At 38.9% G+C, this 72,089-nt stretch overlaps 1 protein-coding gene across 3 annotated transcripts; it reads left to right on the forward strand.

Annotated features, from left to right (window-relative positions):
- The first annotated feature begins 12,207 nt into the window (after window positions 1–12,207).
- Window positions 12,208–44,319, forward strand: RNF182 (ring finger protein 182). Of its 3 annotated transcripts, none has more exons than XM_017808415.1 (5): window positions 12,208–12,324; window positions 18,408–18,536; window positions 34,097–34,176; window positions 37,985–38,196; window positions 39,647–44,319. In XM_017808415.1, exon 5 carries the CDS (start codon window positions 39,854–39,856, stop codon window positions 40,589–40,591), a length of 738 nt encoding a protein of 245 aa, XP_017663904.1. In that variant the 5' UTR covers window positions 12,208–12,324; window positions 18,408–18,536; window positions 34,097–34,176; window positions 37,985–38,196; window positions 39,647–39,853; the 3' UTR covers window positions 40,592–44,319. The 3 variants fall into 3 exon arrangements, with proteins under 3 accessions (XP_017663904.1, XP_017663903.1, XP_017663905.1); XM_017808416.1 differs by lacking the exons at window positions 12,208–12,324; window positions 18,408–18,536; window positions 37,985–38,196 and adding exons at window positions 27,195–27,242; window positions 29,305–29,351; window positions 30,758–30,906; XM_017808414.1 differs by lacking the exon at window positions 37,985–38,196.
- The last annotated feature ends 27,770 nt before the right edge of the window (window positions 44,320–72,089 follow it).

The following is a 72,089-nucleotide window of genomic DNA, read 5'->3' on the forward strand; positions in this document are numbered from 1 at the left end:
ATCCAAAGACTGAGCAATAGTTAGCTGGTCAGTTTGAGTCTTTTTCTTAAATGAGTACGGGGAATAACAAGTCTTAGGAAGCCTGGCCATAATTCCAGGGGAGAACAGAGTATTAGTCTCCTAGCTGTTTAAAGTGGTCAATCAAAATGTCAACTTCCCTCAGCAAAAAAGCAGAATTAAATGAACTCAAAAATATCACAAATATTTCAGCACATAGCTACATATGCCATGGAGACTGAGACATTTTTACTGATGATTGAAGCAGAATGTTTATATTAGAAATTATTCTTGATCGTTCTGAATGATAAATGTCAAAAACAAGTGATCCTAGAGGGAAATCTATTCTAGCAGAATTCTAAATCTGCTCTGAAAAGCATATTCAGCCTGAATAAATTGATGGAACTGATATTTTTCATAAGCCCTTGGTTTCTTTTTTTCATCTACGGTTTCTCAATACAGATAATGTAATATTTTTCCCATGCATTTGGAAAATGTGAATTTCTCCCAAGATGATTTCCTAATTTTTTCCACCACCACTTCACCCTCATTACTTATCTATCCTGATATTTTACCTTTCTAAAGTCTTGAATCAATCAATTATCTTGTGAAATGTCTAGTCAAGCAGGTATGGACTACAAAAGTTCATGTTTGGAGCTCTTTTTCTGGCAGAGATGGGAGATGACCAGGTAGTCAGTGAAAAGGGCCTGAGCATCTCTAATCTCCCCTACTCTCCTTTATTCTCTACCTTAGGAATGTTTGCACTTCAGAATGAGCATTACAGAGAATTTTTCCTTTCTTTCTTTTTTAAAGATTTCACTAGTTGTAGTTGCTCTAGGACTCCCCAAGATTATATTAGAGTACAAATAATTTCAAAATTTTTATTAGAAATGGATGCACAAGACAGCAGTGAGAACAATATTTGGATCTTAGTCAAAATTCTGTGCAGTTTCGGTTTTCCAGTTACTCTGGGAATAAAATGGAAGAAAATATAGAAGTGGGAATAAAATTGGATAAAATATAGAAGTCGATATAATCAATATACTGATTTTGTTTCAGAAGCAAGTGTTTTATTGTCCAATGTAGAAGTGGAGACTCCACCTACACAAGAGTTGTGAATCTGCAGCAGTTGTGTTGAACCTTCAGTGGGATTTTATTTTCCACCAGCTTTCATCTCAACATTTAATTTCTTTCCTGATCCTATGTGCCATGTATCTCCACACGACCAAAAGCAATGATATATGAGCTCTCTGGTTTGAAGAAAGAAAAGGGAAGATGGATGGAATGAAGGCCCTAGATCCAGATAATCCACCAGCAAAGCACCCCAGCAACCCCACACGTAGCCTTGGCACTGCACCCCATGCACTTGCTGCCCCTGAGTTAGTTGGTTTAGTTAGTTGGTTTAGTTGAAGAGACCAGAGCTGTGCTTCCATCCTCAAAGGTCAAGATCACTGATGAGTGCAAGTGGTCTCTCTGCAGACCCTGGTGAATGTAAGGCTACACACTGTCTTGCATTCTCCAGCAATTCAGGTAGAGGTAGTCAGTTTGTTGGAAACCCACCTGTATGGTTTTTAGGTTTTTTGTGGGGGGCTTTGTAGTGGAAAAAACAAGGCTGAATGACAGGGTGGGAGGTATCTGGGTATGTTGGAGTATTCCTTTTTCCTTAAGCAGACAGGAAAAAAAAAGACATGTAGAACAACTGTTTTGATGAACTGACTCTAGGTGGCAACAATACCCTGTGTAGCCTTAAGAGAGGCTAGTCAGGCAAAGAGTAATGCTTACAGACAGTAAAAAGAATTACAGCATTTTCAGTACAGCTTCTAGAAAATTTTACAGCTGATCACACCAGCTGCATATTGCTAGAAACATTTTCAGATTCTGCCAGTTTTCATTGTAATAGGGACTTGGTTTTCAACACATATTTTGAATAAGATGCTGCATGTTTCATTTTGCAGCTATAATACTGCAGGTGTGTAGAGGAAAATTAGCAAATTATTCTCTTCAGGTTATCATACTTGGATGGGCAATCTCAGGAAGCATGTGTATAACCCTCATTTGTAATAGTGCCCATAAAAGTGCAGAGATGGATATATACAATTGCAGTTCTGTAGCATTCACCAAGGATGGTCTTGAAATGCCACTTCATCATCTTGTCAAGAAAACAGCCACACAGATACCTATGGAATGCTTGACACAACTTCTGTGTAAAACACTGTATTATCTGCCAAGAGATTTGTAATGCCCTATGTCATTCCTTCTTCACTATATATCCAGCTTCCTGGGCTTAGAAGTAGATAAGCAAACACTTGCACAATATAAAAATCCTTACAAGTATGATGGCCTGCAGCATTATCACATTTTTCTCAAAAGTCAGTTTAGCTGTTAACTCTGCTGACCCTCAAAATATTGAAATCTATTATTGATGTGTTCATAGACATAGAGAGAAAGCAGAGAAAAAGATACTAGCTTTGATTACCCTTTGCAGCAAAAAACTGTCGTTGTAACCACAGTATATACCAATAATGACCACAGAAAATTTTTCAGGTGTGACAACATCATGTTTGTAGCAGGCCAAACTGTCTGATGGCATCTACAGGATATGATAAACTTCTTTATTACTCTGTCAAAGTGACAAAGCTGCAAATCCCTGTGATTAAATCAGCTGATTTGTGTAATTGACCCATTCACCTGCATGTTGTCAATTAATCTCCTCTGGGACTACTTCCATTATTTCAAACCTCTAAGCTGCTTTCCAAGACAAGAACTGTCCTTTAAAATGTTAAAATGTATCTCCTGAAAGCAATTTCTTCCTTTCTTAACAAAGTGTGGAATTTCCCTTTAAATTATACTGAATCAGATTTCCAGATTCACAGTATTCTAAATCAATATCTTACAATACTCCATAAGCCTGGTACACTGATTTTTAAAATATATATTTATAAATTAATAAAGATTTGTTCTTACTAGGTATATATAAACCTATCTAGGATGAGAGTGCCCTAAAAAGGAAAAAAACCTTTAAGTACTTTGTGTCATGGTATTTTGTGTAGCATGTATTTTTATTAGCTTTTCTTCCTTCCAATTAAGGAGTAGTTTTATTATACATTTATCAAAGAGCAGGGACATAATGGCAAAAGTAACGAAAACACAATAAGAAAAACTGCTTATGTCTATAACTTATTGTCTCTCCTCCTACTTCCTACTCCTTTCTCTTTTCTTTCTCTTTCAAGATGTCAGAACTTTGAACACAAACGGCATATAGGGCCAAAACAAAATGAGTAATGTATTGAGACCAATATGTTTTCTCCCATCGACTAGTTCTCTGAGCTTAGGAAGTGCATTGCCAATGGTAGCTGTCCCTGTGGCAAAACAGGAGAAATGTGTAGCTTGCTGAGAGCCCAGTGGGTTTCCAGCTGCAGCTGGGTAGGACATATGCTGGCAGCTCACCAGTCTTATCCAGTATTGACATGGGCAAAATCCATTTGACAACAGGCAGTGAAAATTATTGTAGGGACTGATAGCTGTTAAATCATGTGTTCTTTTACTCTTCAGTATAAAATTCCATGGGGGTCTGTATCACCATTGTTTTACCCCACGGGCGCCCCTCCACCTTGGTTTTCATCCACATCGACGAAGGCTTCCCACTGATGGCTGAAATGCTCCCTGAAACTTGTGAATCAGTGCATTAATGAAAAGCTTATCATCACACCTCAGCTAAAAGTGCCATAAAGTTGTATAAAAAAATAGCCTTGTCTCTCACGCCAGCGACTGAAACATCAAATCCACAAGTAGCATGTCAAGATGGCGGCACAGGCGGAGGTGCTTGTGAAGAGTGGCTACAGCAGGCGTACGTGTGTTTGTCACCACGCCACGTTCAGAATCGGGCAAGGGGACAAGAAGCAGCTGCAAAGGCTGATGAGATGCGAGAGCTTTCAGAGCATCCTTTATTTGTTTTGGTTTGTTGGATTTTTTTACTCAAATAGGGTCAGACGTTACTTTGTACAAATTAAAGCATCCTATTTTCTGAATGAAATTGTCTCATGTTTGCAATGCAGCACTTCGGGTGCAATGTGAAATTCCATTCTCTACATTACTACCAGCAGTTCCAGATAATCAACAAGGGAAATAATACAAACTCAAAAAAAATCCAAATGTCCATGTGTCCCATAAGTGCAGATTCCATATTTTTGACCCACCTAAAGGAAGTCACTCCATTCCCTGTTTATACTCAACAGCTGTATCCATTTCAAAATAAGTTTTGTTTGGCAAAAGAGTCATCACATTTTGAGGAGTTTTGCCTTCTACCAGATGTACACAAATTTTATCTGGTAGAATAGAAGAGCTCTCGGTGACAATGGCACAAGCTCTGTAAGGACATATTTGGCTGTTTGCACGTGATTCTATTTCAACCAGCTACTCTATTCTTCCTTCCATATTACAAGTCTCCACTGTGATTTACAATCCTACATACAACCCTTGTTATTGCAGATGAGTTGGAAAGTAAAACCTCTCTGTGGTTGAGCTACACTATATTCTCTCCACAAGTTGTAGAAGAGTAAAGACCTAAGCCAGCCTTAGGAGACTTTTATTGATTATACGAATAAAACCAGATTTTATATTTTGTGCTTATCAGGTAAATCTGGAAATAATGAAAAGTGGAGAAAAGCAAGAATCCAAATTAAATGTAGACTGTTGACTTATTTCAATGACAAATAATATTTCAAAACTATTTTTTTCCCTAACTAAAGCCAACCTTTCTGAATTTCTTCCCTTGTCCTCAAGTTCACTTAAAATCCTTGAGTTCCTGACTCTTCAAAAATTTTGTTCTGTGTTCATTTTTTACTTTGGTTCTCCAATTGGGTTTTACCATAAGACAATTTAAGTTGGGGTTTTTTTGTACAAGGCAAGCAATATTTAACATAAGAGTTAAATTTATGATATGCAAAATTGATTTTAGGAAAGTAATAATTAATCGCAAATCATTGATTCAGATATTGAAGTTACCATTGGGGTTTACAGATCTTATTCAACATTATTCTGCCTGCAGTGGACTTCTTACTATACGCATCATTAACTTATTTATGTGCAGTTAACCAACAAACAAGAAAATATATTCAAAGTAAAGAGGAAGTTGAAAGGAAAATATATAGTGTCTTTCTTTGGCTTCCCATTTTTTGTTTTTTTTTTTTTTTTTAAACCTGGAAGCTGCAGTGTTTTGTGTTCTTGTTTGGTTTTCTTGGCTTCATTTTTTCAAACTTTAAGAAGCAGCAAACTGTGTTTATAGAGGCTTCAGGCATTAGGGCTTCTGATATTCTCTCACAATGTAATTAATGTTAGCCTACCAACTCCTTCATATCTCACAGAATGTGTATTTCCTCTGGGAACTAGTATACCTCAAGAAAGCTAAGCGGTTAGGACATAATGTGAATGCTATCAGTTCAATAAAACGAATGCAATCAAAAATTTTCATGCCACTGATAGGCACAGAATCATATCCCAGAGAAAGTTGAGCTACCATTAGGTTGCTATTTTGTTCCTTACTATTGTTTGGGACAGGGGTGGGATGTGTAATGGTTCATCAACATTTTTATTGAAATTCATCCTGGCTTTAAAAACAAACAAACAAAAAAACCCAAGAACAAAACATTATATAGATAGGGTTGATGGCAAATGACTATTGAAATGCAGTTGTTACAGTTTTCTGCAATTGCTTTAGCTGTGCTATCGCATTTTGTGATGTGGTTAGGAAATGCAAAGGGGAACAGCCGTTGCTGGTACTAAATTGCTGCACAGACTCCAGCTGTGAGCCCGTAATAGGTTTTTTTGTGTGAGGCAAGAAACGATGGGCACGTTTTGAATCTGTTAAAGTGTAGTATAGGTTGGTCGACCTACTTGGACAATTTCAGACTGGTTTAATGCACAATAGCATTGAAAAAACTGTGATTCCTAAGTACTAAACAGATAAGTTAAGTCTGAGGACTTGTTTGGATGATGAGGCTTATAAGACAGTTGAGAAGGCAACAGGTGTGGTAGTGCTCTGTACTGACATCATAACTCACTATCAAATTTAAGCATAATTCAGGTTCATATGTAACTAAATCTGTGTGAACTGTAAGTAGTTTTTTGTTAACTGAACATCTTGGGATATGTGTGTTCTTGTCACACTGTTATCTTTCCCAAGATGTATGAAGTCCCTACTCTTTTTGCCAGGCACATTTAGTGTGGTGTTGTACTGAGCATGGAAAATATATATCTAAAATGGATGAATCTAAATTACTGTGGGGAAGAAAAAAAACTCCTAATGTCTCCAACTGGGAATTTTATGCGACTAATGACTGCAAGGCTTGAAGTGAAAATTTTATAGACTGGGGATTGTAACATATTTAAAAAATGAAAACATTCTGCCTCCAAAGTACCTAGCCTCTGTTGGTTTTCACCTAGTAAGTTTGCATCTATTTGAAGAAACATTAATGGGTCACATATTCAATCTACCCCTGAGCTGGGTTAAGTTTGAACCACACAGCAAGTTACCAGCAACAGTAATCAAGAGGTTTTCAGACTGGAATCAGATGGTGCTTTGCAGGATTACTTAGATCGTGAAGCATACAAATACAGGTCTATGCCTGTCACATGGATGTGTCTTTAGATACCTGAGTTCCTGAAGGCCAAATTTGCAAATGAGTCTAAAAAGAACAGTTTGTGGGTTTCCAGCAGTATTGTCCTGGGTGAACTGTGGAAAAAGAAACACACAGTTGTGCAATTGGAGAGGATATTCACCCAGGCATAAAGGGGTGACTGTCCGTGGCGGGATATTAGTCTCTCCTGGCTAGGAAAAAGAATCTCCATATCAGATGAGAAGCGGTATCATCTATGACCATATCTTCTCCCCCTAACCACCAGCAAAAGCTGCTTCAGAAGAAGCTTCAAGAAATCCAGTAATTTGCCTAAAGAGCAGTTTCTGTTAATGCTCCTTTCTCTGTCCCTCTAGCTTAATGACAGGCTTATGCATTGAAATGTTAAGGTTTCTATCTCTTTACGTGTTTTATACAATCTAATCCTTTCTCTAAATTTAATCTCATGTAGCAGCAAATGCTTTCACTTTAATAGCTAATATTTCCTTTCATCGCTTTCAAATTTATATATTTTTTAATTCTACCAGATGCCCTTTTGTTCTTAAATTATTTAAAAAAAAAGTGACTAGAAATGCACAATTTATCATCTTTGTACCATTCATTATTTTTTATAAAGCTCTTTCATGTCCTTTCTTCATGCCATTGAGATACAAAATTTTTCCCTCAATGTCTATCATTTGCCTTGCCTGTCTCCCAACAATCTCTGTGTCTGCTATATCTACTTTGCAGCTGAATTCCCAAAACTGAACAAAGAACTCAAGACGTAGCAAAGAACCAACCTGTGGAAATTACAATGTTTCCAGTTTGATTTTTTTCTTTCACACTAGCATTTCGTTCAACACCAATGTTCACTGAGCTTTTCACAATAATGCCAGGATTTTTTTCCTGAGGAGTTGCACTCAATTAAGGACCCAGTAGTTTGTGTGAGTAACCCAAAAAATGCCATCTAATGTAGTGCTTTCCCAGCATTAATCGCTCCGGCCACTATGATGTTTATTCAGGTTCTTAGGATAGGCTTCTCTTCACTATCTCTGAGGCTCTTTGACAGTAAGCAAAATTAAATAACGGTATTCGTTCTGTAGGTTGCCACATCATTTCATCTCTTTCCAGATCAATAATATTTTTAACATGCCCTTTTAACTCATGTGTTTCCTCGAGATGCAATGTTGTCATGGGAGGCCTCTAAGTGTATATATGCACTTGGGATGCATCTACGCTGCCCCACACAGTGAATACAAGCATAGTCAAGCATGTCAATAATGGTACAGCACTGCACTTCAACTTGTATATTGCCTGTTTCTCAGCAGACTAACTCACTGTTTTGTTTTCAGTGCCTGTGGTATCTCAGCAAGGCACTACACGGTGAAGGGCGGGCATGAGCCAGGTCATGTTGAAAGGCAACCACATAGTAGTAGTATTTGCTTTCTGACAGTTTTGAACGCCCAGCAATACTTTGTCTCCCACCACAAGTTTTTATAGGACCCCTTATAAACCTCTGACAATTATTTTGTTAAGTGATCAGCCGCAAGTCTGGACATATGTATACATACTTAATTTTCCTTATGCCAACATCTTCCCAATGGGGTAAAAAAGTAGACCTAGAAATAGGAAGATTGTGAATCTGAGCATGCCCCAGATACCATGGACCCGGTATCTACATTTCTCCTACTCAAGCTCTCCTTCCCTACTTTTTGTGTCCCTCACCCCTAAAAGCCACTCCTAGCCACTCAGGCTGCTGTGGTAGCTGCCTGTAAGAAGCAGCTGGCAAAGCTGGGGAGGACCTGTGTCCTTCTGGCATTCCAGTCCTTTTGTACTGCTGTAGCTTTGTCTCCTCAGGACATCCAGAAATCTCACGCAGTGGTTTAAAATACACGTTTCTGCCCAAGGTAAAGAAAAAAAAATGCTCTGGGGAAAGGATATTTTCCTTTTACAAAGACAGAACCTAGGAGTTCATCCCCTATTTTAGCATACTCATGTTTTATTGCTTCCTTCAATTATCATTTCAGTTCATTTTCCAGGTTCCAAAGTCTCTAATTTCCAAAAGGACTGCTAGCCTATAGACACAGAAAAATGGTTTTGCACTGTCTATTGTCAAAGTTATTACTAAAATTATTACATTATTTAAAATTTATATTACACATATCTAAAAGGCTGCAATTAAATTAGGTCCCACTGCACTCACCACTACCCAAATGTGTAACTAATGGCATTTCAGGCCCTCAGGAAAAACATTTAATTCTAAGAAAAACTCCTCTGGGCAGAAATTGCCTATATTTTTGTTCTGTGGGAAAACAGGGCCTGGTGTTGGTACAGCCTAGAAGCTGCACCACAATCATAATAATAATAGTAGCAATGATAATTAATATTAGTATTAAATATTGTTCCTTCAATTTTATCACAGTTTACCCCTCTCTTTTGTTTTAATGTGATGTGATAAGAATATGTTTCATTCCTTCAGCTGAAGCATTCTTTATTCAAGGTTTTAGTGATAGTTAAGGATACTTTGCTCTGCTTCCAAGGAACAAATAGGCCAAAAGTGTTTGGTGGGATGAATGCTGTTTGGTGTGAGAACAAACGTCAAAAAAGAGGGGACACCATCAAAGGCTCTTCTGCTCCACATGAATGTTCAATGTTCCACAATGAATTCCTTCAGTACACCAAGTTACTGGAAAAAATCCTCTACTCTAGGAAAGACGCACATGTCACTGCTGAGTCAGAAGCTGCCTCTGGTCATATCGCACATAGTACACATTTTTTTAGATGTTCTTTTTTGGGGGTTTTGTCACCCTCCCCCAAAGAAGTAGACGCTCCTTAAAAATTATTGCCAGAAGGCATTCCAGCTGTGGATTTCAAACATATTGTCCTTAAGCCAAACTGGGAGAAACAGGGACAAAATCTCAAAACAGGCAGGATAACTTGCTGTTAAAATGTTACAAAATGTAATGCTGATTTAATACTGATTTATTACTGCAATGCAAGAGTTTAATATTCTTGTGTTTCATTCCCCTCATTATACATATAGAACTATTGCGACTGCAAACAGCCCTACTTTGTAAATACTATTGCAAAAGTTAGGCTCCAAACGGCATTAAGCTAGCTAAAATTAAATACACTTCAAGTAGAGTTAAAAAAAAAAAAAAGAAAAAGAACAAAAACCACACAGTAAAATACTTTACAAGCACTAGAACAGTGAACTGGCTAAGGTTCTGTCCTAAAGATACAGGTGATATCCATCTACAAAAATGGCTCATCTCTGTTAGTAAAATACCACTGTAACCCTAACAAGGAAAAGTAATCTAGAGGGCATGGATATCTGCACAGTACTAAGATACATCCTGTTGAGTTTTCCTGCAAGTATTTTAAGATATCATCCAATCATCTCAATTGCCCCTTCTGGAAATGTTATTCTTCACCTTCAGCCTAGAGAGGGATATATTTATAAGTCTGTGTGTAAAACTGCATTGAAGATTAAAAGCCCCAGGAACACACGAAATGATATCAGTACTCAGGTGCCTTGTATCAGTGAAGACCAGATAGTAAGTATGTCTTCCCTATAATTTTTCTATCTCTTCCTGTGCCTCCACCTGGGAGAAAGTGTTATGAATTTATTTTGTAAGAAAAATGAATAGGCAGAATAGCAACAGCATTGCATTTCTTGCTGTCAAAACAATGACCATTTCTTTGAGCAACTTTTATGTTGCTCAACTCTCTTCTCTAAATGCACCTTAAGTTAAAAAGCATTCTTATTCTTCTAAAAGATTTTGTAATATGAATTGCTTTCCAGCATCTTAGGGGTTTTTTAAACTATAGTTGTTTGAATTGTTATGAATATTGATACTCCGTTTGATTAAAAGGATGTGAGCATTCTTTTATACCAGGAAAAATGAGCAGAATTTCTCCTATGCTATGAGATCCAGCATGTGGCAGATCTTTCACTTTTCTAATGTTACTCTTTCCACTTCAGAGCAAGCAAATTCACTATAAGGTAAAACAAACAAAAAAAATAAGCTCTGCTATGCTCTGACTGGATTTACTTTTTTTTTTTTTAATTCTAGAATTAATATTTAGCATGCAATTAGATAGATAGATATGTGGTGACCCCCTGTCTTTTGTACCCAACCTTCTGTCTCCCTCATTTGTGCCATCATTGTCATTTGGCTGTGTTAAGGTCTGCCAGCAGCTCTGCTGTAAGCCGCGTTGTTTTGTGAAGAGCTCTAGCGGGGGTCTTTCTTGTCTTTGGCAAACTCTTCCTAAAGAGTATTTTCTGCAGCGTGCCAGCAGCTCTTGGCGCAGATTCATCAACTCACAGTGACTTGCAGTGCTGATACTTAATAGTCATCCCCTGTAGCTTAGCAGTAGCTGAGATGGATAATGCAGGCTCCGAGTTGTTCCTTGCATGTTGGGCTTCTTCTGTTTGGCAAACTTAAAAAGTCCAGTTTAATCAATACAAACCAGGGAAAGAGAAAAGGGGAGATCCATCTTGCACTTTGAAGGATGTTTTATCAACTTTACTACTATTGAGAGAGAGAATAAGAATGTTTCAGGCAGAGAAATTAGAAGAGAATAGATTCAACAAACTGATACGACTGGACCTCCAGTGGAGGAGGAAAAGGAGAAGAAAGGAGGGACTGCCTCAGCTTTTGACAGTCGTGCCAAACAGGGAGAAGGATGTGAAGATGGGCATCCATGACACGCCGTAGGCTGTTGCTGTAGGAAAACATGCTACTCCCTAGACTCAAAATAACAGAAGGAAGACCCTAAATCTAAAAATTGGCAGAACACAATGATAACTCACACCCACCTGGCCACTTTACCCTGATCAATTCTCAGCCTTTCCCTCCTCTTCCTTCCCATAGCCCGTGTTTCCCTTCCCGTTTGCTGCCTGCACAGTGCCCAGGGCAGTGGGCCCTACACCTCCTCAACCCTTAGGGTGTGCTGCATCATACTAAATACTCTGCAGAATTCCAAAACCCTACTGAATCCTTGGATCTTCAGCAACCACGAGCTGCCGTCCAAAGGGGTTCCAGCAGCAAGTTCCCGCACAAAAGCAGTTCCTCACCTGAGGATGTGGAGCTAAACCACTTTCACAAAATGAAAAGTTGTTGCTAAAAAAGTTTGGTCCCGGCTTTGTCGGGGTTTTGTGGTGATGCTCTGAGATCAAACGGGCTGCAGAGGCAGGGAGGGGCAGGAGCGGGAGTGCAGGTCAATTCCGGACATTTCACGGTATGGGTGCTCCCTGGGTCCTCGCTGCCCTGAGGTCCGCTCCCGGAGTGTGAGTGTACCTCTGTGCGTTTTGGGGGCAAGTCTCCCTGAGGAGGTGGCAAGGATGGGGCGGGGGTGCTCTGAGCCAAGGGGCCACATCCTAGCCCAGGGATGTGGGTTAAGGTGAGGGCGGCGAGGCGCCTTCCCACCCTCGGGCCGGGCTGGGCGGTGCCGGGGGCTGGCTGCAGGCGGAGGCGAAGGAGGAGGAAAAGGCCAAGATATTCCTGAATGAACGGCTCTCTCCTCACCCCACACCTCCGCCCGGCTCCCGCCTCCCTCCCGCCACTCGCCGGTGTCTGTTCGAGGCGCAGCCAGTTTCTATAGCGACGGCGCTGAGCCGAGGCTCTTCCGAGTAGTAACAAAGCCCGGCCGCCCGCTGCCGCGCCGGGGCTGCGGGGGGACGCGGATCCCTCTCCCGAGGACACCGCGACAGGTACGGGGCGAGAGGATGCCCGGCGGAGAGGCTCGGGGACCTGCCGCCGGCGGAGAGCAGGGTCTCTCCCCGCGGGCCGGGCGGCGGCTGCGGGGGAGAGGGGGAGGCGTCCGTCCGTCCGTCCGTCCGTCCTTCCCTCTGCTCGCGTCTGTGGCAACCGATGGACAGCGGGGAGGGGTGCGGGAGGGGAGCCGCAGGTACGCCCCGGGCGGCCCCTTCCCGAGTTGGCCGCGGCGGTGGTGCGGCTCCCCCCGGGTACCCCCCGCTGGCCGGGGCGGCGGCGGCGGGAGGGGACGGCACGGGCGGGCTCCGCGCCCCGGGAGGCAACCAGTGGGCTCGGCTCGCCCTCTACACCGGGGACAGCGCTTCTCCTCGTCCCTTAAGGTTATCCCTTGATGGTGATGATGATAATAATAATAATAATAACGATAATAATAGTTTTGGTGGTGGTGGTATATATATAAAAAAATGACCACCTGGAAATTTTGGGATTGCAAAGTTTCATTTCTTCAGCTTTATGAAGTAATGATAAATAGGATAATAGTTTTAAAATGCGCCACTTGGAAAAAAAAAATTTATAAAGGATTGGTATTATACATAAACAAGAAAAATCGCTGCTTGTTTCTAGGAGTAAGTGTACCGAAGGGTTTTAGGTAAAATGAGTGTAGCTTTCAGAGTCTAAGATGGTAGAGGTGATAAACATTTGCTTATCTCGTGCAGCCAAGGTTAGGCAAGAATTAGCAGTCCTCACCTACTAATATCAGAGTGGATGGGAAGGTCATTAGCAGGTCATCTGCCTGAGCAACGCTTGTGGTGGCTGCAATCAATAACATCCGAATAGTAGTTGGCTGTAAGAATAACCACGCATTTCAGCAGAAGTTTAAAATTCAAAGGAACTTCCCAGTGATAACAGAACGGCTGACCCTGCATGATGAGGTCCTGAGGAGCAATCATTATGGTTCGTTGCTGAGTGATTTAGGAAATAAACTAGATAGCGAGGCAAGGCAAAATTGTGCTGTGACTTGTATGCAGCCAGCAGCTATTCTAGATGGGAATCTTCTTGAATGTGAACAAGGGGGAAAAGGGAAATAGTATGTGAGATGAGGAGAGTGGCTATCATAGTTATTGAGTGGGTGGACAAGAATTGACATTTTAGGTAATATGTAATCTAAATATCAAATTATTAGAGATCTTAAACTCTATGCATAAGGCAGTATCAGGGCATCAGAACTCAAAGGCTACGCGTTGACTGGAAGAAGTTTGAGAAGCATATAAGTGAAATGTTAAGTGGAGCTACCAATACCATTTAAGTAAATGATGTGAAAATAGTGGAAGGAGAAGATACAGCAATCTTCAGTAATCATGAATACAAGTAGCATAGAAAATGGAGACAGGCTTCTCTTGCAGAGGATGTATAAATGAAATTAAGTTTTAAATGAGGCTTAATAAAGTTGAAACATTTCTCAATATAAAATTTAAACTAGTAATGTAGTGGTAGATGCAGTGGAATTCAGATGTAGTTTTTTAAAAACAGCAACAACAACAAAAAAGGGTGGAATTTCTCAGATATGTTCATTGCAGTGGTTTGCCCAGTGTTTATAAGTGCTTATCCTTTGCTGTTTTCCAAAGTGTCACAACAGTTGTTCTGTTGAAAAAGTCATAACCTTCTGAACGACCTCTGTTTTTCCATGCAACACTGGAAAGAAAACTCTTGAGTTTGTTAGATGTGTAAAAATGGAGACCTCAGATGAGTTTAGCATGATGGAAAATAGCATTTCAAGACCATACTCTGGGCTATCTGAAATTGAATGCACCTAGCAGGAAATAAAAGGTCAGCTGTGTATAATAAAGACCCGGACACTTCTACTCCCTTAGCTGCATGCAGAGAATGAGAAATATCAAAACTCAATACGATCTTGCCTTAAAGGCAAAAGGGATAAGTAAAATATATATAGTTACGCTAACAAGTGGCATTTCAGTCCTGAAATTGTTCCTTGTGGAACAATTGCAAACTCCACTAGATGAAGTTTATCAGAGGTAAAACCAATGTAGCAGCTGAGACAGTATCAGGAAAGAACACAATAATTCAGTACAGATAATACATCCCATAATAGAGCCTGACATGCATAAGGGTTTCTGATGGTCTAAACTGTTCTAACAATTAGATCTTAGTCTCTCAGGCTAAGATCTCTCAGTTATTTCACACCTTTCTGATGTTCTTCAGTCCACACTGGGTTTATAAGAAGCCTGTTCTGAAATTCTCATGAAAGCATTTTCTAAAGCTGTGGACTCTGTGCACTGATATAAGGCCACTGCAGGGGTCTGTTTGCCAGTATTCCTCTTGCTGTCCTCAGTCTGAGTTTAACATGTTTGTCTATATCCTAGGTGTGATGACTCGCTGTTAAATGTTTTTTTTTCTGGAGATGTACATGTGCTTGCTGTAGCCGGCAACTATTTCAAATATACAGGGACTGCTGCCTAGAGGTTGTGATTTCAGTCCTTCCAGACAGGTTGCTAAGGAGTATTAGGGATCCTTGGAGAGCAAAGCTCAGGAAATTCTCCTGTGGCCTTTGCATACATTGTGTGCTGAAGCGTTACCTATCCAATATAAACTGCTGTTCTGACAGTAATATAGTATGGACAGATATGCACCTTATGTGTCACAGTGTATAACGCACAACAATTGTGACTTTCTAGTATAAAGAAAACATTTGCAAGTGTGAGAGTGCTGTGGTAAGATGCAAAGAGCTCAAGCCTCTTCAAAATGTACCTTAGGTTTCAAAGTCATTTGCAAAGACAGATGAAGTGCAATATGTGCAGCTTTTAACCTACTACAGCTCTAAAATTTTTAAAATCCAATCCTCTGTGTTTCATTCAGCTTGTTTTTCCTGCAGAGACGATGTAGCAGGATTTTAGGCATAATCAATGCCATAATTCAGCATACCTTTCCTTTTCCCATTTTATCTTTTCCACTGTAGATGAGTGAACATAAACATTCAGTAAAAGTTCAAATAACACAGCAGCAGTTAAAGTTTAGTCCACGTAGTGTGAAAACCTGAGATGTTCTATCTCTGAAGTGTTGAGCAGACTTCAAATTCATTTAGGTTCTGTCTGATACTTCTTGCCATTTCCAGGAAATTTAACCAAAGTGTTACAAAGTTGTAGTTCCCTGAAAGACTCAGGTTCACAGGTGTTTTGTAGATATGTATCACATTTTGAAAATGGCATCTATAAAGATTACTACCACTGGTGTTGCCATATTCAGAAATTGGGGAAAGAAATGGAATAGACTGTTTTATCTCTCAGCTTTCCTATCTTAATTAGGAATTGCCCAAGTTATTTGCAGAAATGGCAGCCTGCTGGAAAGAAAGGGATGTGACAATCTGGATTTGAGAAAACCTGAAGGTATATAGAGCTGCAGTGAGGAACAAGGTGGGGTTTGATGTGCGGTCCATGATGGAGATGTAGCCCTGGAGTCAAGGGGCATGGTGGGAGAGTTACCTGGGACTGGTAGGAGGAGTCAAGTTGAGAAGGGAAAGGGACAGGCTAGTGGAGACCCAGACAGGAAAGTCCGTAGGTATTAGACTGTGTGCATTAGTTCCTCACAGTGGATGGCCCAGTGAGGTGCTGAAGGCTTCTTTTAGACCCCCTTTTGTAAGCCTTCCAGGCTTCATTGGCAATATCTGTGGCAAAGGGTGTTGGTCCAGAAACCCAAACCTTTTCATAATAGTTTCAGGGCAGGTGGTGTTCCAGGCAGGGGAACTCATCTTGGCAGGCAGTTCATGACAAAGAAAGAAAACTCACATTTCGGATGGATGTACTCAGGCAAGAGATGTTCTCTTGTGAACGGAAAGAAAATATTCCCCCCTTGGTGACTCACAAGCAGTGATGAGAGTCTGCTTGAAAAAGCATCTGACCTTGAAGCTTCTGCTGTGGCACAGCTTTTTATGTGAAAGTATGGCTTGACCGCTGAGGAGGTACCCTGGAGATGTTTACCAAGAACCTGCAGAAGCCATTTGTCTCCCAATACGTGATGGGGGACCTGGAGTATTTCCATAGTAGTATTCTCTGTTGAAAACAAACCTACTCAAAACTCAAGCTGATACTGGCTTTTCACTCTTCAAACAATTCCTCCAAGTAACTCTTGAAAAAAAGCTTGTTAAGGCTTACCAGTGCATCTACGGCTATTGCAAACATGTAGTTTATTTAGCTAGAGTTTTGTAAACACCTTAAGCAGAAATTTTGGGTAGTATTTGAATCACCATGTGGGCTGTTGTATAACGTGTGTGTAATGAGGGCTTTTATCTTCCTGGATCTTTTGTAGTTCATTGAGTTATACTTGTATGCTGTTAAAGTGACAACTAAATGAAAGTAAAAAGAAGTGAACAATGATGTGTTTGGTGCTGGGTTCACATAGTACAATGAATGAATTGCAGGGCCACAAATTAAACAATGAGAATAAAACAAAGCATTCACTAAATAACCGACTATACTACACACTCAATGAAGCTTCCTGTGGCAGAAAATGATGTGCTGTTGTATGACTAAAACTGTATTGCAATACATATATTCATTGGAATGCTGATGTTTTGTAATGCTCTTGGATTTGTTTTCAGCGTATTACAGACATTTTACTGTGTCCACTAAATCAAAGAGCGCTTTTGTACCTGGTGCTTTATTCCTGTAATCAAGTTGCCTCTCATTCTCTGGCAAACTAAACAGATTGAGCTCTTTAAAGCCTTCACATGAAGGAGTTTTATTCAGCTCCTGAATATTTTTTTTGTGACTGATCTCACTGTTCTGTGAGAGACTGTCCAGTCGTTCAATGTCCTTCATAGAATGTGAACATCAGAACTGTACAAAATATCTTAGTCTGACTTTCACTGCAGCATAAAATGGTATGTAGAGGTAGAACCCAGCTATGTTTCCGTCCTCAACTATCCCATGTTGCTAAATCCATGTTGCCATGATCTGGCACTCAATGATTTGTCCTCTGTGACTTCTACATGTCCCTGCACATTTCAAGGGGGTTGGACTAGATGACTTTTAAAGGTACCTTTCAACCCAAACCGTTCTATTCTATGATTTTGTATTTTTTCAGTTTATTTGTTTTCCATTAAATTGTTTCCCATTCTCAAGGACTGGTTTGATAATTCCAATCTCTGTATCTGGTTGTATTCAGGTGCATTTTGTTTGAATGAGCCCAGTTTGCTAAATAATCCTGTCCTCTTAGATATTTAATTTTCTGCCAAATTTTTGTGTAATCTATACAATTTATCAGAAGTTATTTTATATTTCCTTCAAGTCCAAAGGTGAAAAAATTTATTAGCCTAGTTCTCAGCCTCTCATTTAAAACATACCTATTGGATAATCCCTTCTAGCAGGTATTAGTGGAGAAAAGGCTGTGAATTTTTAATCTACATGCTGTGAATTTTAGGCTGTGAATTTTAATCTACCCAGCTTATGTGAATGGTCATAACTTTGTCTATAGCGATCTGATATGGTAACAATGCAGCTAGAAAGTTCTTAAATATTAAAGAGAAATGCTTTTTGAATTTTCTTAATTCCTCATTTTATTTGTATCACTTGAGAAAAGTTGATAGCTGGAAGTGCTCTCTGAATTTTTTAAGATTCAAATGTATTTCTCCTTTCTTCTCTGGCATCTCCATGGCAGACCAGAAGTTGTCTTTTCCTTCCAATATGTCTCTGAGATTAAGTCCTTGATGTTTGTGCTATTAAGCTCAAAGTTGACTCTTTGAATAACACTTGTTTATGGAAATGAAATATGATCTTACTAGTCAGGTCTATGTGAAAAGACCAAAAAGGAGAGCACCTTCTGACTGTATAGCTTATGTTATTCTTCAATGGCCATTAGGTGGTATTTTACACTCAAAATGATAGGCATGAGTACCTGCTCTTTTAAAGATCAGCTAACAATGAAAAATTTCATTTCTAGCCCACTCTATCTTTTAAAAATTAGGTACGAGTATCTATCCAGTAAGGTAAAACTGCCCTGTTTATACTGTAAGTTTTTCTTAGCCTGAAATATTAAACTTAATTGTCAAATACCATGTCTCCCACAGGACAAAGAGAGAACAGAAAGCATACCATCGATGATTCATCTGTTTTTGTTATCAGTCATTCAGACCTTTTGGTGATGGATGGATGAATAGATTGAGCCTAAAACTATAAGCCAGCTTGGCAGCTGGCAGGTAAGTCCCTGGAAGCTCACCAAAATACTTTCTCAAGCATCACACTTCTGTTTTATATGTTGTATTTTGCCAAATCATATCCTAGAATATAAAATATCGTCTTAAGACAATAGGATCACACTTAAGCATACATCTACTTTCAGTGAAACTTAAGCATATAGAGACTTGTACATGTGCTCAGGTAGGGATCCGAAGAAGAATGCTTTCTTGGATGGGAAAATAGAGAAACAGTTCTTGCAAGAGTTGCAAAGAGCAAGTCAGAGCTGAAAATTTATGGTGTGCGAGTGATGTAAAAATGATGTAATAATATTGCATATTGATGAATCCCACAAAAATCCCAAAGGAACCAAGTTTCCGGTAAATTTTGTGTCATCTGTTTCTGAAGAATAAATTAAACTTTCTTACATGACTGCTATGCCATCTAACAGGCAAGTTAAAGCATTTTATAAGCCTGAAATAGAGAAACATTAAGTGCAGTTGTGCCTCCCTACCTTTCCCTGGTATATCTCCCAAGATAGTTTGTCCTACAGTAGTGTGCTGTGGTAATGGATCTGGCAGCATTTGCATTAAGAAAATTGTTTTTATGAATATATTGTAACTTGGCCAAAACATCTGCTTCTTGCTGAAGTGTGGGTTTTAGGGTTTGAGGATAGTTTTCAGTGTGTTCACTGGTGTAAATGTAAGGGTTCGGTAGCGAATATTGACATAGATTTATTAAAATATGAATTCTCATTGACTTTGGGACTGGGGGGAGGGAAGCATATCACAATTACACATAGGAAGAAACTTTCTGGCATGGTTCTTATATAAATGCAGTTTTGATATTCAGATATGGCTATGAACAAATTGAACAGCCTTCTGAACTTCATGCTGTGTTGAAAATTAAGTCATCTGCCTATTTTTCTGTTTCAGTAAAGTAGAATTATTCATGAAAAGAAATGTCAGTTCTGTCAGTTTTTTAATTAATTTTCAGTTTTAATAATATTAATATGATGCTTCCCTTACTCATTTATATAGATAGCTCATATAGTGCATATGTGTGTATTCAGAATCCTGTAGGTCTCTTGAGAGGGTAAATTCTCTGTAGTTCTAGTCCACATACATGTGCAGACACACATTTATACACGCTACCTTCTCAGGAGAGCTAGAATGTTTAAAATTATGCAAATATATGTACATGTATATTTATATTTGCCAGCCAGACCAAGGGTATAAATTGACATCACAGATACATGTGTGGAAATTTTCTGCATACAGTGCTGTAAATTACTGTACAAAAAGTTCAGCCCTGTCACTTTTTGTTTGCCTGTTGCTCTAGGAAGAGAAACAATTTCACACAGTATGATCAGTAAAGTGCAACTGTGGACATAATTCATGTCCAAAAAAGAAGTATCTGTCCACTGACTGTAAAATAGTAACTTGTAATAAACAATCCTGCTGCATAGTCGATGCTTCCTCCTTTATGCTGTACCTATTTGCACCCCTTTCAATAGCAGTATTATGTCTCTATCCTTAGTTTTTTCACCCCTTTATTTCACTTTTGATCCTGCATGAGTGAAGAAAGCCAACCTCACTGGAACACAGATTTTAATTTTTTTAAAGGTCTTCCAAAGAGTTGTCCTATACATTTTATTTTGCTGCTCACACATCAGCAGTGTTAGCCAAAGCAGAGATAAACAGCAAAAAGAAGCAAGAAATAATGCTGTGAGAAATAATAACTCCTGGGAAATAAAAAATACACAGTGATCAGCACACAGCTGTTTGTATTGAAAAGTCAGGTTCATATCACCCTGTTACTGCTGGCCCAGAGCTTCTTTGATCATGTTTGAAGAGTTGCATTTGTTTGGGGATGTTTGGAGGGTTGACAAAGGGCAACGTCAATGAACATTTGCTTTTATGTTTGTATATGCATAAAATTAAAATTCAAATGTTTATGTGTGTGTTACAGTAATGAACATAGCTGATGGATTCAATTCATTATTTGTTGTTCAAACGTTAGCAATACCTTTCATGGACAAGACACAATAATATGAACTTTCCTGTGCACAATATAGTGTCTAAACAGAAAGAAGTGCAACAAGTAGGGTATGTCAGAAAATTCCAGAGAAGGAGATTAATATTATTTGGCATCAGTTTTGAGTCACAATGGATTGAAGTGGTTTGCTGGGTTTTGTGGGGGGTTTTGTTTGTTTTGGTTTGGGCTTTTTTATGGTAGGGAATATGAAAGCTAAGGGTCTTTCAGGAAGAAATATGAATTATGAGTGGGATTTCTGGACTGACATGTGGATGAGAATGAATTTCTACCCTGACAGTATGTCTGTTAAAATACCTACTTTTGCACTACCGGTACACACTGAAATGTTTATATCAAATTTTCTAGAGAATACACTGAAGGAGTGCGGAGCGCTCAGACAATGTGCAAAACCTGAAAGACTTACAGAAAAAAATCAAACTGAACTCATATATTGCAAGATCATATTGTTCTGAGAGAAGAAACAAATCTTGGGAAAGCAATTTCATCAGCATTCATAGCACTAAGCCGTGGCACAGTTCCTGTGAAGCCTGCTCCAGAACTGACGTCATTTGTCCACCATGACATACTAGGCCACTCTAACTGGCACACAAATACTGAGCAGCTGCCTCACACAAATCCAGTTGCATATCTAGCAAAAGAAAGACTCTAGTCAGAGATATGAATGGTTATTCACCCATCTGCAAAAAGAAATGCAGTGTGCCAGGCAGCAAACAGCAAGCATCATACATTCACTGATGAGCAAAGTGATAATGGGGAAACCACAGGGAATTGTGTTGATAGGAAATGGGCAAATATTGGGGGTCTGTTCAGCTAAACCCACTGGTTCCAGCAAGGACACTTAACAAAGCTCACTTCCTGTGTACAACTCCAGATGTCCATGAAACTTGGATTGTTTTTTTTCCCCCGATGTTTCTTTCACACAAGCAAAGAATGGCACTGACACTAACACACTAGAGATGGTCCACTGGAGGGCTGAGAGGAAGGCAACTGAAGTCATAGATCGCTCTCTGCCTCTCCACAGTGTCAGCTGCCCTGGAAAGATTAGAGTTGTGGCGATTGTGTTCCCAGAGCTGGCTTTTAGGCTCTGACAGGCAAGATGTGCACGAGTCACTCCAGTTCTAGGATTTCTTTTCATTATATTTGGAACCAAAAAGGGCTGTTGTTAAGGAACAGACAGTATAGAAACATCTTTGATCCCTTGCCTAGACTGGGTGAATTAGCTAACTGGTGAATGTCTCACACTGTGCAATCATTATTGTTCATCATTGTGACAGGCCGGAAAGAGCAAACATAATAATTAATACACGGCATTGTGATAATGGCATTGTGTCCCAGCTTTAAATTTTTTAAACGAAGCTTCTCTTTTATTTAAGTAACTCCCTGGTAATTCTGTTAAACCTTTCTTTTCTTCAGTCTTGAATCAGCTTTTCAATAGAGACATCTTGTGTCCTCTGGTGAAGCGGGCTTACAGGCAGGGAATGTCTGTGTTTGTATGTGTCACTCCCTTTCAAGTACTGATTGTAGAGCATAACTACGACTGATAAATTTTCTTCAAATGGTAGATAAAATTATTCTACAGATGCCACCTGTAGGTTAAATCATTACTTTATTAATGTAATGTTCAAAGAAATATATTGAGCTACTTTTCATGGAATCGCAGAATGGTTCGGGTTGGCAGGGACCTCAAAGGTCATCTAGTTTCAACCCTCCTGCCAAGGGCAGGGACACCCTCCACTGTACCAGGTTGCTCAAAGCCCCATCCAAACTGTCCTTGAACATTTTCACTTCTTTTCTTCTGCATTTTCAGAAATGCAGTGTTTTATTCCAGTTGAACAACAGTCACCAGCAAAAATATTTTACCTGTTATGCTTTCTTTTATGAAGATATAGTAGTGCTCATTTTCAATGTGAAAATTGCAATTATCTTGCATTTTTCCCAATATATAGTAACTGATTTAGAAGTATGGAAGGATAAAGTGTGAAGCAACACACTTTATCCTTCAACAACACACAGTCCCTGGAAAATGGACTGTATGTTAGACCTGCTTTTGAAAATCAGAACAATCAAAAAAGTAATTTATTAAGAAAAATGCCTGAAAATGTGATCATTTGTGTTCAAATATGTACACATAAATTTTATCTTTATTTGACATTGCAGTTCATGTGTGATTCAAACAAAAGTACTCAGCAGTCAATTTCGTTTGTCTGTTTCTTTTGGTGTTCATTCACAGTGCCGAGAATAGAATCCTAAAGATGAAGACACACATATGGAAATTGCACTAAGTGCCTCTGCTAAAACTGAGGGCTCTCCCTTAAAGGCCAGCCTCATTTTAGAGGTAGAGAGGAGGTTGCCACCCTCAGGGATTACTAGACCCCAAGCTATGACACAACTGGCAGTTCCATGTAGGTAAGAGGCAAAATGTCATCTGCCAAACAGCCTGAGGGAGGATTTAGTAAATCATATAGCAGTAGCCAACATTTCCAAGCACGTATTCTTTAGTTGGGGATTATGGAAACCAAGTGGGTATTCAGCTGGCTTTGTTTCTCTAGAGCAACTCTGTGCTCTGTACTGACCACAGGTAGATGTCAATGCCTGTCAAACTTCTCAAAGTTACTGTTCCTTGTGTGGCTTTGAAAACTTTCCTTATCATGTGTTTGCTTTGTATGTGGGGTAGCAATGTGCTTGGTATGAGAGGTTGTCTTGGATCTGCCCCCTGAATGGTGAAAGAGCTAACGGGCGTATGAGTGCATTCTTCACTGCAAGTCACTGCCCAGAGGGTTTGTGAACCCTCCACCATCACTGGAGACATTCAAAACTAAAATGGACAAGGCCCTTCAGTCCTGTCTTTACTTCTGTTGAGAATTGCAATGGAAACCTTGATTGGTGTGAATTGGGATTGAATAGGTGTGGAAGCACCAAAGTAACAAGAATGGCTGTTGATGGCACCCAAATCAGAAGGTCATCTAGATAACAGCACACAGCTACGTGTAGCTTCAAAGGACACCCACTTCAGGAGACAGGTCAGTGAGTAAATCCTGATGACTCACAGAGATGGGACAGGAAGAATAGATTGTTTGCTGTTGCCTAAAGACAACAGAAAAACACATCCAGCAGCAGCACGCAGTTGCCTACCTAAAAAGAAGCCAGAATTTAAGGTGAAGACTGGATAGCTTGCATCCCTTGTCCACCATGTCATTGCAAGGAATGTACCTCAATTATGAATACTGAACAGATTTTTAGTCACATATGCCTTGGTGCTTGTCAGTGCATGGAATGGACTGAGATTAACACCCTCCCATTTCGTAGATCTCCCATTGAACTTTACTAAATTGTTGTTACACAGTGTTGCAGTGTTGTTTTCTAGACTTTTCAGGAAGTGAGATTTGAACCAGATGACTTCCAGAGTTTCCTTCCAATGTAAATTGTTCTGTGATTCTATCACTTGAGTGCAGGAATTAGTGGAGTATGTTCCATGAACTTCACTGCACAGGAAGTAAGATTAGTATAATATGATTTTGTGGTCCTTTCTTAAATCTTACATTTTTATCTTCATTTGCTCCACCTATCTATGTCTTCCCAGGTGAGGATTAAATGTTGTTTTCTTTTTTAAAAATGGATTTGAGTCATGGAGGTACCAAAAAAAGAAAAAAGCAAAACCAAACCAAAATATTTCTAAGCAAAGCATAAAAGTTATTTTCCCATTCCCAAGAGGGGTTATTTTGACCATGTTAAATAATCTTGCACTTAAAAAGATTCCATGCAGTGTGTCTTTCTGATCAGAAGGCTATATACCTCTGAACTTCAGGGACCTGCGACTGAAATGTTGTCTCAATTGTTGACTAAGACAGGATCAATGACAAACAATGAGGATTATGTATCCACTTGAAAAAAAAAACAACAGTGCCCAGACTGAACTTTCCAATTTGCAGACCTCATCTTGTTGTGTTCTTTATGATGCTAAGCTGATTGTATGAGCCTGGAGCCACAAATAATCTCTCTCATTCAGCTCTACAGCAGTATTGCTGGACATATAGAATAAAGGCATGTTACTCGAAATTATGCACATCTGTCAGCTCTACCACAGGCCAGGAGTTGTGCTTCTTGGTTTGCTTGTTGTCTGAGAAAATACTGTTTTTTAAAAACACTAAAGGATCTGCTGTGACACCCCCTCGTACCCTTAATAGAATTTTCTGTTAGATGAACCAAGCCATTTGTCATGTTGGTGGTCTTACAACTCAGGAAGTAAATGTTGTACAACAAAATAAAACAGTTTTCTCCTGAACTCTGCTATTTCAATGTAGCTATTTTATGGGTATTTCCAGTGTCAAAATTACATGTTGTTCCTACATACTTTCCTGCTCTGTCATTCTGTTACTATTTATCACATTCATTCTCATCAGTGTGGTGGGCAACAGAAGCCATATGTCATATCTCCATTGCTTTTCATATTCAGATTGCTACCAAAATTTCCCATGATCTATTCTTGTATAACACTCAAAATTTTCCTCACCTCCCACCTCTGTCTGTGCCTTAATACTTTCTTACTTTGACTCCTGTAAAATGTAACATATACCTTGTAACCTACACTTTCTTAGGTGACTTGACTCTTCTATGGCTTCCCTTCCCCTTATCTAAACCCCCTGTACCTTTTTTGGCCATCTTCCTAAAGTGTGTAATACTGTATCTTTGAAATTCCCCACAAATTCATCTTGTGTATCAGCTCAAACTTGGTTTTATGCCATTCAGACCTTCTCCCCCTGTACCTGCTTTCTGCTGTATTTCCTTAACATGCCAATTTGGAAAGCTTTTTCCTGAATTTTCTTCACTCACAGTTAGCTCTCTCTATCCACTCCCTACATAAAACTCATCATACTGCTGAAGTCTTTTCCCTACTTCACAGCTCTCTTCTGTAAGGATCCCAAGACTCTCAGATAGCAATCTTGTAAATTGCTTTCTGTGCTCAGTTACACTCAAGCCACATTAGTAACTCAATGGAACTGAGCTAAGTGGCTTTGCACAAATATAAGCAAGAGTAAGATTTACTTCAGAGTGCTTAGAAAAGATAGTGAGCATTTACTTAGAAGGTCCTTTTTTTGTTCCATTTAGGTCTAGTGCTTAATGATGTGGTTATTAAGGTGTTGCTGTAAGATGCCTTTTACAGTCTTTAAAGAGAATTATAATGTGTAGCACTCTACTTTGTTTCTCTGAGTAGCTAGGTTAAAATCTTGCCATGTGAGGTAAGGATTGCTGTTGATGGTGAGTGGGATCTCAAGTTCTTTCAGAACCACTGGTGTTAGAAGCCAATGGTTCCACCTGGCGCGTTCACAAAATATGAGACACATCTGAGTCTGCAGTGTCTCGTTTGGATATGATACCAAGTCTATGTGAGTGTATCAAATACTTCATTCACATAATGTTTGATCAGTAAGTCCTTCAGACTTGATATCCTGCCAATGGGGCTGCCACAATTCATGTATTCATAAACAGTGTCCTTGAGATCTTGTCTGCACCTTTCTGCACAACTCAGTGTATTAAAAGAACTTTTATCTTTTTGGGGAAGAGAACAGTGTCCTGCAGTTTTTATGAATGACTAGATGCTGTCATAGTTGTTTACTGATGATGTTCCTTAGTTGAAGTTATATATTATGAAGCACAGTTGTTTCCAAGATTTAATAATATGACAATTAAAAAAATAGTAATTTTTTTTTAGTAACAGAGCCAAGGAGAAATTAATGGCTGTTTGTGTCACTTTTTTAGTCAATCCAGTATGACTTTTGCCTTAGCAGGGATTACAAATTAAGAAATTGAATAAATGAGGCAGTAACAAATTTTAGAAACGTCAAAAAAGTTTCTGATCTATGAAACAACAATGAAGAAAAGCATACAGTATTCTACTAGTGCTTAATCCTACCAAATTTCTCCCTGTTACCCAAATAAATAAGAATTTTGCCTGAAAGGCCTGCATGTGCATCCTAAGAAAATGTTTGCATTCAAGATTTATTTCCTGCTGTCATTTTCCAAGGTAAAGTCAGTGACAAGATTTATTGAACAAATCCCTCAAGTAAAGTTTTTCTCAACACTTCTTTAGAGCTACAAGCAACCATAAGGAAAGTAACAGGAAGACTTTTTTCCCCAGACAAAGGGCTCTTTTAAGACAAGCCAATGTGATTTGTTGACATATTTGCAAGTGTTGCACCTCATTTGGTTGAATCACTCCTGATTTATACAAGAGGATCTCTGTCGAATGGATTATCAATATGCCGTATTGCCATTTTGCTTATCAAAAGAATTAACGACTCTGACCTAAAAGGAGAGAATGATTTTGTTGCTGTACTATGCCATAAATACATCTCTAAAAATGCTGTACAGAGCTTTTTATTTTATGCAGTTGAGTGGGATCATTGAAAGCTAGAGATTTGGGCATAGACAGAGTGATATAGTATTACCTTTTGCTGTGGAGAAGGAGTGCTTCATTAATAAGGCAAAATGGATACTAGGGTTGTCTAGTGAATCTACTTCACATAAAATTCACTGCTGGAGCAGCTGCTTCTCCCTCAATCCACCTTTGTCTTATGATCTGTCCATATAGCAGTGTTCTGTGAAGCCCACTCAGAAGCAGGAGCCTCTCAGGAGAAAAATCATGAAAGTTCAAGTTTCTCAAGCCTTCTAGTGTAAGTCTTGTCACTTCAATCACACAAGACATTTATGGGTATAAAAAATTTTTGAAAGGTATCTGTATGGAGTAACACAGACATAATGTGAATAATGACATTTGCATAAAATTTTGAGTAAATGGAAATGAAAGACACCGTTTTCTGTGGTTACTGATCCTCTGAGATACCCGGTTCAAACTGAGACATGTCTAAGTTTGGAATCTGAGAAGGAAAGGTACGACTTTTACTGTCTTTTAGGTATGTCCTATTGCATTTCAAAATGTAGCTTCTGTCAACACTCTACGGTGATGTCTTACAGATAGGCAAGATATATTGGCATAGGTTATAGAAAAGCCTCAGCATATTAGCACAGGATGATAGAGTGGGAAATGGTACATAAGGTTGACTGATTCTCCTACAAGACAGATTAACTTAGCTCATCCAGAACTGCATGTTATTATAGCTAGGTTGGATATGGCTCAGTTATGTCAACACTGCACTGCAGTTTAAAGTGTAGATGTACCCACTGTTGCGAAATATATCCACCACAATTAATGGGAAATACCCCTCAGAATGCACTTTCTTTGAGTGCACCTTCTGAAAGAGCCCTCTAGAAGCAGAGAAGGACAAATATGAGCTCAGAAGCGCTCAACTAATATTGTAATCATTTGACTCTGGAGCAGAATTGGATTTTAATCAATTTCACGGAGTTCTTTCTGTCAAGAAGCCAAGCCAGAGGAAAAAGGTGTATATTAACCTGCTGTAAATTATGTGGTCTATGTTTGCAGAGTTGTGAAAAAGTCAGATTCAGAGTGGATGCTATCCTGCCTTTTGCCCTGATTATTATTGCAATACTTGTAACTTTTCAGTTTAGTAGGCTAACAAACAGCAGTATGCTGTACTGGTGCTTCAAACATGGAGCTTTCTATGGAAAAGTAATAGCATAAATAAAGGCTAGTGCATTTTAGCTTCCAAAAAGACAGTATATTTATATAGGGTTTTTTCCCCAGGTCTTCAGTTCTTTGCAAATTGTATGCATTCAGCACACTGGAAGTGAAGACATAGTGAAATACATGTTGTCCCCTAATGTCTAGTTAATTAGTTCACTTACTAGCGCATCTTTCTAGTATTACTTTTTGGAAAAGAGACTTACATTGTAGAACTTTCAGAAGCCTTATATTCACTTGCTTAAGTAAAAGCAGAGCAGAGGAGATTCATTATTTTAAATGTTTTGAAGAAAACTGTCATTTAAAATATCTGGTACTTTAAGATGTTCCTGGTTATGTTTCTGTTCTATCAAAAAATCTTTTCTTAGTTAGTAGAAGGCAAGAAATGCTTTTTAATTTCCTGCTTTATTCCATAAGCCTCAGCCAAACTGTTCATTTGTATAGAAAACCCGATATCCTTGAGAATACTCACTAAAGAGCTGCTGTGTTGATGTTGTAATTTTTATTACATTAAATGAAATTCAGAACTTGTTAGTGTTCTATTTTCTAGTTTTCTAGCCTTGTACTACGTGTTGCAAAACACTTAAACTAAAATCCCCATTAATTATTACCAGTTAAGAATATACCAATACGTGGTTTCAGTTACTAATTTACACTAAACCAGGTTAATAGGCAAGTGTAATGAATCTCTGTGGACTGTGTTGCTTTTTAAACTTTTAGAATTACATTTTATGTTCTTTCTATCTGTTTTGTGTTAGTTGCTTTTTTTTCCTTTCTAATTAGTTTAATATACAAGCTGTTTCTGAATATGCCTTGATTACTTCCAAAATTTCTGAAGCATACTTTCCTCTCATGCATTTTGTATTTTAAATGTGCTCAACTAGCAGACTTCAAACATTTTCATTTAATTTAACCTTTCAACCATTGTAGTTACAAATGGCATCAAAATGCTGTAGCTCTGCTCAAAGCAAAGACAGTTTCATACCCTTCATTGAGTTTGTGAGTCTTGGTCAGTGTAACTCTTTAGGATGGTGGAAAATTTATAAAGTCCAGGTTGTCCTTGTCCCAAGATAGAATTATGCAGCACTTGCTGAAACACATTTTCTAACTGCAGATTTTCCGATTTTTTGCAGGTTCATATTGATACGATTTAGACTTGATTGGATTTGCTGCCACGGCAGTAAGTGGCAGTATATTTCTATCAGAAACACATGTGAGGGAGGTACACAACATTCTTAACTGATTCTGATACATGCTGTGAATAAATTGCAGCATCTTTCTGCTCCTCTTATACCATTCAAAGGGCACTCCAGCCCTGAACGTGCTCACAGAAGTAGCACTACCCACAGGTCTCAGGGTGACCCTGGTGACCATGATGCCTTCAGAAATACCCAGAGGATATCATATTTCAGCTCATCCTCACAGATTCCTGTGTGCTTTAGGGATGACATGCACATAGTAAGTGGAGGTGATTTTTCTTTTGTCCGCTGAATAAAATGTGACCCAAAATCTGAGGTCTGGTGAGGGCTAACCCTTCAAAGCTAACTCTCCAAAACTAACTCTCAAGGAGACATTGAGACTACCGATGGAGAGGATCTCTCTTGGGAAAGCAATCATACCGAAGTGTCTGCTTACAGAGTGTAGTCTCTGTATTATTGCTGTATGTAGAGTCTCAGCCCATAAGGATTCTGTCCTTTACTTGAAGTATTCCATCCAGTAGCACTTCAACTCTCTCTGGGAGTTCAGAATGGGTTAAAAAGTACCACATTGCACTGCTAAATAACATGTTAAAAGCAGAACAATTCATATCAATCTCTCTGAAGTTTATGTCCTTTATAAGCATTAATCTCAGTAAGCAAGTCTCACCAGCAGAACACTCCGGCGATTCTGAGATTGGTTATGTAGCAATTTATGGAGCTCTGACAGTCCTGGATCAACCCCAATAGCTACAAAGATGCTTCCAGAGTAATACTTAAAGCTGCTCTTGTTTGATATGATCCTGTATTCCTTAAAGGAATAGAATAAAAGCTGTGTGTATCATTTGACACAAATTAATTTAATTGCTTCCATCCACTTTTTAAATGCATGCAATTTTATTTCACGTACCTGCATCTAGAATGATGGGTGTGCATACAGTGACTATTCATTGCATATGGTGTGTAAATCAGGCCAAATGGACTTTTTCTCACAAATACTTTTTAAGAGGGCAGTATATGTTACTGTCAAAGTAAATGCCTCCTCATTGACACTTGTCCATTGGAATCATTCATTTCCCATGAAGGCAATTGAAGACATACAACTTTACTGCAAGATCTATTGTATTTTTATGGCATCTCAGGGTTTTGAGTTTACCTTTTTTTTAAAATACATCAATAAGATTTTTTGAAAATTTTTTCTTAGTTACATCATTGATACTCTAGTGATTATAATGATGTTATTATAATAATAGATATAATAATGTCAAGTTAGGAGGGATTATATGTCAACTATTGCTATATTGCTAAAATAAAAATAATTTTTATCCCAGCAATAACTATTTTTTAGATGTGTGCTTTAAGTGAACTAAATTAAATATTAAAATTACAGTTTACTGCATCCAGGTTAAAGTGTTGTTTCTTCAGACCCTTACTTTTCAAGATATTAGTACTTTCTGCAACATCATCTAGATTGGATTTTGCTTGCCAGCATTTCAGAAAGGACATGATGTTGGAAGACCAGGTCTGGAAAAGTTGTTTGTAAGTGGAAATCTGTATTGGATTTGGAATATTTTGACATTCAGTTTTCAAACATTCTGTGACTGAAGTAACTGCCGTTTTTTTTTTACCGTTTCCTTTCTGCACAGGATAACATGCAAATATCTGAGCAGTAGTTAAATGAGAAAACCTTGTTACCAAATATATGTAAAGAACACATAAAATTCAGTAGCAGTACTGCCCTGTATAATGCCCTACCCTTTTTATTTCCTGATTGCACTAATCTATTGAGATAAAATAGGCAATATAGTAAAATCTTTATATATACTCATATCCTCAAAAATGTCCGAAACAGAATGAACCGAGTTAAACATACCTGTATTAGATGGATTGTTCTTAATGACAATAGAAAAAGCAAGAAGTACACCTTCATTTCTAGTCTGTTCTGGGATTGTTTTCAGCTTCATTAGAACACAGCTAATGCCACACTTACTTTCTATTTAAGTCTTATTTTGAAGGTTAATTGGAACTTACTTATAATGCATTAAAATGATTCCCATGTGTGAAGAGGAATTTCTCCCTGGATGATGTAATCAAGTTTAATTTTCTGTAATTTTGTCTCACCTGCTCCCTCCCAAATTATATGACATAGAAAATATGTCCAAAGAAAGGAATTCTGTCATATTTTGGGGATCTTACCTTTTGAGTATGTCACTTCATGTCTTCCAGCACAAGTAATTTTTATTAAAGAAGTAAAAGTTATTTGCTTGCATTTCTGGACTTATTTTAATTACTTACATCCAAGCATACAGTAGCTAGCAAAGCAAGGATGTAAAATTCTACAGTGCTATCATCATGTGTTCTGAAACCTAATACAAAGTCATATTGGCTTTTAATAATGTCTAATATAAAGAAAAATGCTAGACATATCTGTAGGTCATATAATTAAATATTTATGCCTGTATTAAGTAATACTGGGAAGCTTTTTATTTATTTATAATTTTGTATCTTTTCAAGTCATATTCTAGAATCCATGTCCTACAGTCTGTTCAATTCTCAGAAGAGCTTCTAAAGGGCAAAACCACTAGAGCAGAGTAACAGAACTCTATCTTATTTGATAAAACTGCCAAAACCCACCCCTGCTACCAAAAAGGAGAATGTCTAACCTTTCCCTGCAATAATAGTAAGGTCATGATTTCTATCGTGAAATATATTTTTACTGGAGTAGATCATTTATTGGTGTCAGAGTCATAAAGGAAAAGCCACTGGCAGTGAGAAAACCATACAAGAGAAAATGCTAAAACAGCTCAAGCAAGCAGGTTGTGAAACAATTAAAAATAACTTTAAAGGAATTAATTCTCTTTAACTAGTGTCTTTCCAAAATTAAAACTTACCGTGTTAGATACAAATTTCGAGCCACCTCCTTTAGATTATCAACATAATCTAATTAAGCCAGTTTAAACCAAGACAACTCATAAGAGCTCAGATCCTTTGTCCTTTATTAGTTTTATTCTTAAAACAGCTGCAAAGCAGCCCACAACCGTATGTCACATTAAGAAGTCATTCGGCATATTGCTATATAAATAGCTCATGAATTCTATATGAAGGAGAGTTTCTTCTTAAGAAATGTTGGAAGAGGGTTTGCTTTTGCCTACGAGCCTAAATAATAAAACATTATTTTCTACACCATAGTCAGTTTTAAGATTCATATCAATGCTGTAGTAGCCCGTAGCTAGAAAGTAAGTAATTGAGAATAGTAGGATTTCAATAAGGCACTCAACGTTTATTCATACCATTTTCTACTACTACCTGACACATAATGTGAGTTAGTGGAATAATGAAAAAGTATTGCAAATTATATTGTTAAAAAGAAATGGGATCTGATGATATTGAATGTGCACATGCAAAGGATGTAGAAAGTACCCTAAGAGCCAATGTCACTATTGTGAATTAAGTGAACTCTGCGTTAGATGAAAATCTCCCTACTTACTTAATAGGAAGGGGAGAGGAGTAGTAAAAAAAAAAAAAAAATAAAAATTGACTGTTTTGGTTTTTTTTTTTAGTATGAGATGACACATTAATATTACATGACTTCTGAACTAAATGAATAGAGACCCATGAATTCCACTTCAAATATGAAAAACTATAATTTTCTGTATTTTGAAGTTTTGTGACATTATTGTAGAGGATTGAGAGAGATCAAGAAAGGACTCTAAATATTGTCACAATAACTTCTGATAAAAATGCTTCTGTTTTGTATTAATGTCTTGTGAAGCAGTCAATAATACACAACTTTTTGCTGTATATGTTGCAGAGTTTCTCTTTCGCGCGTAGTTATTGGAGGAACAACCTCATTACCTATGCCGTTGAAAACTAAGTTTTTGTGAAAAGAATGAAGGCATTTTTCATAGCAGTTTATACAGCTGACCATAAACTGAGCATGGATCAGTATGTCACATTCTGTAGCTCTGGTGCAAAGTCTCGCATTGATTGGAGTTGACAGGGAAATGCCCATTGTTAAAACCCATCCACTGTTAGCAGAAATGTGGCATGAAACAGGTTGAACATGTGATAGCTGCTGGCACTTTGAATGTAGTCTATTCAAATGTCAGATTAGTAAAGCAGTTTGGGGTGGGTTTTTTTGCATTGTGCTTAACACAAGCTGGAAAAATCTGGTGCGATGGTCATTTCCTGCTGAGTCAGAATGCAGCAAAGCTGCTCAAATGTGAAGGCAGTGGCCTACAGGATATGGTCCTTTTCTGGTCTGTGTTGGAGAAGAGACTGCAGCTTGTTTGGAAAAGTAGAAGTGATCAAAGATCTTCTATGACACTTGTGAAGGAAAGTATTTTGATATGTTTTTACAACTCTTCTTTCAAAGCACAGTTTATCTCTTTGGTTGCCTTGCCTTTGGGTTTTTTTTTTTAGTGAATTGCTAGCATTTGTGAATATGTGGTTGCTAGAAGAGATAGCACTTCAGAGTGTTTAGCGCATAATATTGAAAGAAGCTTAAAATCAACAACAGATCTATAAAGATAACTGGATTATGTTACAGAAATAATTTTAGTAAATGGGATTTACCCAGTATATTTCTCTAAATGAAAATCTTAACATATGGGTATTTCTATCCAAACTAGAGAAGTTGGACTACTTCCTCTCTTTCAGAGAAAACAGACTGAAAAATCTCCCAGCTGTATTCCTGCTTTACTAATTTTGTTTCCCTCCTTTTCACTAGTTCTTGCCCATGTGGAGAAGAATAGGCTTTTCTTGTGTGCTCTCAAGTGAACCTTAGGAAGAAGTTGTTTTTCTTGGAAAGTAAGTTTCTCTGTATCTATTTTTCTCTCTACTTCCCTTCTCATATTTCCTAAATATGCTTGGTTTGCATTTAGAGGAAACTTTTAAAACCTTTGAAAATGCTGCATGTTGGTTGGCTCCATGGATGATATCTTATGGAAGTTCCTTGCTGACCTCATATATTCATTTTAGGTTATATGTGAAATATTGACAAATTCCCTGAAAAAAAAGTACTGCAAGAAATGAATGATAAAAGGTTGGTCTGATGAACTAGGCAAAGATGATCTCTCATTAGGGAGGAGAAGCACAAATTTCCCATTTACTTTGCCTTGTCAGAATGACTGAGCTCCAATATTGAGAGTTTCATCTACAAGTAATTGCTTCTGGTCTCTCATGAACACTTTGTCTACACAGTGTTTGATAGATTAGTGCAAAGAAGGGCCATAACATGTTGCAGAGCCCATTCACCTTTCTTTCCATGCCTGGGAAGAAAGCCTGCAGTTGCAGAGCAGTAATTTGTAGAAAACTGATCAATGGCCAGTGGCCTGTTTGGGCTGATGTAGTCCTGTGCACTCTGTCTGGCCATACCTGGGACCACACATAAGAGCTTGCTGTTATTTATTCTGTCTCGTCCTGTGGGTCACCTCCTCTTGCTCTCAAGGGAGGATATTCCCTCTGCTTCTGGGACAGCCCTCCAGCAGTCAACTGGAGCACTGTGAGGACTGCTGGTGATCTTCTGCCATCCAGAAGATGCCTCTCTGGCTTCAGCTTTTTTACCTTTTTAGTAAAATGTTCAGGTAGAGAAGTTTGTAAGGTACGGGAAGGGGAAGAGAGGGAGTCAGAGCTTAAGCAGCGATGGGAATGATGGATTCACTCCTGCAGTGCTTAGTCAGGACTCTTACAAAAGACAAGTGCTTGTCGTAGTGTAACAGATGTGCTTGTTCTTGAATTAACTGCAGTGGATGCTGTCATCATTGTACGTGTCTAGTAGTTAATATTTTGTTCAGAAAGCTGCTATGTGCTACATATTAGACACGGGAATGAGAAGTTCTGCAATTGGATTGCGTTGATCTCATTAGATAGGTTCTGTGGAAGACAAAATATGAGAAGGTCTCTAGGCTTGCTTGTAAAAATGAATTCATATATTAAATGAAAGAACTAGTATCTAGGAGCAGTGTTTAGCTATACAGACAAATGTCAGCCTGATTCCTTACTCAGTAAGCTTCTCAAACAGATCACATAGAGTGACTTCAGGATACCAAAGCAGTAAATCATAGAATAATTTGGGTTAGAAGGAATCTCTGCAAAAATCCTGTTTCCTTTGCTCACAGCAGGGCAAAATTCCAAGGTAGACTGGCCTGACCAGGGTTGTATCCACTGAAGTTTTCAATATCTGTAAGGTTGAAGATTTCATTTCTACCTATCTTGACACCTGTTCCAGTGTTTGAACACCTTGTGAAATATTTTTTTTTCTAGTCTCTAATTGAAGTTTCCCTGGCTACAACCTGTGTCTGTTGGCAGGTGAGATAAGTCTATCTAAAATAAGTTCAGGTGGAAAACTGGACATAAGGAGTGGTTTAAACTAACAACAGAATTAATAAAAATAAACTCAGTGTTTTCAAAATAGACATGGGACCTCACTTTGACCTCCAATCACTAGCAATTTTTTAGTTGAAGAGAAAGAGGTTAGGCTTATCATAGGACTTGCACTCAGGACTTTTTACTTGACTGCCCCCTGGATGTCAAGGTCAGAAAGAAGTTGCAACTACATGCAAGTTGTAGTCCAGTATTTAAAATAGCCCAAATATTAGTGGAGTATTGGAGCATGTAATAGGGACATACCTTTTCATGGCATCATAAAAAACATGTTCCGAAGAGGAGGACAAAACATGAACATATAGACACAATCACTTTTTTTTTCTGTGTAGTATTGGTTTCAACACACAGCAAGGAGAAGTATGTGAATTGTCACCTTTTTGGTGAGGGAACAGGATTCAGAGGGACAGCAGTTAAGCTATTCCATTCTTTAATTTCTTATTCTGCCTGCTTCCAGTGAATACCCACCTGGGAGGCATGCAAAAGAAAAGCTAGAAAATCTTTCACATAGAGTAGAATTTGCTTGAAGACACAGCTGGCCATATTTCTGAAGAAACATTTCATTTCCTCAAGAAATAAGGATAATTTGAAGTCAGATTTCTATAAAATCCTCAGTTTCCTTATATTTTGAATAAGTCTCTGATCAGAGAACTTTTTAGGGTATGTGGTGTATTTAACAGAAGGGCAGCATTATTTAAATTCAAAAAGGTGTCAGTTCCCAGCAGAGAAAAAAAAAGAGCAGGAAAGTGGGTGTTGAGAAGGAAAAATAAAAAAATTCTGTAAGAAATCAGAAAAGCAAAAAACTCAGAGAAGCATCTAAAACCACCACAGAGCTGAGAAGGTAAAAAATGTATGAAGAGCATTAATAAGAACTGGTGATTGAATTTTAATTTTCAAAGGAAAAGACGTTTAAATAACCCATAGTAGTAAGCAGTGTTCACACTAGGACACATAAGGAGAAATACAACATCTAAAGTTAACCAAAGAAAAAATAATCAATGATGTTTTATTATTGATGGATATGTTTTGTAGAGACTCTGTGAAGCGTCTGGTACAGAACATTAAAGAAAAAAAGTCTGAAAATAATTTGTAGACTAGTTCATGACAGAAACTACAATAGGAGGATCATTGTGCTCTGGACATGGAGCTAATAATCCCAGTTTAGCACCTGGGGCACTGCTAGTCCCAGGGACTTGCTACTCCTTGTTTTAATGCTAAATTTTGGCACTTATAGGAGCCATATAGGAAAACACATTCAGTTTTAAAGCTGATTCAGAGGGAAGTGATCCATGTCCAAATAGAATTGGTTGGAAAGCAGGCTGGTTTTTGTGAAAAGCTTGTCATATTCATTAGAAAGATAAACACTAAAATGCAAAGATTTTTCAAGTTGGGAGTTTTCAGAGAAAGGTCATAATTTTCGATAAGCAGCAGACCCATTTTCTGGAAGATTTTTGGTTTATCGTGAATCTAGTCTTATATCATAGGACAATGTTTGCCAGCCTTAGCTTGTTAATAATCCTAATTCACCTCAGGTATAGAAGATAAATGATATTCAAGAGGTAAAAGTTAAAAACGATTGCTTTTTTGTTTAGCTTCTTAATTTTTCAGCAGTGCTTTGCCTTCCTGTAGGCTGGCATTTCACTTTTTTTGGTCCATTTTGTGGTTTCTTTATCCTTTGGAAAGTTAGCATCTCATGACATTTATATCTACCTAAAAGTCATCTAGAAGATGATATTTGGAATGAAATAAAAAGAGGAGTAGAAATTAACAGGGAAGCATACAGTGTAACAAAGGATAAAGGATAGGTTATAAATTCTGTAGAAGATGTTCTTTTGGTGTCTTAGATGATGTTTAGCTTGTACACTTTGAATGCTGTGGATGGTTGGTCTTGTGTTTGCCTTGCCTAATGGAACACACCACAAATGTAGTCACAGTACAAATAATAAAAACAACAGTCAGATAGAGATGAAAACATTTAGGCCACTAAAGAAATAAGTTGGAAGAGGCAGGGATATTGAGATAATTGAATGGGGAGGGGGCCATGTCTCTTAACAATTCTTACAGAAATATGTGGGGTTTGTTCACTATGTTGTCATGGGTTTTTTGTTACTGGATTGTCTGATGTTTACATCTTTGTTTTAAAATCCAGGAAATGAGTTTTAGAAATTATGTTGCTTATAGAAGTTATATATCCTTCTCTGTTATGTCTTTCCATCCTCTGATGGATTTACAGAAAGTTAAGAGAGAGAACAGAAAATACTTAAAGACAGTAAGAAGAAGAGGCCCATGAAAGAGACTTTACTGTACCTGATGGTTGGCAGGTAAAATGTATTGATGGAAGGATCACACTGCTTAAAAGAATTGCTTCCTGCATTGACCTCAAAAAAAAAAAAAAAGGACAAAGATCTGAATGCTAGGAGTGAGTAAAAACTTCCCAAGGAAAAGGTAAAGGAATCAGACATTTACTGAAATGCATAGTCAAGAAATAAGTTTATTGAAAGAGGCAACTTTTTCATATTCAGTGTGTGTGATATTTATTGATGATGCAAAAGGCAGCTAGACACAAGTGCTGACCCCATCATTTGACTGTGGCAAGTTCCCTGCTACTCTAGCACTGAAGACATGAGTTTGAAAGCATGTAAAATGCAATGCTGTGATATGCCTGAATCTCGAGCAAGTTTTTGTCTTCTGTCAGATAGAGCTGCTTTTTTAAATGCTGGTGATTTTTGATCTCCAGAGTATATACTCCTGATTAATTTCGTGTATATAATACAAGGACTGTTTCCTGAAGTCATGAAAATGCATGATTACGAAATATGACATTTGTTTAAGGGCAGCTGATGGGTGTGGTAGCAAAACTGCTGTGCAGAGTGGGCATGCAGCACTGCAAGTGTACCACAGACCTCTCCTCAGCTGAGGTGTGAAACAGCTGTCACAGTCATGAAACACTCGAAAACCAGTGCATCTGGCAAATGCCCTTGAGAGACACGTTAGCTTTCACCCTAGCAGCCACATATCCAAGGAGACATTTGTTGCAAGCTAAAGAACACTCATTTTTGTAATCACGTGTCCCACAGCTGGGTGGAGAAAATGAGCTGTTCCACAAGCAGAAAAATTAATAAAGCCTGATCTTTTCCAAATTTTACCTAGGTCCCCACATAATTCTTTGCAATAACCCCAGCCCTCTTTCATACCTACTCCACTCCCACAAACTCTTTATTTCCCCAGAATATCACCGGTTTCCCCCTGGGTTTAACTCCTCTCTGGCTGAGCAACAGACAGCATGTTGCCCGTTCAGAGCAGAGAGAGGGGTTTGCTGGCTGGCCATTACCCCCCAGGATAAAATGGTAGTTATCATAAATATCTCTCCTCTACCCAATTGCCAGTGTTCATTTCCTTTCAGAAACTTAATTATCTTCAGTACTGTGGCCCCTCTGCTGATTTGTTTGAAATTGGTCAGCGGGTTCACAAGTTACCAGGAAAGACCAAAAGCTCCAGGAGTCGGGTCTCATTTCCTTAGGAAACCAGAATTTAAACAAACTGTCACAGGTCAGTGATCAGATTGCATCTTCTGCTGAGAAATTCATGGGCTGAGCCAGTCAGAGCTACAAGTCTAAAACAAATCTGTGCAGCATGATGCCATTTTATCAGCATGACTGTTATATAGGCCCCATATGCCACAGGAAAAAACTACCTTAGAGGTACTTTTAGCAAAGAAAGCTGATCTTGTAAAAAGTAAAACTTGTATATTTCACCTGCTAAAACTGTCCCTTTGCCTCTCCCTCTCCCTCGCCTTCTCCCTCTCTTTCTCCCTTTTCCTTTTCCTTTCCCCTTACCTTTTCCTTTCCTGCTTTTTCCTTTGCCTTCCCCAAAAATTCCACTTTGTTTTTTTCAGATGGGTGCTTGGCTTGGATTAAAGGACATGCAGTGCACAATCTCTAGCAGAAGTTGAAAATGGATGATGCCTACTGATGCTTTTCAATGATGTCATCTCCTTTTTTCCTGTTTGAGATGTGTGATAGGAAAAAGTTCTAAGACAAGACTGACTGACCTCTTCATCCCTTGACTTCTCTTTCTGCAAGTCTAAAAACCATCTGAAGAAATGACCACTCAGCTACCAGAGGAGTCCCTGGAGACCCAGAGCTCAGATGAGCTTGAGTGCAAGATATGTTACAACCGCTATAACTTGCGACAGAGAAAACCAAAAGTACTGGAGTGTTGTCACAGAGTATGTGCCAAATGCCTTTGCAAGATCATAGACTTTGGTGATTCCCCACAAGGAGTCATAGTGTGCCCATTTTGCAGGTTTGAAACATGCCTGCCAGATGATGAGGTTAGTAGTCTTCCTGATGACAACAATATCCTTCTAAATTTAGCTTGCGGGGGAAAGGGAAAGAAGTGCCTACCAGACAACCCAACGGAACTGTTGCTGACTCCCAAAAGGCTGGCATCTCTAGTTAGCCCTTCTCACACCTCTTCTAATTGCCTGGTTATAACAATCATGGAAGTACAAAGAGAAAGTCCCCAGACTCTGAACTCAACCCCCGTGGTGGAATTTTACAGGCCTACAAGTTTTGACTCTGTTGCATCTGTGTCCCACAACTGGACAGTGTGGAACTGCACATCCTTGCTCTTCCAGACCTCAATTCGGGTGCTAGTGTGGTTGCTAGGTTTGCTGTACTTTAGTTCCTTGCCTTTAGGGATTTATTTACTGGTATCTAAGAAAGTTACCCTTGGGGTTGTCTTTGTAAGCCTTGTTCCTTCGAGCCTTGTTATTCTCATGATTTATGGCTTTTGCCAGTGTGTTTGCCATGAAGTTCTAGACTGCATGTCATCTTGATAACAAATATAGTAAAATAAGATGTATTACCAGATGTGTAGCATAGTTGATTTATCTTGTCTTTGTATTCTTATTTATTCTTATTGTTGTCCATCCCACTAAATGGAAGCAGTAGCCCTAGTTATATGGTCCTTTTTTTTCCCCTACTGAATTTGATTCCCCCTACCCAGAGCTTTTTTTTGAGCTAAAAATTGGAAATAAAATTTACATGTTGATTTTCAAAGGCCAAGTTTTAGAAAGGGATAAAGCAAAATTGCCAAACTTGGTGCCGCCTACTGCTGCCACTGTTCAAATGAGTAGCCCTTTGCTTTCTATTGGCTTCATCAAGTCAGTCCAGGCTGCAGGATCCACCTAAAAGAAATTAATGTAACAGGCACCTTCCAGGTCCAAGTACTGCATGTCTTCACCCAAAGCATCTCATGCTTTGGAATATCTGTTGTTTATCATCCATTGTTGCTTAAAACAAATTAAATCACTTTGTTAGTTAATATTAAATGAAGAATAAGACAAGCTACCATTGCTTTTTTAAGTTCTCGTTACAGCAAAAATACATGTAGGAGGCCAATGGTTATGATCTCGCCATATTCTGCAAAATGAGGAATCTTTTTTTACCATCTAAAAACATGTCTCCAGAACACTTTCCCCAAAAGGAAGCCTATTTTTCTTATCACACAGTTGCAGCTCACTGTGAAATATTCCTGCTAGTGAGTACTCCCAGGGACCCAGCCACATATTTGCTGTTCTCCAGGTGCACTTATTTCAGTGTACATACACCTTAGGGCTTCCCTTTGAGAGTTCAGAGCTCTGCAGACTTCTCTAGATATGTTCTGTTGTGCTTACCCTCCCTTCCAGCATTTCCACCACCACCCCACATTTCCAAGCCACTAGTCCTCCTAACAAATGAACAACCTCATGCACATGTACTCTGTGGTAGTTATGCTGGAGAATTTGACTTATGTGACTTCAGCTCTCAAGATAGACTTTTATTCCCAACCATTAGGAAATGGATCTTTAATCACTAATACAAATTGGAAAAAAGTTCTGAAATGATTAACTGGTTTTTTTGTTCATTTTTTTTCTCTTTCTGAGTTCACAGAATGAGCAATTTGAGGAGATACTATGACTTCAGGAAGGTTTCTGTTTAAGGCATAGTTCTTCAAAATGTTTAATATTCTGAACTCCCTCTGTCACCATTGTCAGTTGATGGCATTCTAGATGTGGCAATTAGAATGCCTTGATTAGTGGGGCTCAGAGGAATTACTGATAATTTATCATTCCGCAAATAGACCCAGGCCCTGTAAGGCGTGCTTATATGTTGCATGGTTTAGGCTACTTTTTGAACTACTGGAAGAGCACAAAAATAAGTAATATTTAATGTTTATGTGTATAACTAGGTCTAGTCAATGCCACAACTGCAAACTGGTTTTCCTGTGCACAGCAGAGTAAAAGCTGAAACGGAGTTGAGCAGTGCAAGCCTGGTTTTAGGCACAAGATTTAGTCATTTCGGGGCAGTGTAAAAGGGAGATGGGTTTGTTGCATGAAAACTGAATGTATGACCCAAAAATATACTCTTAGAGCTAACAGACTTTGGTAAGAATGAAAAATGACAGTGGGAAAAGCAGAGCCTAAGTGGTTGTTGTGTCTGTCAAGAGGATCTGAAATTAAGCTGGTCCAATTTTTGTAGATGGCAAAAGTGGTATCTACAGTTATATTCCTATTGCAAACATAGAGAAAAATAAGGAAATGTAAAGGTTCTGCTTTTCTTGACACTCAGTTTCTAATAGTGCGTATATATGTGTGTGTATGTACATATAGACACATATGTAAGAAGAAAACATAGCAAAGTTATAGTTTTCAAGTGTTTGGGGTTATGGAGCTGTGTATTGAATGATTAAAGGAAATGTTTCAGACTTTTCTGTAATGACAATAATTATAACTAAAATATTTTCAGAATTCCTAGAAATAACTATTCCTAAGTAATTGTTTTTAACGTCTGTGGTAAAGCACATGTAGTTAGAAGAGGTATCATCTCCAGTTCTGGTATACTGCAAGGTTGGACTCATCTATGAACTCATAAATTTTAAGTATCCAACAACAATCATGTCAAAAAGCAAGAAAAAAAGAAACCTATGTGGTTTTATAGTACTTCATAACTTTGGGAAAAGATGTATTTGTAGTGTTAGGGATTTACATGTTTTAGGATTTGTTCAATTTGTCTGAATACAGTGTCTCTAATAAAGGGCTGACTGATAGAGGAAGTAGGTTTTGCAAATGTGTGATATATATGTATTACCTTTGCACAACATGTTCTACAGTGCTACCTGTTGTCTTTTCCTTTTGATTTTCATCTGACTAAGTTTATCTTAGGTCCAGTACCAGGTATTTTCTTTTCTGTTTTAAAAGAGAGCCTAATCTCAGCAAGATTAGGCTGATGCAGTGGTATCAGTTACATATCACAGCAAAAATAAATACACCTGTTATTATACTTCCCTACTTTTAAGACTGCCAGCCCATTAAATTTATACTGCTGTTTTAGGCTGTGCTGCAATACTAACCCAATCAAAAATGCAAGCGTGCAAAAACATATTGATTGTATAGCTATTCTGCCGCTCACCCAGAGCACATTATTACAGCTTTGGTGTCGTAAAATACCTATATGACTTACAGTATGGCCATTAAGAATTGCTGGGAGGTAAATCTCAATTATTTGTGGAGAAGATATTTGCTGTGAGACTAGAGGAACTTCAGATATTACTCTTCTCTTATTTTTATTCTCTACCATCCTTAAGAGTTAGAACTGAAAACTCTTGTGTCCTCTGCAGTGGAATTACTCTGATGAAATCAATGTAAAGGGGGCTAAAATCAAGTCTGGCATACTTGGCTGCCTGCTTTTCCTTCTCTTTCTCTGACTATTTTTCTCTTCCTGGAAAGTAATGACTCCTGTGGTTGTAAAATACTGCCTGCACACCCAAGCAATTCCCTTTCAGTGGGATTTATTCCTGCTATGACCAGACATATGACTCAACCGGGTAAAAAGTATTATAAATTCATTACTACAGGATTAATTTTGTCCAAATGAGATTTTTATTTTTTTTTTTAATTCCTGCTTATCCTATGGATGCAGACTGCATCCTCACCAGCTGCTCATTTACAGTGTGATATAGTGATATCCCCTGAGGGCTGGGGCAGGATGATGCAGTAGCAGCTGCTGGACACAACATAGGAAGGATGTTCTGAGCTGGACCATCCTCTGAGCGAGACTCAGTGGGGGATGACGCTCTGCCAGTGTGGCCTGAGCCCAAGAGCCTAAAGGACAATTAAATAGGATGTGGGACTGGTGTTGTGCTGTGGCTGAGAAGCTGTGCAAAGCAGAGATGGGTCTATGCCTGGACAAAGGGGCTGTGTTTTAAATAAGGATTTTGGGGTACAGCTGCTGCAAACAGTTTATTGTTTTTCAAACTGACTCTTCTGGGGTTTAAAATTCATTTGGTAATTAAAATTACAGTTGAGTGGTTTTACTTTCCAAATTGCAAAGTATTGAACTTTATTCTAATTTAAAGACATCCTTAGATTTGGGCGTACTCCCAAAATAAGGGCTGATGTATTTGATTTAGCTGCATTGGGAGTTTGTCCTACTATATCAATTATATGCCCACAAAACTCTACATGCTAATATAAACCACTTCACAGAATCACAGAATATGATGGGTTGGAAAGGACCCACAACGATCAACAAGTCCAACTCCTGTCCCTGCACAGGACCATCCCCAAGAGTCATGGCATGTGCCTGAGAGTATCATCCAAATGTTTCTTGAACTCTGTCAGGCTTGGTGCTGTGACCACTTCCCTGGGGAGCCTGTTCAGGGCCCTCTGGGTGAAAAACCTTTTTCTAACATCTAACCTAAACCTTCCCTGCCACAGCTTCAGGCCATTTCCTCAGGTTCTGTCACTATTCACCACAGAGAAGAGACCAGTATCTGCCCCTCCTCTTCCCCTCATGAGGAAGTTGTTTAAAATAGGCAAATGCTTGTCCTGATAACACCATCTGCAAACTTCAGAGTTGCCAGCTTTTTACAATATATCCACAGATAGACACTGTTCCAAATGGACTTTATTACCTGAAGGTACAGATAAGTCTGGCAGGCCACAGCCAAACAGATAAGCACAGTACAGGAAAACACAGCTTTCCAGCTAAATGACCACACATCATTTCAACCAGAGGAAAAGGAATGGAGGAGGTTCACAGGAAGGTGGATGATATTTCTGAGGGAGGTCCTTGTCATTCAGGTACTGGACCATTGTTTTTCTTAATTCTAGCTGGTTCTAGGGATAGATTAAATTCACTGTTCCCCTTACTTTTCTGCCCCCTCTTCTGGGACAAGACTACATTGAACTGTGGGTAAACAGTATTTTGAAATGAAGTAATATTTTCTACTGCACTGAGTTTGCAGCCCAGTCTAGCACAACAAGACTAATACTGAAAAGATGGTAAATTGCAGCCGGGATGCAAGAGTGAACAGGGTGCAGAGGGGAAATGGCAGCATTTTGGTAAAATAGTTTTGACGTCAAGGCAAGGAAAACATGTGGCTACATCCTGCCTTGTCTTGGCTGGTTCAAAAATAGTGGGAGGCCTGAGGACCGCTATGATTCAACACCCACCCCAGCGTTACCTCTGGGACAGTTCACTTCAGTTGTGCATTGTGATTTCTTCTTCAGGAGTTCTACATCATGATTTCATCTTCCTGTGTGGATGGTGGGTGGAGTGAAAGGTCCACAGTGTTACGCTCTTAAACAGGGTCATTTTGACTATCCTTAGGTTTGTCAGGGTTGGTTTTTTCCATATTTCTTCATATTTCTACAGAGCAAGACAGTGCACTTTATTTTAAATAGAGCAGTGCCTTCAAAGATTAAAAAAATAAAAAAAAGTGGGGAAAAAACCCTGCAAATTTTGAAATAATTTTAATATATTCAAAGTGATAGAAAGAAACTGTTCTGAGAGTCTATTTTTATTTTCATGATAGCAGATTAGATGTCATGCTTTGAGTGACATCAGTAAATATTTAGTGCTGGAGATTCCTGAGGGAGTTGATAAGTCTGCCAGACCTTAGGCACAAACCCCGTATTCCACTGCTTTTCTCTAAAGCACCATTCTGCCTTTTGCATCAGCTACCCTTGTCAAAAGTTGAACCGTCACAGTTTATAAAGAGTTCTGGCACAAAGAACATATCCCCAGTCTGGGGATGCTAAATCATCTTTTTAGAGGCATGTGTGCCAGTAGCAAAGCTTTCAGTGCTAGACCTTAAACAAAGAGAAGTCATCTTGCAGTCTGAATTGCTAGCATAAATTTAATTTTAAATCAAGTTTCATTGTGCTGGGCAACACTACAATTAAAAACTGTTTTATTGTTTTTCAGCCTTTTGCTTGTGTAATGTGGTTTGCATTTTAAAAAATGTATTAAATCATAGAAATCAGAGATGGGTAGAAAAAAGCCTAATAAGTAATTTTATCCATTTCCTCTGTCCCTGTAGAGATGAATGCTTTGTCTAGTCTGTTTTTAAATATGTCAAGTGATGAGGCCTCCACTTCTTCCCACAAGGGACTTTTTAGCCGTTTAATAGGCTTCTTTGTTAGGAAATGTTTGCTTCATACTGATACCAGTTTTTTCTTCTGCATAATGTAAACCCTTTATTCTCTACCCACTGTTTTAACTTTTATAAGATCTGGGAAATGTATCGTATTTATCCATTTCATACTGTAGCTGACTAGTTCATAATCCTTGTTGTTCAAGTAACACAAGGGATAAGCAACCAGTTGCTGAACAGCTAATACTTCACTGAGATGGTGTGCCATATACCAGTAGACATATTTCCTGGCAAGTCCTGGCTCTTTCTACATTAGGGAGTGAAAAATGTCAAGTCAAACTGAAGAAATGCATCTTCTCAAGTGCATGCATGGCAATATTACTGAAATTTCAAGAGGTGCTGAGGCAAACAGCCTACTTCTTTAGACATTTTCTTTCTAAAAGTGGATGATTTTATAAAAGTATGCTTTTAAAAAAAGCTTTTAAATGTCATTTTCATAAGCAAGCCTCTGTGTGAGAACAGCACTATGTCAAAACTCTTAACTTGTTGAGAGACAAGGCTGAATTGATTGCCACTCACTGCTCAGCAGTTTTTGCTGACAGCTTAGCTCAGAAAAAAATTCAATCCAACGTTAAAGAGTTTGAAAAGATGCCTTTGCAACTGCGTCACTGGAATCGGATCTGTGCATGAAAAAGTGACTCATGTCTTGACAACAGAAACTGTGCATTTCTGATTTAATTACAACATATTAGATAATCCTCTGCCTGTCTCAAAGGACAAGAAGGAGCAGTGTGACTAAGGAAATCCTAGGTGGACAAATGGATTTTATATGGTTTTGCAAGATACTTACTTTAAAAAAGTCATACTATGCTTTATGCTGACCCTGAGTCAGGTGGAAGGTCCACTGGGTCCCTCTAATCTAAGAGCTGTAGTGGGTGCATGTAAAAAAGTACATGAACAGCCCACATGCATGGTGAGCTTTCATATACCTCCTAATTTATAGCAATCTGCAGTTGGAGATCTCTTGAGATGGAGGGTGTGTCTATCTGTGGGTTTGATTCTTGCCCATGGATTTCTGTTAATTCTTTTAACTGTTGTTTTTAACCCATTTATAGTCTTGGCATCTAAAAAGTCCCACAGCACAGAGTCCCACAATTTAATTATATGCTTTGTGGAAAAGGTCTGCTTTGTCTTGAAAACTCGTAAGACACTTGCTATATGTCCCCCACTTTTTCCGATAGGAAAAGCAGTTCTGAGATATGATGGCAGATTGTTTCCTCTACACCCCTTAGAACTTCATGATTTTATCCCTCATACTTCTCCTTGGCTGTCTCTTGTCCAAGCTGAAGATCCAAGTCTTTTTGATCTCTCCTTAGGCAGCAGGCTTTCTGTGCTCAACACCAGCCATTGCACCTGCCTCAACCTTTTCTGCTGCTGCTTCTTTTTTACTTTAAGGTGAGACGAAGCACTCAGAAATAGGTTCTAATTAGTGTAATTTGTTAAAAATTCATGTGACCATGTAGGAAATCTGTACTGCCATGACCGCAGAAATCACTTTGTCGTTGATATTGTTCCTGATGGCTCATCTGAGGTGTTACACTTGATTATTGTTACTTTATATATCATACATTATATGGATGTGTATTGATAAACTTCCTAACATGTATTTATCCTGTGCATTTCTAATCTTTCTGCTTAAATTTTCCAATTCACATGGGTGCAGGAGACAGTAGATTCCAGGAAAATATTTAATTTAATCTTGGCATAGACTGTGCAGATTTTAGCTCTATTAAGCACAGGGCCTGATATTGCTGGACTGAGCAGCTACTCATCAGCAAGTGCTGTAAAATGCCTTCTCTCTCTGCCATAGTAGTGCGCCTACCTCACCCACTTGCTGCAGCCATCCCAAACTACAGCCTTTTTATTGCAAGAATACTTTTTTTAAAAAATGTCTTGTACTTAATCTTTTATTTCCTCAAGACTTGTGGCCTTTTTCATGTTCTCCTTTCTTCATTCCAAGAAGAGGAGATGCTGTCAGATAAAATAAACAATAATAATAACAATAATAATGCTGTTTAGAGGGTAGGGTCCTTCATACTGCCATACAGGTAGGACAGAAGTTGGGAGTTTCTGCCTTCATTTTCTGCCTTACCAGATGCAAGCAGGGGGCTCAGGAGCTTGCTGTCCTGGGCTCCACGGAAGGCTCCTTGCAGCCTCTGGAGGACATCACTGTTCCACCTTTGTTCCTGCTTTTAGTTAGAAAAACTGAGTGACTCCAAGAAAACATTATTATTGCATTAAAACTGGATAGGGCTCATTTTCTCTCAGTGAAGAATAAAATTCTGTGGCTGAAACTTTTTTGGTCCTTCCAGGATCAGCCGCAAATCTTTGATAGCTTTTTTTGTTTGTTTTGGTAATGCAAGAAAATAATAAAAGCAGGTCAGTGAGGCTGTATGAATAATGCAGGTAGATAATGAGATTTCAGAAGTAGGTTCTAAAAATTGGGGGGAAGAAAAGGGGTTTTAAAAAAAAATTAGAAATTGGAGAAAGAGGCTTGATCACACAATATGGCTTGGGTAGACAGGACAAATAGCTGTATATAACTTGACAAGACAAGACATTGTAGAAATAATGCGCAAAGACAGGTAGAATGTGAAAAATATGTGTGTATGTTCCAGCAAATTATGAACACATTGTAGTGTGAAATTCTTGGTCCAACAAGCTGAAGAAAACTCCCAGAATATCTAATCATATATTGCTTTACTTTGCCACCAAAAATCCACTGATTTCAAATTCCAGATGAGCTTGAGGCTTACCAAATGTAACATGAGTTTTATGAGAGGAGTTTGGCTGCTGTAACTTTGCCTTCTGTAGCTGTCTTTTTTAGGTCTATGAAGAAAAGTCACAGTGTGGGGTCTTCATTTTGTTTGTTTTTATTTCAGGAGTGGAACGATGAAATATAATCTTGCAGACAAGGAAACTATAACGTGGTAGCAAATGGCAAAAGTATAACTATTCCTATCTGAAATAACGAAGTACTAATGTAAAAGCAATTGTTTGACTCAATAAAAATTTAATTTTTCAGTAAAGATTTCTCATGATAAGCATATTTCTTAATGCCTTAGTCTTTCAGATTTCATTCCTGTTACTCATTGGAATTTTAAAAAATAGACTGAAGGTGAGTATGTGAAGGTGAGTATATTTCACAGTGTTTTAACGCAGTAAGACAAAATATTTCTGTTTATTGCATGAGAATGTAAAGTATTTTGTGTAAAGGAAGATTGCGAAAAAAAAAACGGAAGCTAGGCAGATTTCTAGATGATCACTCAACCATGTATTTTTAAGATAAAATGACAGGAACATGTATGAGGGAGCATTCCAGGTAGCATCCAGAAAGTCCTTTGGAGCATGTATTTTGCATTGGATTCCTACATTTTCTGACCTTGCCAAATGACTGTTTTTAAAAACACAGGGCTGATTCCTGGTTTAGAGAAGGATGTTCTTGCCTGGAATCCCTTAGTACAGGCATCTCTAAAACCTGAGTCCACTAGTGTTTGCTGCTTCTGAAGGCTGCAAGCTGCAGGCCATCACCCATGTTATCAGAGAGGTGTCAGTAGAATCTGGTCACAGGGGATGGGAATGTGATTTGCACACACATGTGCACAGGGAAATGCACCTGCTTGGCAAACACACACTCCCCTGGTACGAATTATTCCCTCTTTTAGCAGGACTAGAGGGAGTAAGTATGTTGTGTTATTCTGCTGGCTTCAGGTACAGCTGGACCATATAGGAGCACAACTCCCAGGAGCGTAGTATGTGATCTTAGTAGTAGTGGGCAGAATAAGAAGATTTATTCACATTATCCAGTATGTGACCACTGATGTAATTTGCATTTTGAATGGATGAGACTTTGGTTTAGTGATGGTTAGATATAAAACTCATGCAGTGCTTCTTTATTTTTTAAACTGCAAAACTTCACCTGCCACACTTTGCTTCCTTTTCTCTCTGTTAAACTGAGGGATAGCCCAGAACTGATAAGCTTTCTGATATTCAGAGCCTCAGCTTCCAGGTATTTGGACCCTGGGTTGTGGGCTAATCCCACTCTTAGCTGAGAGTAAACCATCCTTGGAAAAAGATGGCGGTATACTAGCTATCCCTCTTTCTAGTGTAGAAATAAAAGCTCAAATTAAAATTTGGGCATTTGTTTTGGTCCGTGGCAGATTCAGACATGAAGTGTGTTTTTGGCTTTATTTTTACCACCACAGAATTTCAGATATTTCCCCTGTTTTTTCACAACACAACCTGATGCATAGGTTTAGGAAATCAAGTGCAGTACATTAAGAAATGAGAGAGAATGTGATCTTTGCTCAGAAGTTCTTGGTTTCCTTATTGAACGGTACCGACAAAAGCAGTAAACAAATAAATAAAAAATGGGAAAATAGGCCGCATTGTTAAATATTCAAACTGCCGAACTTTTAACATTAGCCAGCATTGCTGGAACCTCCAAAGAGGAAAATAAATGAAGCTTAGACTCATATTCTTGATATGTTAGAGCTAAAAGCCAGCTCTTCCCCTACCCAAACACAGAAAATATCAGGAACTGCTTATGCATCGCAACGGGATGAAAACCCATTCCTCTTGTCATTGACACATTGTTCAAAAGGCAAATTATTTGATGGTTAGTTTTGCTGGAGGTGTTGGTGTTTTGACCTGGGACTGAGCCTCTGGTAGTAGCAGGGAAACGTACCTCAACATCACCTGGTTGTATGTCCCCATGGCAACCGGGTGGGGAGGACTGGGAAGACTGTCTCCCAGGCCTGGAACAATGACGACATTTAGAGATGCTTCCTGAAAGATGTTACCTGCCAGCTGCGCCTGCTTGTCTGAAACATGAATCATGACTGTCTCCTTGACCAAGGGCTTATAGCTGAACTATGTGGTGCCCAGACTCCTCTGGGAAATCCTACAGAGCAAACTGAGCTGGCTTCAAAGGGAGAACTGGGAGGAAGAGCCTTGTGGGTATCACAGGGTGTGCTTTTTACACAGCAGCAAGGGAAGAAGCCCTTGTTCCCATTAACATGAAGAGGAATGGTGCATTTCATTCCCAGCGCTGCGTGTGTTTACCTGGTACAGGTGGCTTATGTTGTGTGAAGTATTCTCCCTGCTGCAGTGCTGTGCTCTGGTGGTATAGCACTAACTTCCATTGTCTGAGCAGCTTTTTCTTCCATGCTGCACGACTAGTAAAGCTGCAGGGCAGTTGCACTCAGGCATTGGCAACTCCAGCACTTTCTCCCATCCTTTCCCACGTGGCCTGTATACACCTGGCACTAAGCACACAGCTCTTCCTGTCCGAGATGCCAGGAAGGCATCTTCTTCCCTGTCCTCTCCCAGCTCCCTGTGCCACCCCAGCCTGCCTCACTGCTAGGTGTCATAAGGAAACATTGCAGCCATGTTTTGCTCCCTCCATCTGACTTCTTGTGTTGCTTTTCTGTGTTTCCTTCTGCTCTGCACAAGGCACTGAGCCCAACTACATGAAATGCTATACTTAGACCTGACCAACTAATTCAAACATAATACTTGAAAGAGTTAATTTAGACTTTGCCTTTCCCTGCTTGCAGAGCACTGCACAGAGATCGTTGTTTCCTGAAAATAATTTGATGCTTATTTACTTCTTTAAGTTGATATCTCCTTGATGATGCTCTGCAGTGGAGGGATAGTAGATGCGTGCAATACTAACAGTGTGGATTGCAATCAGTTAAAAACATTGGGGTGGTGTGTGGCACAAATGCTTACAATGCCCAAACATTGGTGTGTAAATTTTACATTTGTTTAAGATTGTGTAAAATTGGGGAAAATTTATCTGAAATGTGAATGATTATTTTTAGAGAAAAAAATCATTGCAATTTTGACACATATGGAGGCCTCAGGTTTCTGGACATGGTAAAGTGAGAAGAGCGAGATATGCATCCCATGTCATCTCTGCAGATGGCTGTCCCAGCAGCCTGTGCTGCAAGCACTACTCTTCCTTGTGAGCACACCTCCAGACTACATGAAAAACTCCCTCAAACCTCCTCTCATGCTGGTCAGTGTTGGTTTCTAAACCCAGGCAGAGCAAACAGGGTAACGTGAATGCTTTTTCTCCAGCGCTTCACTACTTGGAAAGAGTAGGGCAGCATCTGTGGGGAACCAAAGGGAAGTGGGGAGCGGGAGTAGGGGTCCGCACAGTCCAAACAGTGATATGTGGATGCAAGGAAGGCTGCGTGGTAGGGAGGCAAAACTGGGAGGTGGAGGCTAATGTAAAGTCAACCCTGATCCTGAGCTGAAAAGTCTTCTGTCAAGACTCTTTATGCATCAGTCTTCCAGAAAGACTTTTTCTGCATCAGTCTTCCTTAAGGAAAGCCTGTCTGTGAGAAAATGGCTTGTAAAATTAATGCCAGTGACAGGTAAAATGGGGCAAGGAAAAATGAGATGGTCACTGGTTAGCTTGGAGGCTTGTAGGAGCAGGAGCAGGTGTTCAGCGAAAAGCCCCAGAGATAACTGTCCAGCGAGGGGCCTCAGAGATAACCATGGAATTCAGCAAGAGACCCTGAAGCCTGAGCTAGAGACAAAAAGAACTGCTAACTCCGCCAAAGTGAGACCGTGCCAAGTATGCCTGAGACGAGAAGCAATTCTGAAGCCAAAAGACTGTTTATGGACTGTTTATAGTAGCTCCATTTTGGTACTATATATTGGTCAGTTAACTGATAGTAACAAGTATGTTGCAATTTGGTTCATGAAGAGTTTGAATAGTTTGAACAATCTGTAGTTGTATGATGGAAAAGTTCCATGCATTCCCCTCACCCTGTAGTCTGTATATCCCTCTGCAAAATATGATAAATTGTAGCGAATATGTGTAATAAAGATCTTTCTTTCGGGGTTCAGTTTGCTCCAACATAAACAGAGCTACACTGTGTCTTTGGACTACTTTTTAGGTGTTACAAAGGCTTTACAGTCAGGCATGTCAGATGAGGTTTTGCTAGGCTAAAGATCCTGCTTAAGCTGTCTCAGACCTATCAGAAAGGATGGAAGAAATACCAGGAAGAAGGGGGAAAAAAGGTATGTTTATGCTTACATTTTTCAAGGTGGAGTGGGTAGGAGCAGGGAATAAGTGATTACTCAGCTCTCTGTGGTTCCCCTGATTAAGCCACTTGTATGCTTGAAGGTAGATGCAGGGCTACCCAGTGCTCCCACCATGTTTTGTCCCTTGAATGATTGAAAAATTCCACATTTGTTATGGTAAAGGGAAAATTCCAAGGTGAAGATAAAAGCATAAATGGAAAAATCTGATAGAAAAAACTGTAGGAGTTGCATGCCTCTGAATCACCTAAGATTCATTTAATAACCAATTGTTTCAGTAAAACAGCAATAAAAGACATTTCCTATTGGCACAGGTTTTTTTCAATAGCTGCCAAGCACAAGTCAAGGAATGTTTACTTTGGTGCTTTTGTCTGACAGAGAAGGATTGTTTCTGGCAAGTACTTTATATTGTATTAAGAAATCAGTCAAAACAAACAAGCATGTGAAAATTGCATTTTAAGAGCAATTTAAAGCCACCATGCAGAGTCTCAACATTAAAGGACACAGTGAGGGCAGATGTGGTTGGTTTGAAAATAATATATTCATAAGGATGCAATGTATTTGCTTCTTTTAAGTTCCTGATGTGAGCAAAACTCTTCTTGATCTATGGATCTATTATTTTTTGCACAGGGAATACTGCTCAGTCTTTACAGTGGCCAGTGAGTGTTTCTCCCTGCCCCTGGACATCCCAATAACTAATGTTCTTGTGTAAAAAATAGTGATAATACCTTATCTGCAGGCAAGTCACAACTAAATCCTCTATTTCCACCATCAAATACTGGAAGGATTAGAGGAAAGGAAAAACAGCAGATCCAAGCAGTGTCATTAAAATATTTGAAATTCTTTTGAATTAATAACTTATCTATTGCATATAGCAAACAATAAGTTAAAAATACTCCAGGTATGCAATTTTTTCTTTTAACTTTACATAGTTTGCTTAACACACGACTGTTGAAAGAGACTTTCATGAGTATTTTTTTCCAGTTGCTTTGCTGTACAACTTCACCTTTGAATTTTTCAAGCTGGCAAAAGCTTCAGTAACTCAGTGTGCCCAAAGCTCCGTCCTGTTAGTCCCACTACAGCATCTTAATTGCAAACCAGAGATGATAGCTCATGTTCAATGAGCAGAGACACAGGTAGGGCCAGTGATCTATCTGAGCTCTGTTACAGCATGAAGTCTTTCAGAGAATGCTGCAGGCTAACATGGAGAGAACAAAAATTAAAACTAGTGTATCAAGAGTACAGATATTGGTACCAAAACCACTCTGGTCCCCATCATTGCAGGGCTTCCAAATGGGGAAATGCTCCCCAGATCAGGGGAGGGACATGCAGCTTCCTCAAGTTCCTCCTGCTGTCAGGCATAGCACCACACCAAGATGTGCCTTCCAGCAGTATGTGAAGTGCCTGATGTTACTGAGGTTACTGATAGGGGTTTCTCCTTCCTTAACTCTGGGTGGGGGAATGAACCTATCAGATGCCTGATACATCTGATGTGTGAAAATTAAAACATAACAGCATGCTCTTAAAACATAAACATGACATATAAGATTATCGTAATTTTAAAGATGCTGCAGTCAAAGAAATGCATCTTCCAGCTGCAGCAGCAAATGGTGAAGGATGAAGAAAGTGGATGAGAAGATGCGTTGTTAGATCCCAGAAGTATCCCAGAAGGAGGTGCAAGGGAGGCTCTGCCTGTCACACAGGTGAGTCCTGCTCCTACCTAAAACTTCCATGGTGCTGAAAAATGAACCTCAACAAACTGGTCTTGGATAAAATTCCAGCTGTCACAAAACACAGGGTGCAGGAATGGTAAATCTAGACATCCAATATTCAAGATAATATATCTGGGAAGGCAACAGAGAGGTAATTAAGATTTACTGAGGGAACCTACTGTATTGGCACAGACCCATGATGACTTAAGGAGATTTCCCAAGCACTGACATCTTCCTCCCCACGTGCATCAGAAAACAACAACTGAGGCTGAAGCCAAGTCATTGCCCACCAGAATGGGGCAATCTCTGAGCCAGAAGCGATGGAAAACATCAAGCACAAAAGCCACAGCACGATGCAGCAATACATGTGTACAAATGCTGCGATGCAAAATGATGCAATTTAGGATCAGTGAGTTGTACTGTACAAGCTGAGGCAGTTAATTGATGAGGGCAGCACTGTAACTGCATGATCCTCTCTGAAAACTTCCCACTGCCCAGTGCCACGGCATCTGTCTTACTTAGATATTCCTCTTTCATGGCCTGATCTCAAACAGCAATTCATGTACACAGTAGAAGGTTTTCACTCTGCTGCCAACACATCAGCCTATGCTGTCCAGCCAGCCAGCCCTGAAACTGCAAAGAGAAAAGGAAAGGAGGTGGAGACAGATTTGGGTCCTGTGAGTCTTCACAAGTGAGTCCTCCTGCAGCAAAGATGCTCCCTGTTGAGCACTGGTTTTATCGTTCTAAATGACTTTACTTAATAGTCCTCATGCCCTGCCACTTCTCTCAGGCAAAATGCTACTGTGCATTGGGCAGCAGTATTAAAAGCCCACAGTGGAAAGTGGAGTCTAGAAAGGGATTGGAAATTAATATTGCCTTCAATGTGAAGAGTCCCTTAGGGTCAGCATTTCTGTATGGAATATTTGTTTGAATTTGGGGTTTGGACAGTCTACTACACCAGATAATCCTGTAGTTGGCCTCCAGATGTCTTTGCTTTGATGAGCTCCCATTTTGCTTCTAATTTATTGTCTATAATATTATAATACATTAACTTATTGTTACACAATCACAGTCTTGTAGAACCAGATCAGCCCTGAATCTTCAGAGTAGTCTCCCCATAGGGCCTGACCACACACGAATAAAAATTGTCCTCCTTTTATTGGATCTGGTTTGGAGAGAAGTGTGGTTTACATTATAACATTCCTGTTAGTGAGGTGACTAAATTCTTATTTGCCTCGCTTGGAAGGGGTTTAAAATGAGGATTGTATCCTTGTGGTTCTAAGTCAGAAAAATATTCCTGTCTATGCTGCTGTAAGAAATGTGGTCTTAGCACATGCTGCTGTCAAACATATGTTTAGGAAATTTATTTTTGGAGAGAGGTGAATTTAAGCAGCATCTTAAGACCTGTCTTGAACTGGGACAGAGTAGACAACATTAACTTGGCCAGATCTCTCTGCTGGCATCGAGTTTACCTAAGCCTTTTGTACCACTAGTAGAAGGGAAAAAAACGCATGGTATTAAAACTTTGATAGCAATGGTGCTTGTACATACTGTAAATGTGTCATCATTTGCCTTTTGATAGTGTTTGTAACACTGAACTGTTAATTACAGTCTTGTGTAATCTTGAATTAGTAATTACAGTTTGGTGTAATCTAACTATTTAAAATTACTTTTTTATTTTTATTCTTTTTTCACTAAATTCACTGATGTTGCATAAGCTTTTCATTAGTACTGGTCGCTGTTGACATCGAAATTAGTAAGTAAATTTAGCACAATACACTTATGTGCAAATAGAATGCTTCTTAATGAGCCTTTGGGGGATTTTTTAGATCATCCCTTTTTTCCCTCTTAAGATTACAGCAGCAATACAAAGCATCTTTACCTTCCACAGGTGCTGACTGCCATCATGCATTCTTGCAGCCTTCTGCTGTGTTTCCACAGCGGCTCAATGCAATCTTCACAGTTCAAGAGATAAAATGATTAAGTAAATTGTCATAATATTATGATAAGATAAATCTACCTACCTGGCCACAGTTCATTTGCATTTGACAATTCATCACCAAATTTTATATGGAACATGTGAAAACAAAATGCTTTTGACAAGAGATGGAGACAATCTTGGAGTCCTTTATTAGCATGGATAATGGTAACAGAAGAGGTATAAATCATTGATATACTGCTCCTCATTACAGAGATCTTTAAACATAGTAATAGACACGTTTGCAGCACTTAGCATGATCTAAACCAGCTCAAATAGAAATCAACCCATAGATTTCTGTGACATTCTGTCTTAGGTGCTTAGAATGAAAATCATAGAGAATGAGGAGCTGAACAAAAGGTGATTACCTAACCTCTCTGAGTCCTGAAAGCCTGTAGATTGCAGGTTATTACAGTGCCTAAATGATAGGGATATTTTTGATAAAAACTTTCTTTTACCTCACTGAAGAATCACAGATCAAAAAGCAGGAGCTGGAGGACAGGGGATCAAAGCCAATTTAGGCTATCTGCTTTGCTTTATTTTTAGGTCTTTGTGTTTTCAAAATGGGTTCTAATTTTTCTTGAAATGCTCCTGCCTTTAACTCTATACTTCTGAATTCAGTTTACTTTTAAGAATATGGTCTGTTTCGTTCACCAGCGAACCCCTGGATAAAAACAATGCAGGAAGGCCCTTTCTATCTAGAATAAATAATCAGTATAATTGTTACTGCAAGGAGAAGAATGTATTTTTCTAACACAAATGAGAGAATAATAAACAGAAAAAAACACATCAAGCTAAAACTGAATAAGAAAGGAAGGTTGAGCTAGGGGTTCTGTGTTTGCAGGTTCCCTCAGGAGTGAAGAGGAGGATATTCATGTTACCAACAGCAGATTCTGGTCCTATTTTAATCCAATATTTATAGCAATTATCACAAATTTCTATGAAGACTGATCTTGTGGATTGGTTCAGTAATAAAATACAGGATTCAAAGGTATAGGATCTATTGAAATAAATCACAGCTTGTCTGAACAACATTGTATATGTCATTTGAAAGTACTGACTGCAATATTCCACTCATTAGGAAGTTTCTGTGTTCTACGGCATCTTTGGAGTAGCAGTAGTGTAACTCATGTGAGATTACGGTTTCTTTTCAGCACTAGGGAGAAATACATTGCTGTTGCTAACATCATGTTATCAGCTTCAGTTTCTTTGTGATGCCAGTAATTTTCCACCTCCTGACCACCTTCTCAGGAGCTGGACTGATCCTGCCTGGTAGCAGAAAACACACACACAGGTCTTCAGAGCCATCAATTATTCAGTGTAAACTGCCAGATGAAAAATACCTGTACTGATTCTCCCTCTAAGAAGTCAGTTCATCAAAGTGATTTGAACCATTCCCAGACAGTCTTCCAAGGTAGATTAGACTGGAGGCAATGTCATCTTGTATTTCAGATTCCCAGTTCTTCTACTTTTATTTTTGTTTAAATCACTGTCTTCTAAATATCTTACTGAAATAAATCATATCACAGAGAACCCAAAGCCAACAGAAATTTTTGCAGTAACAGAGATGAGACTTGCAGGAGCAACTAGACTCTGCAGGGAGAGGCAGTGTATGATGAAAGAGCTGGAACAGAAACCCAAGGAAATGACTGTTAGGAGAAACTGGGGTTGTTATCTTGCAGCCCTGTGTAAGAAGATGGAATCAAACTCATATAAACACCTGATGGAAAAACAACAACAACAAACATAAAGAAGATGCTAATGATAGGCGTGAATTTGAACTACGGTTATCTGCAGAGCTAACAAAAACCTCATTTCTTAAATGGAAAAGAGGAAATACTTCATATAAAGACCACTGAAAAATCTGTGTAATTAGCCTCTCAGCACAGATGCTACTCAACTGAATTCAAATTAGGGAGTAACGACTCCTGTGCTTGCTAGGATTCATCTCAATTTGAAGTATAAAATTCAAATGTAGATTATCAAACAACAGCATGATTTATCTGTTAGATGTATCAAAAGAACTAAGCCTGGGGTTTGAATGGCTTTAAGCCACTTCATGCAACATGGTATTTCTGCTCTCTCTGATCATGTCTTCAACTTTTTTTTTAATCTTTTTAAGATTTCTTTTTGTGTCTTGAGCAAAGCACACTGTTCGTTCACAAGGGAGATTGCTCAAATCCCAAATTCTCCTTTATTTCTGATTTCACTGTGTGAATGGTTTACTCAACTCCTTCCCATTCTGGATGAAGAGGGGACGCATGCACACTTGTGCTGCCTATTCCAGCTGGCACTTGAGCACCCATGATTGAAGCCTTAAACTCACCCCTCCTGCTCTGCTCTCAACTTGCCAGTCTCAGAAATGGCCAAGCATCTTCCACAAGGAGGTGAGCCACTTTGATTCCTACTGCTTGACAGCACAGCTTCTTCTCCCAAGATTTTACCTTGAAACAATTCTGGATACAGAAAGGCATTAGGAACCTATTAGTGTTGCAAAGTGTTCTTCTTGGGACATCTGTAGAAAGTACTTTTTAAACATTATAGGTTTAAAGCTGCATTTCTGAACTGTAGAAAAGAAGTGTGTTTTCCCTGTAAGTATTTGATTATCTGTGTAAAAAATGCTGTTCCTCTTTTTTAGTAATCTTAATGGACAAGTGCCTTTCCTCATGATAATTATTTATTGTAAACAGAACTTCTCAGTGCATTAGAGAAGATGGGAAAACAAACTTGTACCAGATGCTAGTCACACTGTTTAATGCATTATTGGAAGGTACTCATATTGTGTTGATGACTGCAGTATAAAAACCTATGCAGGATAGAAACCAGCGAGTAAAAAGCTTTCAAGCTAAAATGAAAATAGAATTAAATTGCCCAACTGTGCAGCTCTGGTATTCTATTTTCTTGTATGGAATCTGATAGGCTTCGCTCTATTCTCCAGAATACTTCATTGGGCCAAATTCATTCGCAGTGTAACTCCATTGACTTTAAGAGACTTGTACAAGAGCTTAGTTTGGTCTATTGTATGTCAGATGTGTTATGTATGCAGCATCATTCCTAGGAGAAGATTACTTAAGGATAGAAATGTTATCTACATTTCAAGACATGGTCCATCTTCCAGTTGAAACCTAAGAGAGAAAAAACAAAAATATCAACAAATTAAGAATTTGCAGTTGCCCAGGAAAACAAATTAAAATACTTTTTAAAATAGTGATTTTTTTTTTCTAGAGTTCCTTGAGAAACATTTTTATTATGTTGGAGAGAAAGCTGTTTCGTGAGGGGTTTTTGTTTATCCTCTATTTAATTCATTTCTATCTTCATGATTAAAAAGCATCAGTCAGCTACAGAGACTAATTAGGCTATGCTATAACAAGGATTACTGAACTGTAATTATTATTTATACAAATCAGTGGAAGAATTACCAAGGCTTATGTTAAAGACAATAGAAGCTAATGGAGGAAGAAGAAGGAGGAGGCCACTAGTGATTTTAACTGCATATTGTCAACCACCCATCAGTGCAAAAGTAGCCATCTAATTGACACCCTGAAATAGGGGCCTGCTGATATTGGCTCATGAGTCATTCATTTCTACATATTTTTAAACCTTTTTAAAAAAACTTTTAAAACCTCTTTTTAAAGAAATATCGTTGGGGAAAAATGGTATGTAGGGTATGAACACTAGTGCCACTAGCTGGTTCATAAAATAAAGTGCCAGGAAAAAGCTACAGAGATATATTTGCCTGGTGTTTTCACTGTATTTAAAATGTGGGGGTTTTTGCTCATTCTCTGAAAGACTCCAGACTGCTTAATTGCTGCAAGTGCCCACGGCTTTTCATCTGCAGTTTTAACCCACCAGTTACTTCCCAGCTGCACTTCTAGCATTCAAAAAACCCAATTCCATCTGCATTTTAATTTCACTGAAAAGTTGCAACACTCCCCAAATGGAATCAGGCTGAATGGCCCAAGGGCCTCCTTCCTCTTATCCCCTTCCCTCTGCACAAGCTCCAGCAAACAAATTTGTTGGGGCTAGTGCAATCTGCTGGCACATTATGGTATAGTACCAGAGTTTAATCCTGATCTAGTGATAAACTGGCTGATGTCAGCACATCAGTATTAGCAGTCCAGATTTGTTTTCCTCTGATCTAGCATGAAATGCTTTGATTCATTTCAACAAAAATGTTTCAATTCTGGTTAATCAAAAAATATTTCCATTTTACCCAATTGGGTAAAAATTGAGATTTTGTGTAAACTGTCTTGCATTTAGTTGTACTTTCTGGAAATAAGGCCCAATGCCACTCGGGACTCTAGGTGCTAGTAATGAAAAGAAAAGAGGCAGAAATTTAAAGCTGCAACTCCCTTTCTAGTTTTTCCCTGCTCTCAAACTTCCCAGATTTGTGTCTCTGCCTTTGTTAATGGCATTCCCCCAAAGTTATGGGAGATGAAAAAACAGGGTGGGGGCGTGGGAGGGTGTGAGAGAGAGAGATTTTAACAATGCATGTGTCTTGCCAAGGGATAATCAACATGTAAAATCACCTTTTAGAGATTTTCTTTTTTCCACTTGATAAAGAAGAGATGTGCTTATTTTCCTCCCGTGCAGCCTCAGGTCATGTGCATTTCTCTTAACTTCGTGTGCATACACAAGGAAAGGCACATGGTAGGGCACAATCACAGCCTGGGAGGATATCACAAAAGACCTGAGGTGCAGTCATTGCTAGGGCATGACTGGATGAATAAGAGTTCAGCGTGTAGGACCCCAACTCTCCTGCACTCCTGCAAATTTGAGGACTGTCACTTGCCACAGGGAACCATGAGCTAAATCCTTCTCTCTTAATGAAAGCACAGCTGTCACTTTCAGGCTAGTTAAACCTTGGGGCTCCATCACCACCACTATGAGATTTGAGAGATGAGTCCATTTGCCTTTACCTCCACAACTATGTGTTCTTACAGTCCATTTACTGGAACTATGCAGTGTCTTCAATACTAGCTTAACAATTCATAATGATTTCCTTGCTCCTAGCAGTGTGTCACCTTCAGCACAAACCTGAAGATACAGGTAATAAAAGTTAGTGTCCAGATGGATTATATGTGTTGAAAACATAATTTTGTATTGTTAGTTTCATATAATGTGTCTGATTTTTTGTGTCTGAGCTCCAAAATTCTGCAACAAAGATGTAGTTTTGCTACATAATCTTCTTATTTGTTTTTAAATCTTTCATTCAGATTTATGCAGATGTTCAGTCTACAGCTATGCAAAACCTCAGATGGTTGTAGACATAGAAAACAAGATCACAAGTGTTTACATAAGCAAAATCCCTCAGCAATGCTGACTTGAAAACCTGAGCTGACTGTCCCCACTTCATCTCTGCATAGTTGGCTGATTAGCATTTGGTTTTTAACGTACCTCTTCAAAGTACAGCAAGTGTACAGCTTGGTTCTCCTGAAGCATTTATAAGTTTGTACACAGTAGCTGAAATGGAACTTTAGATGTCATCACACTGATCCCATCTGTCCTTGAGCCTGCATAAAAAGAAAGTGCTGATACACACTTCCACGCTCAGAAGAATGTTTTTGGGTCCTACTGACAGACATTGCTCTGTTTCAGCTACTGTTATAAAAGCCCCTTGGAGCAAAGACATCCTTTTTATTTTTGCGTGGCACTTAGCATTGTAATGTCCCAGTCTGTGACTAGGGCCCTGAGATGCAATGGGAATAGAAATACAGGCACTTGGAAAATTCTGCTCAGCTGGCTTTCTCTTGCAGGAATTTGGCTTTGCTCTTGATGAGGTCATGTGAAAGGAGCATTTATTTATTTATTCATTATTTTTGCATATGTACAAAAAGGTTCTGGAAGTGCACCCTCAGCACCTTTTACACAGCTACAAATTATCTTTATAAAAATAACACTAAAGCAAAGTGCAGAGCAGCCACTCAAAAATAAGTAGTTAAAAATACATTTGGCAAATGAAAAGATGGAATCACATTTCTATACCAGTGAGATTCTGCCCCCATCACAGCCATGTTCAGGGAAAAAGGGTATTTATACTGAACCCATAGAGTCAACAGATGGGAGGTCTTCCAGACTTTGAGGACTTGATGAGTTCCAGGGCCTGAAGGCCAGATGTAAACTCGATGGAAAGCCTTCAGATTTCAAGTGACTTTCTTGACACAGTGGAGATGGTTGGTATCAGTGGGTGTGAGATTCCCTATATTGCACTTCTGTGTTCCTATCAAGCAATAAATTATATCTATTCTTCCAGTTATTCATGTCTCCAATATCATATCAAACTAAGCAGGACAAGACTCACACTCTGAAATTATTGAGATAATTTTCCCATCAACAGCTCTGTAGGAAAGTAAAGATACAACAAAAATTACTGGGGGCTTGCTAGTTTGCGGTCTCTACTAAGGTAGAAATAATGGCTATCTGCTTCTATTGTACCTCAAAGTATTTCTTTGGATTACAATTATACAAAAAATCTAAATACTTCACGGAACCCGTTCTGATGAAAGTTTTAAAACCGTATTCTAGGTGATGTTCTTTGTGAACAGAGCATTGTACTCTGTAAACACCTAATGATACAGTCATTCAGGCCAATTAGTTTTGTCAGGCACTGCAAGTTGAGGATCTTCCTTAGGGGCAGTATTTAGGGTTTCTTTTTTTAAAAATATAAATTGTTTTCTTTTAAATATAAAAACTTTTTACCTTGTTTTGTTTAAAAAATGCATCCACATCTGTCTCACTTACTAATGTCATTCATCAGATGGCATGAGCTATATAAGGATGTGCTCAGCCTGGATTTTGGAGGAGATGCTCAGAAGGACCATCCAGGTGGAGATGTTGCTGATGCTGGGGAGTCCACTGCCATCCTCTCAAGGTCAGCATCAGATAGTTGCAGGTACTACGAGCAGGTATGATACGGGAGGTAGGGCAAAAGGAGCTGAAACACTTCACAGAACTGAAACTCACACACCTGGAATCTGCTCCACTACCGAAACAGTGTCCAATCTCAATTTCTTGAGTGACTACAAAGTTTAAGGAACTGAGCTAAGGTTTATAAGATTGAATGTTTGGGACTGCCATTCCTTCAAGAGAAAAGCATGTAAAGCAAAAAATTTCAAACTTCTTCAGACATTCACAGTAACCTTAACAAAACTAAGATAATTTAAATGTACAATGAGTTTCTACTTGCCCTACTAAATTGTAGGAACTTTACCTTATTGGTGAAAATACATGCAAAAAAAGTCAAAAAGACTATAATTTAGGGGCTTTACATCTGTAATACAGAAATTATAATAATATTGCCATTTCTCACAGTGGTGCCAAAAGGAGCATTCATTAATATTTAGCAGGCAGAGTACATCTCTACATAATACTGTCAATGAAAAGATGCAAAATGAAAATCTTCAGTGTGTATAAACTAATACAAAGCTCTTCCAAAAGCCAAAGAACCTTGCCTCATCTGATGGCCAAGTCACGACTGAGGTAATTTCATTTTTTAAATTCTGTTGTTTCATTTGGGCACTCCAGCACCATTTCACATCAATTAGGTACTCATTTCAGCAGCTGTACCTTCCCTAAATATATTTATATGAATGCAAAGACTACTTTTGTCAGATTTTTACAGAATTGACTAGCTTGAACCTTTCAGCAACAACACAGATATTCTGTGGTTTTCTGCCAGTTCCAGAAAAGGAATTTTCTGCTGACAAGCAATTAGCTTTCTGCTATTATAAAATTATTAAATGGCATTTTTGCCATCTGTTACATTGCATACTCTTCTTAAATGCAATGAAATTTGACACTTAAAAAACAGTGCAGGAGAGAAAGGTTTCTACACGAGAAGGAACTACCTCAAAAACACCACAAAAAATTAGGCACCCAGAAGTGTAATCTCTTTTCACATATTGCCAAAAATGCAATGTCTTTCACAGATAATTATGTCCCCAAATGACCTTACTGATGCAAAATCTTTTATTGAACTGCTTTCTTCTATCTGGAAATGTTACAAAATGTTATAACCTAGACTATTGTTCAGTAGAAAAAGGAAACCTGTTACTTCTTCCAGACACAGTATTAATTCATAATAACTTCTGGGTAGGGGGGAGAAGTTGTGTTTTCTGGGTGATTTGCATTTTATTTTAAAAGGAATTGTGGTCTAGTGAAATCCTAAAGAGATGGAGGTTAGGTCTTAGTTGGTAATCTCCTTTCTCTTTCTGAACACTTAAGCAGTTATCTATTACAATTTAAAGACGTTTTCTTCCAGGTCTTTTGGCCTCACATTTATTTTTGGAAAACACTAGGTGATGATGACATTTTAATGTTTTTTTTTCCAAATAAACAGGCATTTATTTTATGTCACTTTTATGGTTTTAAAGTTAATTGTATCTCAGTCCTCCTATGAGTCACTCCAAGTGCACCCCGACAGGGATCACTCTTCATGTCAGCTGTAGAGGTGAACATCCCCTATTTTTAGATGAGTCTACAGTGCTCTGTAGTGCAATGAGTCCCAGCCCAGTCACACAGCAATTTCTGCCATTTATGTCATGTCCCCTGGGAGTCTATGATGAGGTCTCATATTTGAGAGATGATTAGAAGGAACAAACATTTGATAACATCTAGGATATTTTAAGTAGCTTATACTTGTGTCTGTCCTGCCTATGCGCCATTCCTTGGACGGACTGTCTTCTCTGAGCCCTCATTAAGTCTGTGTGACTTCTTCACAGGTAACTGGCATTTCAGAAAGTACACCATGGACCTCACGAGTTTGTAGAGTCATTGGTCATTCCTAGAACAAATAATGCCTTCAGGCTCAGAAGGAATTTGATTGTGTGTCCTCAAGGCCATTGGATTGGCCATGTCTTTAGGGGTTTCAGCATCAGTTAACAGGCAGCTGTCTATAAGCTAAATTTTTCTGAATTGAAACATTGCAGTTTCACAGAAAATATGCCCAAAACCATCTCGGTCAATCTACAGTTCCTGTGGAATATTACACAAAATAGAAACTCTTCACCTCCAGACTACAGAGTTTGCATTTTTCCATGGAGGGGAAAAGAATCATTTGGATCAAACAAGAGGGTACATGTATCCTACAATATACAATAATTATCAACCACAGAGCCTTGGGTCCAGAGCCAGCTTCTAGTCTAGATGTACTAAAGATATCTGCAATTACTGCAGGCTCCTAGGAGGCAGGTCAAAGATAGGGGAAGAAATGTCCTAAACTGCAACTACAACCAAAGGTATTGCTTGATGCCAAGGGGGAAAAAAAGCACACAAGAGTTAAGGGAAAGGAAACAAAGTTGTTTATCCTCCCTTTTCTATGTTTTTGTAAACAAGATTGTAACATGAGTTTTTCTTCAGATTCACGTTGCCAAGTTTTTCCTCTCTCTAACTACAACTTTACAGGTCTTTGAACGCTGATTGGTGTTGCCAAGGAACAAGAGTATTACCTACAGTGTCAGTCATCCCTATAACCCAGACTTTATATGTTCCTATAACCCAACAATCCAGGACATAAAGTTCTGCAGGAACCTTAAAAAAAAAATAGAGACCTGGTGAAAATTATCTACGTGCATGCAATGATCAAGAGAATTTCCCTGTGTGAATAGCTGAATAATATTGTTTCTAGATCTCTTAAAGAAAAAAAAAAAAAGAGGAAATGTCTAGTTATGACTGGCACCTTTTCCCTAGTATAGTCCTCCAAAATTAAAAAAAAAACCAAACCAAAACCCAAACAAAATAAAAAAAAAAGAAAAAAAACAATACAAGCTGCAAACTAATGCAGCTGAAATTGTATCTCTTGCTTTTATAATTTCTGGATATTTTCCACACAGAAATGCTTATTTTCTATTCATGTGTATACTGTATCTGCATAATGCCCAGTTGCACGGCTGAGTTCTCATAAAAGCAGCGCTAACTTCAGCAGCTCTGAATCTCAGAATAAGGATGTTGTCACATTGCCTTAGAGATTATCTGGTGCAATTAGTAGTGATTGCATGTGCTAGTTTTGATTCAGATGTGCTGCACCAAACTGGCGACAAAAAGCCACAGATAAGGTCAAATACTGAGAGCTAAAGTTAACATTCTCTACTTCAGATGAGAATAGGAATTTACAGCACTTCTACTGTGGCTGAACAGAAATAGGGCAGCATGATATTCAACTGCATCAACCTGCTTCTGCTTCAGCAGATGCCATTTTCTTTTAAACTTACTTTTATGTCATATTTTTCTATTTCACATATTTCTGCATTGTGCTTTTTAACATTTTAACACATTAAGAAATTTCTCTTACTAGTTTCACAATTACCTTTGCTAAAAACATATGAATAGCTATTACCATTATTGTATTATCATCACATCTTAAATTTGCACTCATTGCTAATCAGAAAATAATTCTAGTAAGCCAAACACTCCAACTTAAAAACATATCATATAACTGTTTTCCTCTCTAACCAACAAATATGACATTAAAACCTTGTTGGATAAAACACTAACTGTTGCATTTGAGCATATATCTTGACTCGTTTGTGTGAAAAAAATATTTTAGACCTGAATATTCTGTGCTTGCATTGCAGTGTTGCCCAAAGGGGAGGCTATAGGTTTTATTTAGGTGAGACAGATCTCTTTGCAACTTCTCTTCTGAGTTGCAGCAGAAAATAACAACCTTAACCTTGGCTGAGCAGGGGATTGGGAGCAGCAGGAGAGACATTTTGCCAGCCATCTCAAGAATCCAGCTAGACTTGGAACAGATAATAAATCAGTATACTTCATTGCTAATGCAGGAATAAAGACTCGGAAATTTGTTTCTACCACTTTGTGGTCTTTCTTGCATTTTTATCTGTTTAAAGTAAGGCAGCCTTCTCTTGAAGTAGAATGCTTACATTTGACACCATCAGAGAGTGCAGTGTCCAAAAGGTTGGTTGTTTTTCATCCATCTGTAATAGCAGAGAGAGATGACAAAATGGAAAGATTTCTTTGCTGATGGTTGACACCTATTTTGTAGAGGTGGAAACCAATGCAAGGCAGAGAAGAATCCAGCTTTCAGGCTCTTAGGTAGAAAGTGCACAAAGAAGCGTGACTCTGAGTAATCCCAGGGCCATGAGGAGTCCTGAGCTTCTCTGTGCAGGTTAGATGGCTAAGAAGATCATAAGCTCCTTCTACATCCCACTTGTCAGAGCCGCAAAGTTATCTCTCAATTTTCTTCATCTCACCTCCACATCCCCAGTGAAGAAAGGCACGGTGGAGAAATAGGCTTCCTCTCCCTCCGCTTCTGCAATGGCTTCAGTACCTATTGCAACACAGGTGAGCCTAGTGCAAAGAGACAGAGGAGAGGATATCACAAAGGGTCTGAGAACTGGTGCAGGACTTGTATCTTCATTAGTTTTGCATTTATTTTTATGGGTTTGGTTTGGATTCTTTTTCCTGTGCATGAAGCTGCCTCAGACATCTTGCCCCTTATCACAAAGCAAGATTCTTCATAATTAATTCTCAACATTATGGTCCCACTTCATAATTAATTTATTCATTCTCTTGCCTTATAACTGTTTCTCTACTTAACTGACTGACTTTGGAAATAGTTCTCTGCATAATTGATTTATATTGCTGTTGATTTTCCCCTTTTTTATTTAATATCAGAAATGATTTGCTGTATAACTGCTTCATTGCTTAACTCATTATCTACACAATTGCTTGGTATCATAATTGACTCACTGCTTAACTGTCTCACAGGATAATGAATAGGAAGTAACGGCCATCCACTTTTCACCTCCATTTCCCTTCCCTACATCAGCCTCTTCCTTTCTTTACATGACAACCCAAAGCTTTCCTGACATGCATTTTAATCCCTCATCCCCGTACAAAGTGTCATTGCTATTGCCAGTCCCCTGGGGCTTATTCTGAGGCCTTTGGCTCCCTTTAGGGTCCTTCCCCATTTCCCTCCCAGCTGCGTCACAGTTGGTAGATCTTCAGCTCTCTATCTGTGCTATATTCACTATGCATTCTCAGAGTGTTTTTCAAATCTTTATGTTCGTCCCTTCTGTCCTCTTTTCACCACTTTACATTCATATCTGTACCCTCCATGGACATTTTTGCCTACTGACTCTTGTAATCTTTCTTTCACACATTTATGCCTAGAAAGCACCGCTGGGCTATTCCACAAAACCCTCTACACTGCCTCCTCCTTGAAATCTTCCCTCAAACCACACTTTCTGCACTGCACACAATGCCTGCTACACCGGAGGCCACTGCAGTATTACTATCCTCATATGACAGTGGTAAAACTTTAAAACTGCTGGCAACACACCCAGATTGCTCATGCATCCTTGCACACACCACCACACTGCTGATGATCCTAATTCTCTTCACAGCATATTATGTCCTTCTTAAAAAGCACACAAAGGCTAGTGACTTTGTCTTGTATATTTGCACTGCCCTGCCTGAGATACCTGGGAAAAACTGTAAATAATAAATGCATTTCCAGAAAATTAAAAAGCCCATGCACAACCATCCTCAGGGAGAAAAGATTTTTTCCTGCAGAGGTGAGTCCCAAATTCCAATCTACTCCTTCCCTTTTCACTTGCTTGGAAATTATATTTTTTTTTCTGAATCTTCTGCCAGTATGAGTCAGATCTCCAAGAAGCAATTAAAATGCAGCATGGAAAGTCCTGCCTGACGATCCCACTGCAGGACTCCTTTAGGAAAGAAGACCAGGGTTGTGGGGACATGAAATTCTTATTAATAACTTATATGATGCCCTGTGTGTAAAGATAAAAAATAAGTAACTCCTATGGACAATTTCCTCCCTTCTGTCTTCCTGCGTACGGCAATCTGAAGCAGCTGCCACTGCCCTTATGTGTCATGACAACGATTCCTCCTGACTTTTTTCAGCCAAGGCAGTGAATACATAAATATTTTTTATACAAGATAAGTCTTGGGTTAGCAGAAAGGGATATTGGTCCAAATTGTCCTCCATCGTAAGGCACTCGGTTTTGATAGCTTTAAACACAAATGGTATTTATGTGTTTATTGGAAAGGAAAAACATGTCTGATGAGAACCTAGCAAGATTTAATATTCTAATATAGATGCCATTTCTTACTGCTGTCAACCATAGCACTTGAACAAATATTATACCTCCTTCCTTCAAGAATTCACAGCAGGGTTATTTCTGGCAATTGAAACAGCTTCCAGTGAGATACATTCTGCTGTTGGTTTCTTCAAGGAGTTCAGTGCATGACCCCATTTTAAGATCTCTGGAATGGCTGTTTAGCAACTCAGAGGATCAGGTCAATTGGTTTAAACCTTGTCTGGGTCCCAAGACTGAACTGGAGCGGCACTGACAGTTACTGCTGCCATCTATGGGTAGGATCATTTTGGCTTTATTCCTCAGCGATTCTCTCTTCATTACAAGCAATATAGCTGTTCTCATGCGTAAACAAATATACTGGAAGAAATTACATACTCATCACTGATTTCTCCTCTAAAAAGAAAACAAAATAACAGAGGAAGGACTTCACCTATGCGTCCCCCTGAAAAGAATGGGAGAAGATTTTGAACACTTGAAATTATTATCTGTCGTAGACAAGGAAAACAATGGCATAACTTCTTTTCCACCTTCAGTATGCTGGGTGCTGCCTTCGCTTTAAAACCATTGGGGCACACTCATCCTTGATATAACAGCACTGAAATTACTCGAAATGCACCCTATCATTTGTATATTCACTTGAAAGCTGTTAGAGCCAGTTTCTTTTTAATCACCTGCAACAGAAAAGACACTTCACTCCCTTTCATTTTCCTGTTTACACAAGGATTCCAGCTTGAATATGAATTCAACGTTACTTTATTGAAGTGACCAGAACGGTATTTTGCATTTGAAATTACACTATACTCAAGGGTCAATGAAACTTTCTGTATGAACCACTGAAAATATCCTACTTGATACACCTTTGGGTTACATTTGCTCTCCTTGCAGCCATAGCACATTGGTGAGTCAACTAATAATGTCCCAGAGCTCATTTTACCCTCCGTCACTTTTCACCTAAAAGTACAGCAGATATTGTAATTAGTCCTTTTTTTGCACTCTGCATTACTTTGCCATTTCTGTTACCCCAGTTTTTAAGGTCATTCGCCACTTCTTAATCTTTCTCTGCAGATCTCACTGTTACAACCAAGGGGCTTATAACTCTGCAGATCAGTGAACACTGTGTGCCTGCAGGGATCAAGTTTTCAGGACACTAAGCATTTGTTTCATTTACTGTCTTTGGGCAGGACCTAATGGCTTTCAAGGGGCAATGGCTAGATTAAAGCCAAGCATTAAGCAACCTAGAATCATGAGATAGCAGAAAGTTGTTTGTCCTGTCCTCTCCTGGCTTGCTACTACACCATTTGTGCCTCTTTGTGCAGAAATTAGTCCCTGATGCCCAGTTACTGAAATGGATAGCCCTGAAGCTACTGCAGCCTACTAAAGGGGCTTCCAGACCTCAGTGAATCTACCTGCTGGTTAGTACATAACAATCTTTGACATGGAAAAGGTCCAAATGGGATCTGGAAGATCACAGAATCATGAAATGGCTTGGGTTGAAAGGGACCTTAAAGGCCATCTAGTTCCACTCCATGGGCAGGGACACCTTCCACCAGGCTGCTCAAAGCCCCATCCAACATGTCCTTGAACACTTCCAGGGATGGGGCATCCGTAGCTTCTATGGGCAATCTGTTCCAGTGTCTTAACACCCTCACAGTAAAGAATTTCTTCCTAATATCTAATCTAAACCAACCTGCTTTCAAGTTTACAGCCATTACCCCTTGTCCTGTCACTACACGTCCTTGTAAATAGACTCTCTTCGTCTTTCTTGTAGGCCCCCTTTAGGTACTTGAAGGTGCTATAAGGTCTCGCTGGAGCCTTCTCTCCTCCAGACTGAACAACCCCAATTCTCTCAGCCTGTTCTCCTGTAGGAGGACTGATCCAGCCCTATGATCATGTTCATGGCTCTCATCTGGACCCACTCCAGGAAGTCCATGTCCTTCTTATGCTTAGGGCCCTTTGAGCTGGATGCAGTACTACAGATGGGGTCTCATGAGAGCCGAGTAGAGGGGGCAAATCACCACCCTTAACCCGGCA

Source organism: Lepidothrix coronata, unplaced genomic scaffold, assembly GCF_001604755.1.
Source record: "Lepidothrix coronata isolate B3197 unplaced genomic scaffold, Lepidothrix_coronata-1.0 Scaffold23, whole genome shotgun sequence".
Lineage (NCBI taxonomy): Eukaryota > Metazoa > Chordata > Aves > Passeriformes > Pipridae > Lepidothrix > Lepidothrix coronata.

Excerpts from the sequence above, each read along its gene's own strand:
- RNF182 (XM_017808415.1), top strand. The coding sequence starts at position 39,854 with ATGACCACTCAGCTACCAGAGGAGTCCCTGGAGACCCAGAGCTCAGAT.